Source organism: Schistocerca gregaria, chromosome 3 (genome assembly GCF_023897955.1).
Source record: "Schistocerca gregaria isolate iqSchGreg1 chromosome 3, iqSchGreg1.2, whole genome shotgun sequence".
Taxonomy (NCBI): domain Eukaryota; kingdom Metazoa; phylum Arthropoda; class Insecta; order Orthoptera; family Acrididae; genus Schistocerca; species Schistocerca gregaria.
In genome coordinates, this window is record NC_064922.1 from 28577606 (window position 1) to 28649694 (window position 72089).

Below are 72089 nucleotides of genomic sequence, written 5' to 3' on the forward strand. Positions count from 1 at the left end.
TGCTATTTTTGTGTTTCATCAAAACTCTGAAGGTCCACAGATTACAGAATGCTTCCAGATGTGCTTTGGAAACTACTACTAGTCTTCCAGTGTACGATCAAAGCGTAGACAGTTTAAGACATTACTCCTATAGAGAAAATTCCGCATGGTGCTTATTGTGTTCAATGCCGATGCAATTTTTGTGTTTCATCAACACTCTGAAGATCCTCAGGTTACAGAATGCATCCAGATGTGCTTCCGAAACTACTACTAGTCTTCCAGTGTACGATCAAAGCGTAGACAGTTTAAGACATTATTCCCATGGAGAAAAGTCCGCATGGTGCTTATTGTGTTCAATGCCGATGCTATTTTTGTGTTTCATCAACACTCTGAATGTCCACAGATAACAGGAGGCATCCAGATGTGCTTCGGAAACTACTACTAGTCTTCCAGGGAACGATCAAAGCATAGACAGTTTAAGACATTACTCCCATGGAGAAATATCCGCATGGTGCCTATTGTGTTCAATGCCGATGCAATTTTTGCGTTTCATCGACACTCTGAAGGTCCACAGATTACAGAATGCATTAAGATGTGTTTCGGAAACTACTACTAGTCTTCCAGTGTACGATCAAAGCGTAGACAGTTTAAGACATTACTCCCATGGAGAAAAGTCCGCATGGTGCTTATTGTGTTCAATGCCGATGCAATTTTTGTGTTTCATCAACATTCTGAATGTCCACAAATCACAGAATGCCTCCATATGTGCTTCGGAAACTACTACTAGTCTTCCATCGAACGATCAAAGTGTAGACAGTTTAAGACATTACTCCCATGGAGACAAGTCCGCATGGTGCTTATTGTGTTCAATGCCGATTCAATTTTTGTGTTTCATCAACACTCTGATGGTCCACAGATTACAGAAGGTCTCCAGATGTGCTTCGGAAACTACTACTAGTCTTCCAGTGTACGATCAAAGCGTAGACAGTTTAAGACATTACTCCAATGGAGAAAAGTCCGCATGGTGCTTATTGTGTTCAATGCCGATGCAATTTTTGTGTTTCATCAACACTCTGAAGGTCCACAGATAACAGAATGCCTCCAGATGTGCTTCGGAAACTACTACTTGTCTTCCAGTGTACGATCAAAGCGTAGACAGTTTAAGACATTACTCCCAAGGAGAAAAGTCAGCATGGTGCTAATTGTGTTCAATGCCAATGCAATTTTTGTGATTAATCAAAACTCTGAAGGTCCACAGATTACAGAATGCCTCCAGATGTGCATTGGAAACTACTACTAGTCTTCCAGGGAACGATCAAAGCGCAGACAGTTTGAGACATTACTCCCATGGAGACAAGTCCACATGGTGCTTATTGTGTTCAAAGTCGATGCAATTTTTGTGTTTCATCAACACTCTGAAGGTCCACAGATTACAGAATGCTTCCAGATATGCTTCGGAAACTACTACTAGTCTTCCAGTGAACGATCAAAGCGTAGACAGTTTAATACATTACTCTCATGGAGAAAAGTCCGCATGGTGCTTATTGCGTTCAATGCCGATTCAATTTCTGTGTTTCATCAACACTCTGAGAGTCCACAGATTGCAGAATGCCTCCAGATGTGCTTCGCGAACTACTACTAGTCTTCCAGTGAACGATCAAAGCCTAGACAGTTTAAGACACTACTCCCATGCAGAAAAGTCCGCATGGTGCTTATTGTGCTCAATGCCGATGCAATTTTTGTGTTTCATCAACACTCTGAAGGTCTCAGATTACAGAAAGCATCCTGATGTGCTTCGGAAACTACTACTCGTCTGCCAGTGTACGATCAAAGCGTAGACAGTTTAAGACATTACTCCCATGGAGAAAAGTTCGCATCGTGCATATTGTGTTCAATGCCGATGCAATTTTTGTGTTTCATCAACACTCTGAATGTCCACAGATTACAGAATGACTCCAAATGTGCGTCGGAAACTACTACTAGTCTTAAAGTGTACGATCAAAGCCTAGACAGTTTAAGACATTACTCCCATGGAGAAAAGTCCGCATGGTGCTTATTGTGTTCAATGCCGATGCAATTTTTGTGTTTCATCAACACTCTGAAGGTCCACAGATTACAGAATGCCTCCAGAGGTTCTTCGGAAACTACTACCAGTCTTCCATCGAAAGATCAAATCGTAGACATTTTAAGACTTTACTCCCATGGAGAAAAGTCCGCATGGAGCTTATTGTGTTCAATGCCGATGCAATTTTTGTGTTTCATCAACACTCTGAAGGTCCACAGGTTACAAAATGCCTCCAGATGTGCTTCGGAAACTACTACTAGTCTTCCAGTGTACGATCAAAGCGTAGACAGTTTAACACATTACCCCCATAGAGAAAATTCCGCATGGTGCTTATTGTGTTCAATGCCGATGCAATTTTTGTGTTTCATCAACACTCTGAAGGTCCACAGATTACAGAATGCCTCCAGATGTGCATCGGAAACTACTACTAGTCTTCCAGGGAACGATCAAAGCGTAGACAGTTTAAGAGATTACTCCCATGGAGAAAAGTCCGCATGGTGCTTATTGTGTTCAATGCCGATGCAATTTTTGTGTTTCATCAATACTCTGAAGGTCCACAGATTACAGAATGCTTCCAGAAGTGCTTCGGAAACTACTACTAGTCTTCCACTGTACGATCAAAGCGTAGACAGATTATGACATTATTCCCATGGAGAAAAGTCCGCATGGTGCTTATTGTGTTCAATGCCGATGCAATTTCTGTGTTTCATCAACACTCTGAAGGTCCACAGATTACAGAATGCCTCCAGATGTGCTTCGGATACTGCTACTAGTCTTCCAGTGTACAATCAAAGCGTAGACAGTTTAAGACATTTCTCCCATGGAGAAAAGTCCGCATGGTGCTTGTTGTGTTCAATGCCGATGCAGTTTTTGTGTTTCATCATCACTCTGAAGGTCCACAGATTACAGAATGCCTCCAGATGTGCTTCGGAAGCTACTACTCGTCTTCCAGTGTATGATCAAAGCGTAGACAGTTTAAGACATTACTCCCATGGAGAAAAGTTCGCATGGTTCTTATTGTGTTCAATGCCGATGCTATTTTTGTGTTTAATTAAAACTCTGAAGGTCCACAGATTACAGAATGCTTCCAGATGTGCTTTGGAAACTACTACTAGTCTTCCAGTGTACGATCAAAGCTTAGACAGTTTAAGACATTACTTCTATAGAGAAAATTCCGCATGGTGCTTATTGTGTTCAATGCCGATGGAATTTTTGTGTTTCATCAACACTCTGAAGGTCCTCAGATTACAGAATGCATCCAGATGTGCTTCCGAAACTACTACTAGTCTTCCAGTGTACGATCAAAGCGTAGACAGCTTAAGACATTATTCCCATGGAGAAAAGTCCGCATGGTGCTTATTGTGTTCAATGCCGATGCAATTTTTGTGTTTCATCAACACTCTGAAGGTCCACAGAGAACAGGAGGCATCCAGATGTGCTTCGGAAACTACTACTAGTCTTCCAGGGAACGATCAAACCGTAGACAGTTTGAGACATTACTCCCATGGAGACAAGTCCGCATGGTGCTTATTGCGTTCAATGCCGATTCAGTTTCTGTGTTTCATCAACACTCTGAAGGTCTACAGATTACAGAATGCCTCCAGATGTGCATTGGAAACTACTACTAGTCTTCCAGGGAACGATCAAAGCGTAGACAGTTTGAGACATTACTCCCATGGAGACAAGTCCACATGGTGCTTATTGTGTTCAAAGTCGATGCAATTTTTGTGTTTCATCAACACTCTGAAGGTCCACAGATTACAGAATGCATCCAGATGTGCTTCCGAAACAACTACTAGTCTTCCAGTGAACGATCAAGGCGTAGACAGTTTAAGACATTAATCCCATGGAGAAAAGTCCGCATGGTGCTTATTGTGTTCAATGCCGATGCAATTTCTGTGTTTCAACAACACTGTGAAGGTGCACAGATTACAGAATGCCTCCAGATGTGCTTCGGAAACTACTACTAGTCTTCCAGTGTACGATCAAAGCGTAGACAGTTCAAGACATTACTCCCATGGTGAAAAGTCCGCATTCTGTTTATTGGGTTCAATGCCGATGCAGTTTTTGTGTTTCATCAACACTCTGAACGTCCACAGATTACAGAATGCTTCCAGATGTGCTTCCGAAACTACTACTAGTCTTCCAGGGAACGATCAAAGCGTAGACAGTTTGAGACATTACTCCCATGGAGAAAAGTCCGCATGGTGCTTAGTGTGTTCAATGCCGATACAATTTTTGTGTTTCATCAACACTCTGAAGATAGACAGATTACAGAATGCATCCAGATGTGCTTCGGAAGCTACTACTCGTCTTCCAGTGTATGATCAAAGCGTAGACAGTTTAAGACATTACTCGCATGGAGAAAAGTTCGCATGGTTCTTATTGTGTTCAATGCCGATGCTATTTTTGTGTTTCATCAAAACTCTGAAGGTCCACAGATTACAGAATGCTTCCAGATGTGCTTTGGAAACTACTACTAGTCTTCCAGTGTACGATCAAAGCGTAGACAGTTTAAGACATTACTCCTATAGAGAAAATTCCGCATGGTGCTTATTGTGTTCAATGCCGATGCAATTTTTGTGTTTCATCAACACTCTGAAGATCCTCAGGTTACAGAATGCATCCAGATGTGCTTCCGAAACTACTACTAGTCTTCCAGTGTACGATCAAAGCGTAGACAGTTTAAGACATTATTCCCATGGAGAAAAGTCCGCATGGTGCTTATTGTGTTCAATGCCGATGCTATTTTTGTGTTTCATCAACACTCTGAATGTCCACAGATAACAGGAGGCATCCAGATGTGCTTCGGAAACTACTACTAGTCTTCCAGGGAACGATCAAAGCATAGACAGTTTAAGACATTACTCCCATGGAGAAATATCCGCATGGTGCCTATTGTGTTCAATGCCGATGCAATTTTTGCGTTTCATCGACACTCTGAAGGTCCACAGATTACAGAATGCATTAAGATGTGTTTCGGAAACTACTACTAGTCTTCCAGTGTACGATCAAAGCGTAGACAGTTTAAGACATTACTCCCATGGAGAAAAGTCCGCATGGTGCTTATTGTGTTCAATGCCGATGCAATTTTTGTGTTTCATCAACATTCTGAATGTCCACAAATCACAGAATGCCTCCATATGTGCTTCGGAAACTACTACTAGTCTTCCATCGAACGATCAAAGTGTAGACAGTTTAAGACATTACTCCCATGGAGACAAGTCCGCATGGTGCTTATTGTGTTCAATGCCGATTCAATTTTTGTGTTTCATCAACACTCTGATGGTCCACAGATTACAGAAGGTCTCCAGATGTGCTTCGGAAACTACTACTAGTCTTCCAGTGTACGATCAAAGCGTAGACAGTTTAAGACATTACTCCAATGGAGAAAAGTCCGCATGGTGCTTATTGTGTTCAATGCCGATGCAATTTTTGTGTTTCATCAACACTCTGAAGGTCCACAGATAACAGAATGCCTCCAGATGTGCTTCGGAAACTACTACTTGTCTTCCAGTGTACGATCAAAGCGTAGACAGTTTAAGACATTACTCCCAAGGAGAAAAGTCAGCATGGTGCTAATTGTGTTCAATGCCAATGCAATTTTTGTGATTAATCAAAACTCTGAAGGTCCACAGATTACAGAATGCCTCCAGATGTGCATTGGAAACTACTACTAGTCTTCCAGGGAACGATCAAAGCGCAGACAGTTTGAGACATTACTCCCATGGAGACAAGTCCACATGGTGCTTATTGTGTTCAAAGTCGATGCAATTTTTGTGTTTCATCAACACTCTGAAGGTCCACAGATTACAGAATGCTTCCAGATATGCTTCGGAAACTACTACTAGTCTTCCAGTGAACGATCAAAGCGTAGACAGTTTAATACATTACTCTCATGGAGAAAAGTCCGCATGGTGCTTATTGCGTTCAATGCCGATTCAATTTCTGTGTTTCATCAACACTCTGAGAGTCCACAGATTGCAGAATGCCTCCAGATGTGCTTCGCGAACTACTACTAGTCTTCCAGTGAACGATCAAAGCCTAGACAGTTTAAGACACTACTCCCATGCAGAAAAGTCCGCATGGTGCTTATTGTGCTCAATGCCGATGCAATTTTTGTGTTTCATCAACACTCTGAAGGTCTCAGATTACAGAAAGCATCCTGATGTGCTTCGGAAACTACTACTCGTCTGCCAGTGTACGATCAAAGCGTAGACAGTTTAAGACATTACTCCCATGGAGAAAAGTTCGCATCGTGCATATTGTGTTCAATGCCGATGCAATTTTTGTGTTTCATCAACACTCTGAATGTCCACAGATTACAGAATGACTCCAAATGTGCGTCGGAAACTACTACTAGTCTTAAAGTGTACGATCAAAGCCTAGACAGTTTAAGACATTACTCCCATGGAGAAAAGTCCGCATGGTGCTTATTGTGTTCAATGCCGATGCAATTTTTGTGTTTCATCAACACTCTGAAGGTCCACAGATTACAGAATGCCTCCAGAGGTTCTTCGGAAACTACTACCAGTCTTCCATCGAAAGATCAAATCGTAGACATTTTAAGACTTTACTCCCATGGAGAAAAGTCCGCATGGAGCTTATTGTGTTCAATGCCGATGCAATTTTTGTGTTTCATCAACACTCTGAAGGTCCACAGGTTACAAAATGCCTCCAGATGTGCTTCGGAAACTACTACTAGTCTTCCAGTGTACGATCAAAGCGTAGACAGTTTAACACATTACCCCCATAGAGAAAATTCCGCATGGTGCTTATTGTGTTCAATGCCGATGCAATTTTTGTGTTTCATCAACACTCTGAAGGTCCACAGATTACAGAATGCCTCCAGATGTGCATCGGAAACTACTACTAGTCTTCCAGGGAACGATCAAAGCGTAGACAGTTTAAGAGATTACTCCCATGGAGAAAAGTCCGCATGGTGCTTATTGTGTTCAATGCCGATGCAATTTTTGTGTTTCATCAATACTCTGAAGGTCCACAGATTACAGAATGCTTCCAGAAGTGCTTCGGAAACTACTACTAGTCTTCCACTGTACGATCAAAGCGTAGACAGATTATGACATTATTCCCATGGAGAAAAGTCCGCATGGTGCTTATTGTGTTCAATGCCGATGCAATTTCTGTGTTTCATCAACACTCTGAAGGTCCACAGATTACAGAATGCCTCCAGATGTGCTTCGGATACTGCTACTAGTCTTCCAGTGTACAATCAAAGCGTAGACAGTTTAAGACATTTCTCCCATGGAGAAAAGTCCGCATGGTGCTTGTTGTGTTCAATGCCGATGCAGTTTTTGTGTTTCATCATCACTCTGAAGGTCCACAGATTACAGAATGCCTCCAGATGTGCTTCGGAAGCTACTACTCGTCTTCCAGTGTATGATCAAAGCGTAGACAGTTTAAGACATTACTCCCATGGAGAAAAGTTCGCATGGTTCTTATTGTGTTCAATGCCGATGCTATTTTTGTGTTTAATTAAAACTCTGAAGGTCCACAGATTACAGAATGCTTCCAGATGTGCTTTGGAAACTACTACTAGTCTTCCAGTGTACGATCAAAGCTTAGACAGTTTAAGACATTACTTCTATAGAGAAAATTCCGCATGGTGCTTATTGTGTTCAATGCCGATGGAATTTTTGTGTTTCATCAACACTCTGAAGGTCCTCAGATTACAGAATGCATCCAGATGTGCTTCCGAAACTACTACTAGTCTTCCAGTGTACGATCAAAGCGTAGACAGCTTAAGACATTATTCCCATGGAGAAAAGTCCGCATGGTGCTTATTGTGTTCAATGCCGATGCAATTTTTGTGTTTCATCAACACTCTGAAGGTCCACAGAGAACAGGAGGCATCCAGATGTGCTTCGGAAACTACTACTAGTCTTCCAGGGAACGATCAAACCGTAGACAGTTTGAGACATTACTCCCATGGAGACAAGTCCGCATGGTGCTTATTGCGTTCAATGCCGATTCAGTTTCTGTGTTTCATCAACACTCTGAAGGTCTACAGATTACAGAATGCCTCCAGATGTGCATTGGAAACTACTACTAGTCTTCCAGGGAACGATCAAAGCGTAGACAGTTTGAGACATTACTCCCGTGGAGACAAGTCCACATGGTGCTTATTGTGTTCAAAGTCGATGCAATTTTTGTGTTTCATCAACACTCTGAAGGTCCACAGATTACAGAATGCTTCCAGATATGCTTCGGAAACTACTACTAGTCTTCCAGTGAACGATCAAAGCGTAGACAGTTTAAGACATTACTCTCATGGAGAAAAGTCCGCATGGTGCTTATTGCGTTCAATGCCGATTCAATTTCTGTGTTTCATCAACACTCTGAGAGTCCACAGATTGCAGAATGCCTCCAGATGTGCTTCGCAAACTACTACTAGTCTTCCAGTGAACGATCAAAGCCTAGACAGTTTAAGACACTACTCCCATGGAGAAAAGTCCGCATGGTGCTTATTGTGCTCAATGCCGATGCAATTTTTGTGTTTCATCAACACTCTGAAGGTCTCAGATTACAGAAAGCATCCTGATGAGCTTCGGAAACTACTACTCGTCTGCCAGTGTACGATCAAAGCGTAGACAGTTTAAGACATTACTCCCATGGAGAAAAGTTCGCATCGTGCATATTGTGTTCGATGCCGATGCAATTTTTGTGTTTCATCAACACTCTGAAGGTCCACAGATTACAGAATGACACCAAATGTGCGTCGGAAACTACTACTAGTCTTAAAGTGTACGATCAAAGCCTAGACAGTTTAAGACATTACTCCCATGGAGAAAAGTCCGCATGGTGCTTATTGTGTCCAATGCCGATGCAATTTTTGTGTTTCATCAACACTCTGAAGGTCCACAGATTACAGAATGCCTCCAGATGTTCTTCGGAAACTACTACCAGTCTTCCATCGAAAGATCAAATCGTAGACATTTTAAGACTTTACTCCCATGGAGAAAAGTCCGCATGGAGCTTATTGTGTTCAATGCCGATGCAATTTTTGTGTTTCATCAACACTCTGAAGGTCCACAGGTTACAGAATGCCTCCAGATGTGCTTCGGAAACTACTACTAGTCTTCCAGTGTACGATCAAAGCGTAGACAGTTTAAGACATTACCCCCATAGAGAAAATTCCGCATGGTGCTTATTGTGTTCAATGCCGATGCAATTTTTGTGTTTCATCAACACTCTGAAGGTCCACAGATTACAGAATGCCTCCAGATGTGCTTCGGAAGCTACTACTCGTCTTCCAGTGTATGATCAAAGCGTAGACAGTTTAAGACATTACTCCCATGGAGAAAATTCCGCATGGTGCTTATTGTGTTCAATGCCGATGGAATTTTTGTGTTTCATCAACACTCTGAAGGTCCTCAGATTACAGAATGCATCCAGATGTGCTTCCGAAACTACTACTAGTCCTTCAGTGTACGATCAAAGCGTAGACAGCTTAAGACATTATTCCCATGGAGAAAAGTCCGCATGGTGCTTATTGTGTTCAATGCCGATGCAATTTTTGTGTTTCATCAACACTCTGAAGGTCCACAGATAACAGGAGGCATCCAGATGTGCTTCGGAAACTACTACTAGTCTTCCAGTGAACGATCAAAACGTAGACAGTTTAAGACATTACTCTGATGGAGAAAAGTCCGCATGGTACTTATTGTGTTCAATGCTGATTCAATTCCTGCGTTTCATCAACACTCTGAAGATCCACAGATAACAGAATGCCTCCAGATGTGCTTCGGAAACTACTACTAGTCTTCCAGGGAACGATCAAAGCGTAGACAGTTTGAGACATTACTCCCATGGAGACAAGTCCACATGGTGCTTATTGTGTTCAAAGTCGATGCAATTTTTGTGTTTCATCAACACTCTGAAGGTCCACAGATTACAGAATGCTTCCAGATATGCTTCGGAAACTACTACTAGTCTTCCAGTGAACGATCAAAGCGTAGACAGTTTAAGACATTACTCTCATGGAGAAAAGTCCGCATGGTGCTTATTGCGTTCAATGCCGATTCAATTTCTGTGTTTCATCAACACTCTGAGAGTCCACAGATTGCAGAATGCCTCCAGATGTGCTTCGCAAACTACTACTAGTCTTCCAGTGAACGATCAAAGCCTAGATAGTTTAAGACACTACTCCCATGGAGAAAAGTCCGCATGGTGCTTATTGTGCTCAATGCCGATGCAATTTTTGTGTTTCATCAACACTCTGAAGGTCTCAGATTACAGAAAGCATCCTGATGAGCTTCGGAAACTACTACTCGTCTGCCAGTGTACGATCAAAGCGTAGACAGTTTAAGACATTACTCCCATGGAGAAAAGTTCGCATCGTGCATATTGTGTTCGATGCCGATGCAATTTTTGTGTTTCATCAACACTCTGAAGGTCCACAGATTACAGAATGACACCAAATGTGCGTCGGAAACTACTACTAGTCTTAAAGTGTACGATCAAAGCCTAGACAGTTTAAGACATTACTCCCATGGAGAAAAGTCCGCATGGTGCTTATTGTGTCCAATGCCGATGCAATTTTTGTGTTTCATCAACACTCTGAAGGTCCACAGATTACAGAATGCCTCCAGATGTTCTTCGGAAACTACTACCAGTCTTCCATCGAAAGATCAAATCGTAGACATTTTAAGACTTTACTCCCATGGAGAAAAGTCCGCATGGAGCTTATTGTGTTCAATGCCGATGCAATTTTTGTGTTTCATCAACACTCTGAAGGTCCACAGGTTACAGAATGCCTCCAGATGTGCTTCGGAAACTACTACTAGTCTTCCAGTGTACGATCAAAGCGTAGACAGTTTAAGACATTACCCCCATAGAGAAAATTCCGCATGGTGCTTATTGTGTTCAATGCCGATGCAATTTTTGTGTTTCATCAACACTCTGAAGGTCCACAGATTACAGAATGCCTCCAGAAGTGCTTCGGAAGCTACTACTCGTCTTCCAGTGTATGATCAAAGCGTAGACAGTTTAAGACATTACTCCCATGGAGAAAAGTTCGCATGGTTCTTATTGTGTTCAATGCCGATGCTATTTTTGTGTTTAATTAAAACTCTGAAGGTCCACAGATTACAGAATGCTTCCAGATGTGCTTTGGAAACTACTACTAGTCTTACAGTGCACGATCAAAGCGTAGACAGTTTAAGACATTACTCCTATAGAGAAAATTCCGCATGGTGCTTATTGTGTTCAATGCCGATGGAATTTTTGTGTTTCATCAACACTCTGAAGGTCCTCAGATTACAGAATGCATCCAGATGTGCTTCCGAAACTACTACTAGTCTTCCAGTGTACGATCAAAGCGTAGACAGCTTAAGACATTATTCCCATGGAGAAAAGTCCGCATGGTGCTTATTGTGTTCAATGCCGATGCAATTTTTGTGTTTCATCAACACTCTGAAGGTCCACAGATAACAGGAGGCATCCAGATGTGCTTCAGAAACTACTACTAGTCTTCCAGGGAACGATCAAAGCGTAGAAAGTTTGAGACATTACTCCCATGGAGACAAGTCCGCATGGTGCTTATTGCGTTCAATGCCGATTCAATTTCTGTGTTTCATCAACACTCTGAAGGTCCACAGATTACAGAATGCCTCCAGATGTGCATTGGAAACTACTACTAGTCTTCCAGGGAACGTTCAAAGCGTAGACAGTTTGAGACATTACTCCCATGGAGACAAGTCCACATGGTGCTTATTGTGTTCAAAGTCGATGCAATTTTTGTGTTTCATCAACACTCTGAAGGTCCACAGATTACAGAATTCTTCCAGATATGCTTCGGAAACTACTACTAGTCTTCCAGTGAACGATCAAAGCGTAGACAGTTTAAGACATTACTCTCATGGAGAAAAGTCCGCATGGTGCTTATTGCGTTCAATGCCGATTCAATTTCTGTGTTTCATCAACACTCTGAGAGTCCACAGATTGCAGAATGCCTCCAGATGTGCTTCGCAAACTACTACTAGTCTTCCAGTGAACGATCAAAGCCTAGACAGTTTAAGACACTACTCCCATGGAGAAAAGTCCGCATGGTGCTTTTTGTGCTCAATGCCGATGCAATTTTTGTGTTTCATCAACACTCTGAAGGTCTCAGATTACAGAAAGCATCCTGATGTGCTTCGGAACTACTACTCGTCTGCCAGTGTACGATCAAAGCGTAGACAGTTTAAGACATTACTCCCATGGAGAAAAGTTCGCATCTTGCATATTGTGTTCAATGCCGATGCAATTTTTGTGTTTCATCAACACTCTGAAGGTCCACAGATTACAGAATGACTCCAAATGTGCGTCGGAAACTACTACTAGTCTTAAAGTGTACGATCAAAGCCTGGACAGTTTAAGACATTACTCCCATGGAGAAAAGTCCGCATGGTGCTTATTGTGTTCAATGCCGATGCAATTTTTGTGTTTCATCAACACTCTGAAGGTCCACAGATTACAGAATGCCTCCAGATGTTCTTCGGAAACTACTACCAGTCTTCCATCGAAAGATCAAATCGTAGACATTTTAAGACTTTACTCCCATGGAGAAAAGTCCGCATGGAGCTTATTGTGTTCAATGCCGATGCAATTTTTGTGTTTCATCGACACTCTGAAGGTCCACAGGTTACAGAATGCCTCCAGATGTGCTTCGGAAACTACTACTAGTCTTCCAGTGTACGATCAAAGCGTAGACAGTTTAAGACATTACCCCCATAGAGAAAATTCCGCATGGTGCTTATTGTGTTCAATGCCGATGCAATTTTTGTGTTTCATCAACACTCTGAAGGTCCACAGATTACAGAATGTCTGCAGATGTGCTTCGGAAACTACTACTAGTCTTCCAGGGAACGATCAAAGCGTAGACAGTTTAAGAGATTACTCCCATGGAGAAAAGTCCGCATGGTGCTTATTGTGTTCAATGCCGATGCAATTTTTGTGTTTCATCAATACTCTGAAGGTCCACAGATCACAGAATGCTTCCAGAAGTGCTTCGGAAAATACTACTAGTCTTCCACTGTACGATCAAAGCGTAGACAGATTATGTCATTACTCCCATGGAGAAAAGTCCGCATGGTGCTTATTGTGTTCAATGCCGATGCAATTTCTGTGTTTCATCAACACTCTGAAGGTCCACAGATTACAGAATGCCTCCAGATGTGCTTCGGATACTGCTACTAGTCTTCCAGTGTACAATCAAAGCGTAGACAGTTGAAGACATTTCTCCCATGGAGAAAAGTCCGCATGGTGCATGTTGTGTTCAATGCCGATGCTGTTTTTGTGTTTCATCATCACTCTGAAGGTCCACAGATTACAGAATGCCTCCAGATGTGCTTCGGAAGCTACTACTCGTCTTCCAGTGTATGATCAAAGCGTAGACAGTTTAAGACATTACTCCCATGGAGAAAAGTTCGCATGGTTCTTATTGTGTTCAATGCTGATGCTATTTTTGTGTTTAATTAAAACTCTGAAGGTCCACAGATTACAGAATGCTTCCAGATGTGCTTTGGAAACTACTACTAGTCTTCCAGTGCACGATCAAAGCGTAGACAGTTTAAGACATTACTCCTATAGAGAAAATTCCGCATGGTGCTTATTGTGTTCAATGCCGATGGAATTTTTGTGTTTCATCAACACTCTGAAGGTCCTCAGATTACAGAATGCATCCAGATGTGCTTCCGAAACTACTACTAGTCTTCCAGTGTACGATCAAAGCGTAGACAGCTTAAGACATTATTCCCATGGAGAAAAGTCCGCATGGTGCTTATTGTGTTCAATGCCGATGCAATTTTTGTGTTTCATCAACACTCTGAAGGTCCACAGATAACAGGAGGCATCCAGATGTGCTTCGGAAACTACTACTAGTCTTCCAGGGAACGATCAAAGCGTAGACAGTTTGAGACATTACTCCCATGGAGACAAGTCCGCATGGTGCTTATTGCGTTCAATGCCGATTCAATTTCTGTGTTTCATCAACACTCTGAGAGTCCACAGATTGCAGAATGCCTCCAGATGTGCTTCGCAAACTACTACTAGTCTTCCAGTGAACGATCAAAGCCTAGACAATTTAAGACACTACTCCCATGGAGAAAAGTCCGCATGGTGCTTATTGTGCTCAATGCCGATGCAATTTTTGTGTTTCATCAACACTCTGAAGGTCTCAGATTACAGAAAGCATCCTGATGTGCTTCGGAAACTACTACTCGTCTGCCAGTGTACGATCAAAGCGTACACAGTTTAAGACATTACTCCCATGGAAAAAAGTTCGCATCGTGCATATTGTGTTCAATGCCGATGCAATTTTTGTGTTTCATCAACACTCTGAAGGTCCACAGATTACAGAATGACTCCAAATGTGCGTCGGAAACTACTACTAGTCTTAAAGTGTACGATCAAAGCCTAGACAGTTTAAGACATTACTCCCATGGAGAAAAGTCCGCATGGTGCTTATTGTGTTCAATGCCGATGCAATTTTTGTGTTTCATCAACACTCTGAAGGTCCACAGATTACAGAATGCCTCCAGATGTTCTTCGGAAACTACTACCAGTCTTCTATCGAAAGATCAAATCGTAGACATTTTAAAACTTTACTCCCATGGAGAAAAGTCCGCATGGAGCTTATTGTGTTCAATGCCGATGCAATTTTTGTGTTTTATCAACACTCTGAAGGTCCACAGGTTACAGAATGCCTCCAGATGTGCTTCGGAAACTACTACTAGTCTTCCAGTGTATGATCAAAGCGTAGACAGTTTAAGACATTACCCCCATAGAGAAAATTCCGCATGGTGCTTATTGTGTTCAATGCCGATGCAATTTTTGTGTTTCATCAACACTCTGAAGGTCCACAGATTACAGAATGTCTCCAGATGTGCTTCGGAAACTACTACTAGTCTTCCAGGGAACGATCAAAGCGTAGACACTTTAAGAGATTACTCCCATGGAGAAAAGTCCGCATGGTGCTTATTGTGTTCAATGCCGATGCAATTTTTGTGTTTCACCAATACTCTGAAGGTCCACAGATTACAGAATGCTTCCAGAAGTGCTTCGGAAACTACTACTAGTCTTCCAGTGTACGATCAAAGCGTAGACAGATTATGACATTACTCCCATGGAGAAAAGTCCGCATGGTGCTTATTGTGTTCAATGCCGATGCAATTTCTGTGTTTCATCAACACTCTGAAGGTCCACAGATTACAGAATGCCTCCAGATGTGCTTCGGATACTGCTACTAGTCTTCCAGTGTACAATCAAAGCATAGACAGTTTAAGACATTTCTCCCATGGAGAAAAGTCCGCATGGTGCTTGTTGTGTTCAATGCCGATGCAATTTTTGTGTTTCATCAATACTCTGTAGGTCCACAGATAACAGAATGCCTCCAGATGTGCTTCGGAAACTACTACTTGTCTTCCAGTGTACGATCAAAGCGTAGACAGTTTAAGACATTACTCTCATGGAGAAAAGTCCGCATGGTGCTTATTGCGTTCAATGCCGATTCAATTTCTGTGTTTCATCAACACTCTGAGAGTCCACAGATTGCAGAATGCCTCCAGATGTGCTTCGCAAACTACTACTAGTCTTCCAGTGAACGATCAAAGCCTAGACAGTTTAAGACACTACTCCCATGGAGAAAAGTCCGCATGGTGCTTATTGTGCTCAATGCCGATGCAATTTTTGTGTTTCATCAACACTCTGAAGGTCTCAGATTACAGAAAGCATCCTGATGTGCTTCGGAAACTACTACTCGTCTGCCAGTGTACGATCAAAGCGTAGACAGTTTAAGACATTACTCCCATGGAGAAAAGTTCGCATCGTGCATATTGTGTTCAATGCCGATGCGATTTTTGTGTTTCATCAACACTCTGAAGGTCCACAGATTACAGAATGACTCTAAATGTGCGTCGGAAACTACTACTAGTCTTAAAGTGTACGATCAAAGCCTAGACAGTTTAAGACATTACTCCCATGGAGAAAAGTCCGCATGGTGCTTATTGTGTTCAATGCCGATGCAATTTTTGTGTTTCATTAACACTCTGAAGGTCCACAGATTACAGAATGCCTCCAGATGTTCTTCGGAAACTACTACCAGTCTTCCATCGAAAGATCAAATCGTAGACATTTTAAGACTTTACTCCCATGGAGAAAAGTCCGCATGGAGCTTATTGTGTTCAATGCCGATGCAATTTTTGTGTTTCATCAATACTCTGAATGTCCACAAATTACAGAATGCCTCCATATGTGCTTCGGAAACTACTACTAGTCTTCCATCGAACGATCAAAGCGTAGACAGTTTAAGACATTACTCCCATGGAGACAAGTCCGCATGGTGCTTATTGTGTTCAATGCCGATTCAATTTTTGTGTTTCATCAACACTCTGATGGTCCACAGATTACAGAATGTCTCCAGATGTGCTTCGGAAACTACTACTAGTCTTCCAGTGTACGATCAAAGCGTAGACAGTTTAATACATTACTCCAATGGAGAAATGTCCGCATGGTGCTTATTGTGTTCAATGCCGATGCAATTTTTGTGTTTCATCAACACTCTGAAGGTCCACAGATAACAGAATGCCTCCAGATGTGCTTCCGAAACTACTACTTGTCTTCCAGTGTACGATCAAAGCGTAGACAGTTTAAGACATTACTCTCATGGAGAAAAGTCCGCATGGTGCTTATTGCGTTCAATGCCGATTCAATTTCTGTGTTTCATCAACACTCTGAGAGTCCACAGATTGCAGAATGCCTCCAGATGTGCTTCGCAAACTACTACTAGTCTTCCAGTGAACGATCAAAGCCTAGACAGTTTAAGACACTACTCCCATGGAGAAAAGTCCGCATGGTGCTTATTGTGCTCAATGCCGATGCAATTTTTGTGTTTCATCAACACTCTGAAGGTCTCAGATTACAGAAAGCATCCTGATGTGCTTCGGAAACTACTACTCGTCTGCCAGTGTACGATCAAAGCGTAGACAGTTTAAGACATTACTCCCATGGAGAAAAGTTAGCATCGTGCATATTGTGTTCAATACCGATGCAATTTTTGTGTTTCATCAACACTCTGAAGGTCCACAGATTACAGAATGACTCCAAATGTGCGTCGGAAACTACTACTAGTCTTAAAGTGTACGATCAAAGCCTAGACATTTTAAGACATTACTCCCATGGAGAAAAGTCCGCATGGTGCTTATTGTGTTCAATGCCGATGCAATTTTTGTGTATCATTAACACTCTGAAGGTCCACGGATTACAGAATGCCTCCAGATGTTCTTCGGAAACTACTACCAGTCTTCCATCGAAAGATCACATCGTAGACATTTTAAGACTTTACTCCCATGGAGAAAAGTCCGCATGGAGCTTATTGTGTTCAATGCCGATGCAATTTTCGTGTTTCATCAATACTCTGAAGGTCCACAGGTTACAGAATGCCTCCAGATGTGCCTCGGAAACTACTACTAGTCTTCCAGTGTACGATCAAAGCGTAGACAGATTATGACATTACTCCCATGGAGAAAAGTCCGCATGGTGCTTATTGTGTTCAATGCCGATGCAATTTCTGTGTTTCATCAACACTCTGAAGGTCCACAGACTACAGAATGCCTCCAGATGTGCTTCGGATACTGCTACTAGTCTTCCAGTGTACAATCAAAGCGTAGACAATTTAAACATTTCTCCCATGGAGAAAAGTCATCATGGTGCTTGTTGTGTTCAATGCCGATGCAGTTTTTGTGTTTCATCAACACTCTGAACGTCCACAGATTACAGAATGCTACCAGATGTGCTTCGGAAACTACTACTAGTCTTCCAGGGAACGATCAAAGCGTAGACAATTTGATACATTACTCCCATGGAGAAAAGTCCGCATGGTGCTTAGTGTGTTCAATGCCGATACAAATTTTGTGTTTCTTCAACACTCTGAAGGTCCACAGATTACAGAATGCCTCCAGAAGTGCTTCGGAAACTACTACTAGTCTTCCAGGGAACGATCAAAGCATAGACAGTTTAAGACATTACTCCCATGGAGAAAAGTCCGCATGGTGCATATTGTGTTCAATGCCGATGCAATTTTTGCGTTTCATCGACACTCTGAAGGTCCACAGATTACAGAATGCATTAAGATGTGTTTCGGAAACTACTACTAGTCTTCCAGTGTACGATCAAAGCGTAGACAGTTTAAGACATTACTCCCTTGGAGAAAAGTCCGCATGGTGCTTATTGTGTTCAATGCCGATGCAATTTTTGTGTTTCATCAACATTCTGAATGTCCACAAATTACAGAATGCCTCCATATGTGCTTCGGAAACTACTACTAGTCTTCCATCGAACGATCAAAGCGTAGACAGTTTAAGACATTACTCCCATGGAGACAAGTCCGCATGGTGCTTATTGTGTTCAACGCCGATTAAATTTTTGTGTTTCATCAACACTCTGATGGTCCACAGATTACAGAATGTCTCCAGATGTGCTTCGGAAACTACTACTAGTCTTCCAGTGTACGTTCAAAGCGTAGACAGTTTAAGACATTACTCCAATGGAGAAAAGTCCGCATGGTGCTTATTGCGTTCAATGCCGATTCAATTTCTGTGTTTCATCAACACTCTGAGAGTCCACAGATTGCAGAATGCCTCCAGATGTGCTTCGCAAACTACTACTAGTCTTCCAGTGAACGATCAAAGCCTAGACAGTTTAAGACACTACTCCCATGGAGAAAAGTCCGCATGGTGCTTATTGTGCTCAATGCCGATGCAATTTTTGTTTTTCATCAACACTCTGAAGGTCTCAGATTACAGAAAGCATCCTGATGTGCTTCGGAAACTACTACTCCCCTGCCAGTGTACGATCAAAGCGTGGGCAGTTTAAGACATTACTCCCATGGAGAAAAGTTTGCATCGTGCATATTGTGTTCAATGCCGATGCAATTTTTGTGTTTCATCAACACTCTGAAGGTCCACAGATTACAGAATGACTCCAAATGTGCGTCGGAAACTACTACTAGACTTAAAGTGTACGATCAAAGCGTAGACAGATTATGACATTACTCCCATGGAGAAAAGTCCGCATGGTGCTTATTGTGTTCAATGCCGATGCAATATCTGTGTTTCATCAACACTCTGAAGGTCCACAGATTACAGAATGCCTCCAGATGTGCTTCGGATACTGCTACTAGTCTTCCAGTGTACAATCAAAGCATAGACAGTTTAAGACATTTCTCCCATGGAGAAAAGTCCGCATGGTGCTTGTTGTGTTCAATGCCGATGCAATTTTTGTGTTTCATCAACACTCTGTAGGTCCACAGATAACAGAATGCCTCCAGATGTGCTTCGGAAACTACTACTTGTCTTCCAGTGTACGATCAAAGCGTAGACAGTTTAAGACATTACTCTCATGGAGAAAAGTCCGCATGGTGCTTATTGCGTTCAATGCCGATTCAATTTCTGTGTTTCATCAACACTCTGAGAGTCCACAGATTGCAGAATGCCTCCAGATGTGCTTCGCAAACTACTACTAGTCTTCCAGTGAACGATCAAAGCCTAGACAGTTTAAGACACTACTCCCATGGAGAAAAGTCCGCATGGCGCTAATTGTGCTCAATGCCGGTGCAATTTTTGTGTTTCATCAACACTCTGAAGGTCCACAGATTACAGAATGCATCCTGATGTGCTTCGGAAACTACTACTCGTCTTCCAGTGTACGATCAAAGCGTAGACAGTTTAAGACATTACTCCCATGGAGAAAAGTTCGCATCGTGCATATTGTGTTCAATGCCGATGCAATTTTTGTGTTTCATCAACACTCTGAAGGTCCACAGATTACAGAATGACTCTAAATGTGCGTCGGAAACTGCTACTAGTCTTAAAGTGTACGATCAAAGCCTAGACAGTTTAAGACATTACTCCCATGGAGAAAAGTCCGCATGGTGCTTATTGTGTTCAATGCCGATGCAATTTTTGTGTTTCATTAACACTCTGAAGGTCCACAGATTACAGAATGCCTCCAGATGTTCTTCGGAAACTACTACCAGTCTTCCATCGAAAGATCAAATCGTAGACATTTTAAGACTTTACTCCCATGGAGAAAAGTCCGCATGGAGCTTATTGTGTTCAATGCCGATGCAATTTTTGTGTTTCATCAATACTCTGAATGTCCACAAATTACAGAATGCCTCCATATGTGCTTCGGAAACTACTACTAGTCTTCCATCGAACGATCAAAGCGTAGACAGTTTAAGACATTACTCCCATGGAGACAAGTCCGCATGGTGCTTATTGTGTTCAATGCCGATTCAATTTTTGTGTTTCATCAACACTCTGATGGTCCACAGATTACAGAATGTCTCCAGATGTGCTTCGGAAACTACTACTAGTCTTCCAGTGTACGATCAAAGCGTAGACAGTTTAATACATTACTCCAATGGAGAAATGTCCGCATGGTGCTTATTGTGTTCAATGCCGATGCAATTTTTGTGTTTCATCAACACTCTGAAGGTCCACAGATAACAGAATGCCTCCAGATGTGCTTCCGAAACTACTACTTGTCTTCCAGTGTACGATCAAAGCGTAGACAGTTTAAGACATTACTCTCATGGAGAAAAGTCCGCATGGTGCTTATTGCGTTCAATGCCGATTCAATTTCTGTGTTTCATCAACACTCTGAGAGTCCACAGATTGCAGAATGCCTCCAGATGTGCTTCGCAAACTACTACTAGTCTTCCAGTGAACGATCAAAGCCTAGACAGTTTAAGACACTACTCCCATGGAGAAAAGTCCGCATGGTGCTTATTGTGCTCAATGCCGATGCAATTTTTGTGTTTCATCAACACTCTGAAGGTCTCAGATTACAGAAAGCATCCTGATGTGCTTCGGAAACTACTACTCGTCTGCCAGTGTACGATCAAAGCGTAGACAGTTTAAGACATTACTCCCATGGAGAAAAGTTCGCATCGTGCATATTGTGTTCAATACCGATGCAATTTTTGTGTTTCATCAACACTCTGAAGGTCCACAGATTACAGAATGACTCCAAATGTGCGTCGGAAACTACTACTAGTCTTAAAGTGTACGATCAAAGCCTAGACATTTTAAGACATTACTCCCATGGAGAAAAGTCCGCATGGTGCTTATTGTGTTCAATGCCGATGCAATTTTTGTGTATCATTAACACTCTGAAGGTCCACGGATTACAGAATGCCTCCAGATGTTCTTCGGAAACTACTACCAGTCTTCCATCGAAAGATCACATCGTAGACATTTTAAGACTTTACTCCCATGGAGAAAAGTCCGCATGGAGCTTATTGTGTTCAATGCCGATGCAATTTTCGTTTTTCATCAATACTCTGAAGGTCCACAGGTTACAGAATGCCTCCAGATGTGCCTCGGAAACTACTACTAGTCTTCCAGTGTACGATCAAAGCGTAGACAGTTTACGACATTACTCTCATGGAGAAAAGTCCGCATGGAGCTTATTGTGTTCAATGCCGATGCAATTTTTGCGTTTCATCGACACTCTAAAGGTCCACAGATTACAGAATGCATTAAGATGTGTTTCGGAAACTACTACTAGTCTTCCAGTGTACGATCAAAGCGTAGACAGTTTAAGACATTACTCCCTTGGAGAAAAGTCCGCATGGTGCTTATTGTGTTCAATGCCGATGCAATTTTTGTGTTTCATCAACATTCTGAATGTCCACAAATTACAGAATGCCTCCATATGTGCTTCGGAAACTACTACTAGTCTTCCATAGAACGATCAAAGCGTAGACAGTTTAAGACATTACTCCCATGGAGACAAGTCCGCATGGTGCTTATTGTGTTCAACGCCGATTAAATTTTTGTGTTTCATCAACACTCTGATGGTCCACAGATTACAGAATGTCTCCAGATGTGCTTCGGAAACTACTACTAGTCTTCCAGTGTACGTTCAAAGCGTAGACAGTTTAAGACATTACTCCAATGGAGAAAAGTCCGCATGGTGCTTATTGCGTTCAATGCCGATTCAATTTCTGTGTTTCATCAACACTCTGAGAGTCCACAGATTGCAGAATGCCTCCAGATGTGCTTCGCAAACTACTACTAGTCTTCCAGTGAACGATCAAAGCCTAGACAGTTTAAGACACTACTCCCATGGAGAAAAGTCCGCATGGTGCTTATTGTGCTCAATGCCGATGCAATTTTTGTTTTTCATCAACACTCTGAAGGTCTCAGATTACAGAAAGCATCCTGATGTGCTTCGGAAACTACTACTCGCCTGCCAGTGTACGATCAAAGCGTAGGCAGTTTAAGACATTACTCCCATGGAGAAAAGTTCGCATCGTGCATATTGTGTTCAATGCCGATGCAATTTTTGTGTTTCATCAACACTCTGAAGGTCCACAGATTACAGAATGACTCCAAATGTGCGTCGGAAACTACTACTAGACTTAAAGTGTACGATCAAAGCGTAGACAGATTATGACATTACTCCCATGGAGAAAAGTCCGCATGGTGCTTATTGTGTTCAATGCCGATGCAATTTCTGTGTTTCATCAACACTCTGAAGGTCCACAGATTACAGAATGCCTCCAGATGTGCTTCGGATACTGCTACTAGTCTTCCAGTGTACAATCAAAGCATAGACAGTTTAAGACATTTCTCCCATGGAGAAAAGTCCGCATGGTGCTTGTTGTGTTCAATGCCGATGCAATTTTTGTGTTTCATCAACACTCTGTAGGTCCACAGATAACAGAATGCCTCCAGATGTGCTTCGGAAACTACTACTTGTCTTCCAGTGTACGATCAAAGCGTAGACAGTTTAAGACATTACTCTCATGGAGAAAAGTCCGCATGGTGCTTATTGCGTTCAATGCCGATTCAATTTCTGTGTTTCATCAACACTCTGAGAGTCCACAGATTGCAGAATGCCTCCAGATGTGCTTCGCAAACTACTACTAGTCTTCCAGTGAACGATCAAAGCCTAAACAGTTTAAGACACTACTCCCATGGAGAAAAGTCCGCATGGTGCTTATTGTGCTCAATGCCGGTGCAATTTTTGTGTTTCATCAACACTCTGAAGGTCCACAGATTACAGAATGCATCCTGATGTGCTTCGGAAACTACTACTCGTCTGCCAGTGTACGATCAAAGCGTAGACAGTTTAAGACATTACTCCCATGGAGAAAAGTTCGCATCGTGCATATTGTGTTGAATGCCGATGCAATTTTTGTGTTTCATCAACACTCTGAAGGTCCACAGATTACAGAATGACTCTAAATGTGCGTCGGAAACTACTACTAGTCTTAAAGTGTACGATCAAAGCCTAGACAGTTTAAGACATTACTCCCATGGAGAAAAGTCCGCATGGTGCTTATTGTGTTCAATGCCGATGCAATTTTTGTGTTTCATTAACACTCTGAAGGTCCACAGATTACAGAATGCCTCCAGATGTTCTTCGGAAACTACTACCAGTCTTCCATCGAAAGATCAAATCGTAGACATTTTAAGACTTTACTCCCATGGAGAAAAGTCCGCATGGAGCTTATTGTGTTCAATGCCGATGCAATTTTTGTGTTTCATCAATACTCTGAATGTCCACAAATTAAAGAATGCCTCCATATGTGCTTTGGAAACTACTACTAGTCTTCCATCGAACGATCAAAGCGTAGACAGTTTAAGACATTACTCCCATGGAGACAAGTCCGCATGGTGCTTATTGTGTTCAATGCCGATTCAATTTTTGTGTTTCATCAATACTCTGATGGTCCACAGATTACAGAATGTCTCCAGATGTGCTTCGGAAACTACTACTAGTCTTCCAGTGTACGATCAAAGCGTAGACAGTTTAATACATTACTCCAATGGAGAAATGTCCGCATGGTGCTTATTGTGTTCAATGCCGATGCAATTTTTGTGTTTCATCAACACTCTGAAGGTCCACAGATAACAGAATGCCTCCAGATGTGCTTCCGAAACTACTACTTGTCTTCCAGTGTACGATCAAAGCGTAGACAGTTTAAGACATTACTCTCATATAGAAAAGTCCGCATGGTGCTTATTGCGTTCAATGCCGATTCAATTTCTGTGTTTCATCAACACTCTGAGAGTCCACAGATTGCAGAATGCCTCCAGATGTGCTTCGCAAACTACTACTAGTCTTCCAGTGAACGATCAAAGCCTAGACAGTTTAAGACACTACTCCCATGGAGAAAAGTCCGCATGGTGCTTATTGTGCTCAATGCCGATGCAATTTTTGTGTTTCATCAACACTCTGAAGGTCTCAGATTACAGAAAGCATCCTGATGTGCTTCGGAAACTACTACTCGTCTGCCAGTGTACGATCAAAGCGTAGACAGTTTAAGACATTACTCCCATGGAGAAAAGTTCGCATCGTGCATATTGTGTTCAATACCGATGCAATTTTTGTGTTTCATCAACACTCTGAAGGTCCACAGATTACAGAATGACTCCAAATGTGCGTTGGAAACTACTACTAGTCTTAAAGTGTACGATCAAAGCCTAGACATTTTAAGACATTACTCCCATGGAGAAAAGTCCGCATGGTGCTTATTGTGTTCAATGCCGATGCAATTTTTGTGTATCATTAACACTCTGAAGGTCCACGGATTACAGAATGCCTCCAGATGTTCTTCGGAAACTACTACCAGTCTTCCATCGAAAGATCACATCGTAGACATTTTAAGACTTTACTCCCATGGAGAAAAGTCCGCATGGAGCTTATTGTGTTCAATGCCGATGCAATTTTCGTGTTTCATCAATACTCTGAAGGTCCACAGGTTACAGAATGCCTCCAGATGTTGCCTCGGAAACTACTACTAGTCTTCCAGTGTACGATCAAAGCGTAGACAGATTATGACATTACTCCCATGGAGAAAAGTCCGCATGGTGCTTATTGTGTTCAATGCCGATGCAATTTCTGTGTTTCATCAACACTCTGAACGTCCACAGATTACAGAATGCTACCAGATGTGCTTCGGAAACTACTACTAGTCTTCCAGGGAACGATCAAAGCGTAGACAATTTGATACATTACTCCCATGGAGAAAAGTCCGCATGGTGCTTAGTGTGTTCAATGCCGATACAAATTTTGTGTTTCATCAACACTCTGAAGGTAGACAGATTACAGAATTCCTCCAGATGTGCTTCGGAAACTACTATTAGTCTTCCAGTGAACGATGAAAGCCTAGACAGTTTACGACATTACTCTCATGGAGAAAAGTCCGCATGGAGCTTATTGTGTTCAATGCCGATCCAATTCCTGTGTTTCTTCAACACTCTGAAGGTAAACAGATTACAGAATGCCTCCAGAAGTGCTTCGGAAACTACTACTAGTCTTCCAGGGAACGATCAAAGCATAGACAGTTTAAGACATTACTCCCATGGAGAAAAGTCCGCATGGTGCATATTGTGTTCAATGCCGATGCAATTTTTGCGTTTCATCGACACTCTGAAGGTCCACAGATTACAGAATGCATTAAGATGTGTTTCGGAAACTACTACTAGTCTTCCAGTGTACGATCAAAGCGTAGACAGTTTAAGACATTACTCCCTTGGAGAAAAGTCCGCATGGTGCTTATTGTGTTCAATGCCGATGCAATTTTTGTGTTTCATCAACATTCTGAATGTCCACAAATTACAGAATGCCTCCATATGTGCTTCGGAAACTACTACTAGTCTTCCATCGAACGATCAAAGCGTAGACAGTTTAAGACATTACTCCCATGGAGACAAGTCCGCATGGTGCTTATTGTGTTCAACGCCGATTAAATTTTTGTGTTTCATCAACACTCTGATGGTCCACAGATTACAGAATGTCTCCAGATGTGCTTCGGAAACTACTACTAGTCTTCCAGTGTACGTTCAAAGCGTAGACAGTTTAAGACATTACTCCAATGGAGAAAAGTCCGCATGGTGCTTATTGCGTTCAATGCCGATTCAATTTCTGTGTTTCATCAACACTCTGAGAGTCCACAGATTGCAGAATGCCTCCAGATGTGCTTCGCAAACTACTACTAGTCTTCCAGTGAACGATCAAAGCCTAGACAGTTTAAGACACTACTCCCATGGAGAAAAGTCCGCATGGTGCTTATTGTGCTCAATGCCGATGCAATTTTTGTTTTTCATCAACACTCTGAAGGTCTCAGATTACAGAAAGCATCCTGATGTGCTTCGGAAACTACTACTCGCCTGCCAGTGTACGATCAAAGCGTAGGCAGTTTAAGACATTACTCCCATGGAGAAAAGTTCGCATCGTGCATATTGTGTTCAATGCCGATGCAATTTTTGTGTTTCATCAACACTCTGAAGGTCCACAGATTACAGAATGACTCCAAATGTGCGTCGGAAACTACTACTAGACTTAAAGTGTACGATCAAAGCCTAGACAGTTTAAGACATTACTCCCATGGAGAAAAGTCCGCATGGTGCTTATTGTGTACAATGCCGATGCAATTTTTGTGTTTCATTAACACTCTGAAGGTCCACAGATTACAGAATGCCTCCAGATCTTCTTCGGAAACTACTACCAGTCTTCCATCGAAAGATCAAATCGTAGACATTTTAAGACTTTACTCCCATGGAGAAAAGTCCGCATGGAGCTTATTGTGTTCGATGCCGATGCAATTTTTGTGTTTCATCAATACTCTGAAGGTCCACAGGTTACAGAATGCCTCCAGATGTGCTTCGGAAACTACTACTAGTCTTCCAGTGTACGATCAAAGCGTAGACAGATTATGACATTACTCCCATGGAGAAAAGTCCGCATGGTGCTTATTGTGTTCAATGCCGATGCAATTTCTGTGTTTCATCAACACTCTGAAGGTCCACAGATTACAGAATGCCTCCAGATGTGCTTCGGATACTGCTACTAGTCTTCCAGTGTACAATCAAAGCGTAGACAGTTTAAGACATTTCTCCCATGGAGAAAAGTCCGCATGGTGCTTGTTGTGTTCAATGCCGATGCAGTTTTTGTGTTTCATCAACACTCTGAACGTCCACAGATTACAGAATGCTACCAGATGTGCTTCGGAAACTACTACTAGTCTTCCAGGGAACGATCAAAGCGTAGACAATTTGATACATTACTCCCATGGAGAAAAGTCCGTATGGTGCTTAGTGTGTTCAATGCCGATACAATTTTTGTGTTTCATCAACACTCTGAAGGTAGACAGATTACAGAATTCCTCCAGATGTGCTTCGGAAACTACTATTAGTCTTCCAGTGAACGATCAAAGCCTAGACAGTTTACGTTATTACTCTCATGGAGAAAAGTCCGCATGGAGCTTATTGTGTTCAATGCCGATCCAATTCCTGTGTTTCTTCAACACTCTGAAGGTCCACAGATTACAGAATGCCTCCAGAAGTGCTTCGGAAACTTCTACTAGTGTTCCAGTGGGCGATCAAAGCGTAGACAGTTTAAGACATTACTCCCATGGAGAAAATTCCGCATGGTGCTTATTGTGTTAAATGCCGATGCAATTTTTGTGTTTCATCTACACTCTGAAGGTCCACAGACTACATAATGCCTCCAGATGTGCTTCGGAAACTACTACTAGTCTTCCATCGAACGATGAAAGCATAGACAGTTTAAGACATTACTCCCTTTAGAAAAACCCGCATGGTGCTTATTGTGTTCAATGCCGTTGAAATTTTTGTGTTTCATCAACACTCTGAAAGTCCACAGATTACAGAATGCCTCCAGATGTGCTTCGGAAACTACTAATAGTCTTCCAGGGAACGATCAAAGCGTAGACAGTTTAAGAGATTACTCCCATGGAGAAAAGTCCGCATGGTGCTTATTGTGTTCAATGCCGATGCAATTTTTGTGTTTCATCAATACTCTGAAGGTCCACAGATTACAGAAGGCTTCCAGAAGTGCTTCGGAAACTACTACTAGTCTTTCAGTGTACGATCAAAGCGTAGACAGATTATGACATTACTCCCATGGAGAAAAGTTTGCATGGTGCTTATTGTGTTCAATGCCGATGCAATTTCTGTGTTTCATCAACACTCTGAAGGTCTACAGATTACAGAATGCCTCCAGATGTGCTTCGGATACTACTACTAGTCTTCCAGTGTACAATCAAAGCGTAGACAGTTTAAGACATTTCTCCCATGGAGAAAAGTCCGCATGGTGCTTGTTGTGTTCAATGCCGATGCAGTTTTTGTGTTTCATCAACACTCTGAACGTCCACAGATTACAGAATGCTACCAGATGTGCTTCGGAAACTACTACTAGTCTTCCAGGGAACGATCAAAGCGTAGACAGTTTGATACATTACTCCCATGGAGAAAAGTCCGCATGGTGCTTAGTGTGTTCAATGCCGATACAATTTTTGTGTTTCATCAACACTCTGAAGGTAGACAGATTACAGAATGCCTCCAGATGTGCTTCGGAAACTACTATTAGTCTTCCAGTGAACGATCAAAGCCTAGACAGTTACGACATTACTCTCATGGAGAAAAGTCCGCATGGAGCTTATTGTGATCAATGCCAATCCAATTCCTGTGTTTCTTCAACACTCTGAAAGTCCACAGATTACAGAATGCCTCCAGAAGTGCTTCGGAAACTTCTACTAGTCTTCCAGTGGGCGATCAAAGCGTAGACAGTTTAAGACATTACTCCCATGGAGAAAATTCCGCATGGTGCTTATTGTGTTCAATGCCGATGCAATTTTTGTGTTTTATCAACACTCTGAAGGTCCACAGATTACAGAATGCCTCCAGATATGCTTCGGATACTACTACTAGTCTTCCAGTGTACAATCAAAGCGTAGACAGTTTAAGACATTTCTCCCATGGAGAAAAGTCCGCATGGTGCTTGTTGTGTTCAATGCCGATGCAGTTTTTGTGTTTCATCAACACTCTGAACGTCCACAGATTACAGAATGCTTCCAGATGTGCTTCGGAAACTACTACTAGTCTTCCAGGGAACGATAAAATCGTAGACAGTTTGAGACATTACTCCCATGGAGAAAAGTCCTCAAGGTGCTTAGTTTGTTCAATGCCGATACAATTTTTGTGTTTAATCAACACTCTGAAGGTAGACAGATTACAGAATACATCCAGATGTGCTTCGGAAACTACTATTAGTCTTCCAGTGAACGATCAAAGCGTAGACAGTTTACGACATTACTCTCATGGAGAAAAGTCCGCATGGTGCTTATTGTGTTCAATGACGATTCAATTTCTGTGTTTCATAAACACTCTGAAGGTCCACAGATTACAGAATGCCTCCAGATGTGCTTCGGAAGCTACCACTCGTTTTCCAGTATATGATCAAAGCGTAGACAGTATAAGACATTACTCCCATGGAGAAAAGTTCGCATGGTTCTTATTGTGTTCAATGCCGATGCTATTTTTGTGTTTCATCAGAACTCTGAAGGTCCACAGATTGCAGAATGCTTCCAGATGTGCTTCGGAAACTACTACTAGTCTTCCAGTGTACGATCAAAGCGTAGACAGTTTAAGACATTACTCCTATTGAGAAAATTCCGCATGGAGCTTACTGTGTTCAATGCCGATGCAATTTTTGTGTTTCATCAACACTCTGAAGGTCCTCAGATTACAGAATGCATCCAGATGTGCATCCGAAACTACTACTAGTCTTCCAGTGTACGATCAAAGCATAGACAGTTTAAGACATTATTCCCATGGAGGAAAGTCCGCATGGTGCTTATTGTGTTCAATGCCGATGCAATTTTTGTGTTTCATCAACAGTCTGAAGGTCCACAGATAACAGGATGCATCCAGATATGCTTCGGAAACTACTAGAAGTCTTCCAGGGAACGATCAAAGCGTAGACAGTTTAAGACATTACTCCCATGGAGAAAAGTCCGCATGGTGCCTATTGTGTTCAATGCCGATGCAATTTTTGCGTTTCACCGACACTCTGAAGGTCCACAGATTACAGAATGCTTTAAGATGTGTTTCGGAAACTACTACTAGTCTTCCAGTGTACGATCAAAGCGTAGACAGTTTAAGACATTACTCACTTGGAGAAAAGTCCGCATGGTGCTTATTGTGTTCAATGCCGATGCAATATTTGTGTTTCATCAACACTCTGAAAGTCCACAGATTACAGAATGCCTCCAGATGTGCATTGGAAACTACTACTAGTCTTCCAGGGAACGATCAAAGCGTAGACAATTTGAGACATTACTCCCATGGAGAAAAGTCCACATGGTGGTTATTGTGTTCAAAGTCGATGCAATTTTTGTGTTTCATCAACAATCTGAAGGTCCACAGATTACAGAATGCATCCAGATGTGCTTCGGAAACTACTACTAGTCTTCCAGTGAACGATCAAAGCGTAGACAGTTTAAGACATTACTCTCATGGAGAAAAGTCCGCATGGTGCTTATTGTGTTCAATGCCTATTCAATTCCTGTGTTTCTTCAATACTCTGAAGATCCACAGATTACAGAATGGATCCAGAAGTGCTTCGGAAACTTCTACTAGTATTCCAGTGGGCGATCAAAGCGTAGACAGTTTAAGACATTACTCCCATGGAGAGAATTCCGCATGGTGCTTATTGTGTTCAATGCCGATGCAATTCTTGTGTTTCATCAGCACTCTGATGGTCCACAGATTACATACTGCCTCCAGATGTGCTTCGGAAACTACTACTAGTCTTCCAGTGTACGATCAAAGCGTAGACAGTTCAAGACATTCCTCCCATGGAGAAAAGTCCGCATTCTGCTTACTGGGTTCAATGCCGATGCAATTTTTGTGTTTCATCAATACTCTGAAGGTCCACAGATTACAGAATGCTTCCAGAAGTGCTTCGGAAACTACTACTAGTCTTCCAGTGTACGATCAAAGCGTAGACAGTTTATGACATTACTCCCATGGAGAAAAGTCCGCATGGTGCTTATTGTGTTCAATGCCGATGCAATTTTTGTGTTTCATCAACACTCTGAACGTCCACAGATTACAGAATGCTTCCAGATGTGCTTCGGAAACTACTACTCGTCTTCCAGGGAACGATCAAAGCGTAGACAGTTTGAGACATTACTCCCAAGGAGAAAAGTCCGCATGGTGCTTATTGTGTTCAATGCCGATGCAATTTTTGTGTTTCATCAACACTCTGAAGGCCCACAGATTACAGAATGCCTCCAGATGTGCTTCGGAAACTACTACTTGTCTTCCAGTGTACGATCAAAGCGTAGACCGTTTAAGACATTACTCCCATGGAGAAAAGTCAGCATGGTGCTTATTGTGTTCAATGCCGATGAAATTTTTGTGATTAATCAAAACTCTGAAGGTCCACAGATTACAGATTGCCTCCAGATGTGCATTGGCAACTACTACTAGTCTTCCAGGGAACGATCAAAGCGTAGACAGTTTGAGACATTACTCCCATGGAGAAAAGTCCACATGGTGCTTATTGTGTTCAAAGTCGATGCAATTTTTGTGTTTCATTAACACTCTGAAGGTCCACATATTACAGAATGCATCCAGATGTGCTTCGGAAACTACTACCAGTCTTCCAGTGAACGATCAAAGCGTAGACAGTTTAAGACATTACTCTCATGGAGAAAAGTCCGCATGGTGCTTATTGTGTTCAATGCCGATTCAATTTCTGTGTTTCATCAACACTCTGAGAGTCCACAGATTACAGAATGCTTCCAGATGTGCTTCGGAAACTACTACTCGTCTTCCAGGGAACGATCAAAGCGTAGACAGTTTGAGACATTACTCCCATGGAGAAAAGTCCGCATGGTGCTTATTGTGTTCAATGCCGATGCAATTTTTGTGTTTCATCAACACTCTGAAGGTAGACAGATTATAGAATGCATCCAGGTGTGCTTCGGAAACTACTATTAGTCTTCCAGTGAACGATCAAAGCCTAGACAGTTTACGACATTACTCTCATGGAGAAAAGTCTGCATGGTGCTTATTGTGTTCAATGCCGATGCAATTTCTGTGTTTCATCAACACTCTGAAGGTCCACAGATTACAGAATGCCTCCAGATGTGCTTCGGAAGCTACTACTAGTCTTCCAGTTAACGATCAAAGCGTAGACAGTTTAAGACGTTACTCTGATGGAGGAAAGTCCGCATGGAGCTTATTGTGTTCAATGCCGATCCAATTCCTGTGTTTCTTCAACACTCTGAAGGTCCACAGATTACAGAAAGCCTCCAGAAGTGCTTCGGAAACTTCTACTAGTCTTCCAGTGGGCGATCAAAGCGTAGACAGTTTAAGACATTACTCCCATGGAGAGAATTCCGCATGGTGCTTATTGTGTTCAATGCCGATGCAATATTTGTGTTTCATCAACACTCTGAGAGTCCACAGATTGCAGAATGCCTCCATATGTGCTTCGCAAACTACTACTAGTCTTCCAGTGAACGATCAAAGCCTAGACAGTTTAAGACACTACTCCCATGGAGAAAAGCCCGCATGGTGCTTGTTGTGTTCAATGCCGATGCAGTTTTTGTGTTTCATCAACACTCTGAACGTCCACAGATTACAGAATGCTTCCAGATGTGCTTCGGAAACTACTACTAGTCTTCCAGGGAACGATCAAAGCGTAGACAGTTTAAGAGATTACTCCCATGGAGAAAAGTCCGCATTCTGCTTACTGGGTTCAATGCTGATGCAATTTTTGTGTTTCATCAATACTCTGAAGGTCCACTGATTACAGAATGCTTCCAGATGTGCTTCGGAAACTACTACTAGTCTTCCAGTGAACGATCAAAGCGTAGACAGTTTAAGACATTACTCTCATGGAGAAAAGTCCGCATGGCGTTTATTGTGTTCAATGCCGATTCAATTTCTGTGTTTCATCAACACTCTGAGAGTCCACAGATTGCAGAATGCCTCCTCATGTGCTTTGCAAACTACAACTAGTCTTCCTGTGAACGATCAAAGCCTAGACAGTTTAAGACACTACTCCCATGGAGAAAAGTCCGCATGGTGCTTATTGTGTTCAATGCCGATGCAGTTTTTGTGTTTCATCAACACTCTGAACTTCCACAGATTACAGAATGCTTCCAGATGTGCTTCGGAAACTACTACTAGTCTTCCAGGGAACGATCAAAGCGTAGACAGTTTGAGACATTACTCCCATGGAGAAAAGTCCACATGGTGCTTAGTGTGTTCAATGCCGATACAATTTTTGTGTTTCATCAACACTCTGAAGGTAGACAGATTACAGAATGCATCCAGATGTGCTTCGGAAACTACTATTAGTCTTCCAGTGAACGATCAAAGCCTAGAGAGTTTACGACATTACTCTCATGGAGAAAAGTCCGCATGGTGTTTATTGTGTTCAATGCCGATTCAATTTGTGTGTTTCATCAACACTCTGAAGGTCCACAGATTACAGAATTCATCCAGATGTGCTTCGGAAGCTACTACTAGTCTTCCAGTTAACGATCAAAGCGTAGACAGTTTAAGACATTACTCTGATGGAGAAAAGTCCGCATGGAGCTTATTGTGTTCAATGCCGAACCAATTCCTGTGTTTCTTCAACACTCTGAAGGTCCACAGATTACAGAATGCCTCCAGAAGTGCTTCGGAAACTTCTACTAGTATTAAAGTGTTGGATCAAAGCGTAGACAGTTTAAGACATTACTCCCATGGAGAGAATTCCGCATGGTGCTTATTGTGTTCAATGCCGATGCAATTTTTGTGTTTCATCAACACTCTGAAGGTCCACAGATTACATAATGCCTCCAGATGTGCTTCGGAAACTACTACTAGTCTTCCAGTGTACGATCAAAGCGTAGACAGTTCAAGACATTACTCCCATGGAGAAATGTCCGCATTCTGATTACTGGGTTCAATGCCGATGCAATTTTCGTGTTTCATCAATACTCTGAAGGTACACAGATTACAGAATGCTTCCAGAAGTGCTTCGGAAAATACTACTAGTCTTCCAGTGTACGATCAAAGCGTAGACAGTTTATGACATTACTCCCATGGAGAAAAGTCCGCATGGTGCTTATTGTGTTCAATGCCGATGCAATTTTTGTGTTTCATCAACACTCTGAAGATCCACAGATTACAGAATGCCTCCAGAAGTGCTTCGGAAACTTCTACTAGTATTCCAGTGGGCGATCAAAGCGTAGACAGTTTAAGACATTACTCCCATGGAGAGAATTATGGCATGGTGCTTATTGTGTTCAATGCCGATGCAATTCTTGTGTTTCATCAACACTCTGAAGGTCCACAGATTACATACTGCCTCCAGATGTGCTTCGAAAACTACTACTAGTCTTCCAGTGTACGATCAAAGCGTAGACAGTTCAAGACATTCCTCCCATGGAGAAAAGTCCGCATTCTGCTTACTGGGTTCAATGCCGATGCAATTTTTGTGTTTCATCAATACTCTGAAGGTCCACAGATTACAGAATGCTTCCAGAAGTGCTTCGGAAACTACTACTAGTCTTCCAGTGTACGATCAAAGCGTAGACAGTTTATGACATTATTCCCATGGAGAAAAGTCCGCATGGTGCTTATTGTGTTCAATGCCGATGCAATTTTTGTGTTTCATCAACACTCTGAACGTCCACAGATTACAGAATGCTTCCAGATGTGCTTCGGAAACTATTACTCGTCTTCCAGGGAACGATCAAAGCGTAGACCGTTTGAGACATTACTCCCATGGAGAAAAGTTTGCATGGTGCTTTTTGTGTTCAATGCCGATGCAATTTTTGTGTTTCATCAAGACTCTGAAGGTCCACAGATTACAGAATGCCTCCAGATGTGCTTCGGAAACTACTACTTGTCTTCCAGTGTACGATCAAAGCGTAGACAGTTTAAGACATTACTCCCATGGAGAAAAGTCAGCATGGTGCTTATTGTGTTCAATGCCGATGAAATTTTTGTGATTAATCAAAACTCTGAAGGTCCACAGATTACAGAATGCCTCCAGATGTGCATTGGCAACTACTACTAGTCTTCCAGGGAACAATCAAAGCATAGACAGTTTGAGACATTACTCCTATGGAGAAAAGTCCACATGGTGCTTATTGTGTTCAAAGTCGATGCAATTTTTGTGTTTCATCAACACTCTGAAGGTCCACATATTACAGAATGCATCCAGATGTGCTTCGGAAACTACTACCAGTCGTCCAGTGAACGATCAAAGCGTAGACAGTTTAAGACATTACTCTCATGGAGAAAAGTCTGCATGGTGCTTATTGTGTTCAATTCCGATTCAATTTCTGTGTTTCATCAACACTCTGAGAGTCCACAGATTGCAGAATGCCTCCATATGTGCTTCGCAAACTACTACTAGTCTTCCAGTGAACGATCAAAGTCTAGACAGTTTAAGACACTACTCCCATGGAGAAAAGCCCACATGGTGCTTGTTGTGTTCAATGCCGATGCAGTTTTTGTGTTTCATCAACACTCTGAACGTCCACAGATTACAGAATACTTCCAGATGTGCTTCGGAAACTAATACTAGTCTTTCAGGGAACGATCAAAGCGTACACAGTTTGAGACATTACTCCCATGGAGAAAAGTCCGCATGGTGCTTAGTGTGTTCAATGGCGATACAATTTTTGTGTTTCATCAACACTCTGAAGGTAGACAGATTATAGAATGCATCCAGATGTGCTTCGGAAACTACTATTAGTCTTCCAGTGAACGATCAAAGCCTAGACAGTTTACGACATTACTCTCATGGAGAAAAGTCTGCATGGTGCTTATTGTGTTCAATGCCGATGCAATTTCTGTGTTTCATCAAACTTTGAAGGTCCACAGATTACAGAATGCCTCCAGATGTGCTTCGGAAGCTACTACTAGTCTTCCAGTTAACGATCAAAGCGTAGACAGTTTAAGACATTACTCTGATGGAGGAAAGTCCGCATGGAGCTTATTGTGTTCAATGCCGATCCAATTCCTGTGTTTCTTCAACACTCTGAAGGTCCACAGATTACAGAATGCCTCCAGAAGTGCTTCGGAAACTTCTACTAGTATTCCAGTGTTGGATCAAAGCGTAGACAGTTTAAGACACTACTCCCATGGAGAAACTTCCGAATGGTGCTTATTGTGCTCAATGCCGATGCAATTTTTGTGTTTCATCAACACTCTGAATTTCCACAGATTACAGAATGCATCCTGATGTGTTTCGGAAACTACTACTCGTCTTCCAGTGTACGATCAAAGCGTAGACAGTTTAAGACATTACTCCCATGGAGAGAATTCCGCATGGTGCTTATTGTGTTCAATGCCGATGCAATATTTGTGTTTCATCAACACTCTGAGAGTCCACAGATTGCAGAATGCCTCCATATGTGCTTCGCAAACTACTACTAGTCTTCCAGTGAACGATCAAAGCCTAGACAGTTTAAGACACTACTCCCATGGAGAAAAGCCCGCATGGTGCTTGTTGTGTTCAATGCCGATGCAGTTTTTGTGTTTCATCAACACTCTGAACGTCCACAGATTACAGAATGCTTCCTGATGTGCTTCGGAAACTACTACTAGTCTTCCAGGGAACGATCAAAGCGTAGACAGTTTAAGAGATTACTCCCATGGAGAAAAGTCCGCATTCTGCTTACTGGGTTCAATGCTGATGCAATTTTTGTGTTTCATCAATACTCTGAAGGTCCACTGATTACAGAATGCTTCCAGATGTGCTTCGGAAACTACTACTAGTCTTCCAGTGAACGATCAAAGCGTAGACAGTTTAAGACATTACTCTCATGGAGAAAAGTCCGCATGGCGTTTATTGTGTTCAATGCGATTCAATTTCTGTGTTTCATCAACACTCTGAGAGTCCACAGATTGCAGAATGCCTCCTCATGTGCTTTGCAAACTACAACTAGTCTTCCAGTGAACGATCAAATCCTAGACAGTTTAAGACACTACTCCCATGGAGAAAAGTCCGCATGGTGCTTATTGTGTTCAATGCCGATGCAGTTTTTGTGTTTCATCAACACTCTGGACTTCCACAGATTACAGAATGCTTCCAGATGTGCTTCGGAAACTACTACTAGTCTTCCAGGGAACGATCAAAGCGTAGACAGTTTGAGACATTACTCCCATGGAGAAAAGTCCACATGGTGCTTAGTGTGTTCAATGCCGATACAATTTTTGTGTTTCATCAACACTCTGAAGGTAGACAGATTACAGAATGCATCCAGATGTGCTTCGGAAACTACTATTAGTCTTTCAGTGAACGATCAAAGCCTAGAGAGTTTATGACATTACTCTCATGGAGAAAAGTCCGCATGGTGCTTATTGTGTTCAATGCCGATTCAATTTGTGTGTTTCATCAACACTCTGAGAGTCCACAGATTGCAGAATGCCTCCATATGTGCTTCGCAAACTACTACTAGTCTTCCAGTGAACGATCAAAGCCTAGACAGTTTAAGACACTACTCCCATGGAGAAAAGCCCGCATGGTGCTTGTTGTGTTCAATGCCGATGCAGTTTTTGTGTTTCATCAACACTCTGAACGTCCACAGATTACAGAATGCCTCCAGAAGTGCTTCGGAAACTTCTACTAGTATTCCAGTGTTGGATCAAAGCGTAGACAGTTTAAGACATTACTCCCATGGAGAGAATTCCGCATGGTGCTTATTGTGTTCAATGCCGATGCAATTTTTGTGTTTCATCAACACTCTGAAGGTCCACAGATTACATAATGCCTCCAGATGTGCTTCGGAAACTACTACTAGTCTTCCAGTGTACGATCAAAGCGTAGACAGTTCAAGACATTACTCCCATGGAGAAATGTCCGCATTCTGCTTACTGGGTTCAATGCCGATGCAATTTTCGTGTTTCATCAATACTCTGAAGGTACACAGATTACAGAATGCTTCCAGAAGTGCTTCGGAAACTACTACTAGTCTTCCAGTGTACGATCAAAGCGTAGACTGTTTATGACATTACTCCCATGGAGAAAAGTCCGCATGGTGCTTATTGTGTTCAATGCCGATGCAATTTTTGTGTTTCATCAACACTCTGAACGTCCACAGATTACAGAATGCTTCCAGATGTGCTTCGGAAACTACTACTAGTCTTCCAGGGAACGATCAAAGCGTAGACAGTTTGAGACATTACTCCCATGGAGAAAAGTCCGCATGGTGCTTATTGTGTTCAATGCCGATGATATTTTTGTGTTTCATCAACACTCTGAACGTCCACAGATTACAGAATGCCTCCAGATGTGCTTCGGAAACTGCTACTTGTCTTCCAGTGTACGATCAAAGCGTAGACAGTTTAAGACATTACTCCCATGGAGAAAAGTCAGCATGGTGCTTATTGTGTTCAATGCCGATGCAATTTTTGTGATTAATCAAAACTCTGAAGGTCCACAGATTACAGAATGCCTCCAGATGTGCATTGGAAACTACTACTAGTCTTCAAGGGAACGATCAAAGCGTAGACAGTTTGAGACATTACTCCCATGGAGAAAAGTCCACATGGTGCTTATTGTGTTCAAAGTCGATGCAATTTTTGTGTTTCATCAACACTCTGAAGGTCCACAGATTACAGAATGCATCCAGATGTGCATCAGAAACTACTACCAGTCTTCCAGTGAACGATCAAAGCCTAGACAGTTTACGACATTACTCTCATGGAGAAAAGTCCGCGAGGTGCTTATTGTGTTCAATGCCGATGCAATTTCTGTGTTTCATCATCACTCTGAAGGTCCACAGATTACAGAATGCCTCCAGATGTGCTTCGGAAGCTACTACTAGTCTTCCAGTTAACGATCAAAGCGTAGACAGTTTAAGACATTACTCTGATGGAGAAAAGTCCGCATGGAGCTTATTGTGTTCAATGCCGATCCAATTCCTGTGTTTCTTCAACACTCTGAAGGTCCACAGATTACAGAATGCCTCCAGAAGTGCTTCGGAAACTTCTACTAGTCTTCCAGTGGGCGATCAAAGCGTAGACAGTTTAAGACATTACTCCCATGGAGAGAATTCCGCATGATGCTTATTGTGTTCAATGCATATTCAATTTCTGTGTTTCATCGACACACTGAAGGTCCACAGATTACGTAATGCCTCCAGATGTGCTTCGGAAACTACTACTTGTCTTCCAGTGTACGACCAAAGCGCAGACAGTTCAAGACACTACTCCCATGGAGAAAAGTTCGCATGGTTCTTATTGTGTTCAATGCCGATGCTATTTTTGTGTTTCATCAATACTCTGAAGGTCCACAGATTACAGAATGCTTGCAGATGAGCTTCGGAAACTACTACTAGTCTTCCAGTGTACGATCAAGGGGTAGACAGTTTAAGACATTACTCCTATAGAGAGAATTCCACATGGTGCTTATTGTGTTCAATGCCGATGCAATTTTTGTGTTTCATCAACACTCTGAAGGTCCTCAGATTACAGAATGCATCCAGATGTGCTTCCGAAACTACTACTAGTCTTCCAGTGTACGATCAAAGCGTAGACAGTTTAAGGCATTATTCCCATGGAGAAAAGTCCGCATGGTGCTTATTGTGTTCAATGCCGATGCAATTTTTTTGTTTCATCAACACTCTGAAGGTCCACAGATAACAGGATGCATCCAGATGTGCTTCGGAAACTACTACTAGCCTTCCAGTGTACGATCAAAGCGTAGACAGTTTAAGACATTACTCCCTTTAGAAAAACATGCATGGTGCTTATTGTGTTCAATGCCGATGCAATTTTTGTGTTTCATCAACACTCTGAAGGTCCACAGATTACAGAATGCCTCCAGATGTGCTTCGGAAACTTCTACTAGTCTTCCAGTGTACGATCAAAGCGTAGACAGTTTAAGACATTACTCCCTTGGAGAAAAGTCCGCATGGTGCTTATTGTGCTCAATGCCGATGCAATTTTTGTGTTTCATCAACACTCTGAAGGTCCACAGATTACAGAATGCCTCCAGATGTGCTTCGGAAACTACTACTAGTATTCCAGTGTACGATCAAAGCGTAGACAGTTTAAGACATTACTCCCATGGAGAAAAGTCCGCATGGTGCTTATTGTGTTCAATGCCGATGCAATTTTTGTGTTTCATCAACATTCTGAATGTCCACAAATTACAGAATGCCTCCAGATGTGCTTCGGAAACTACTACTAGTCTTCCATCGAACGATCAAAGCGTAGACAGTTTAAGACATTACTCCCATGGAGAAAAGTCCGCATGGTGCTTATTGTGTTCAATGCCGATTCGATTTTTGTGTTTCATCAACACTCTGAAGGTCCACAGATTACAGAATGTCTCCAGATGTGCTTCGGAAACTACTACTAGTCTTCCGGTGTACGATCAAAGCGTAGACAGGTTAAGACATTACTCCAATGGAGAAAAGTTCGCATGGTGCTTATTGTGTTCAATGCCGATGCAATTTTTGTGTTTCATCAACACTCTGAAGGTCTCAGATTACAGAAAGCATCCTGATGTGCTTCGGAAACTACTACTCGTCTGCCAGTGTACGATCAAAGCGTAGACAGTTTAAGACATTACTCCCATGGAGAAAAGTTCGCATCGTGCATATTGTGTTCAATGCCAATGCAATTTTTGTGTTTCATCAACACTCTGACGGTCCACAGATTACAGAATGATTCCAAATGTGCGTCGGAAACTACTACTAGTCTTCCAGTGTACGATCAAAGCCTAGACAGTTTAAGACATTACTCCCAACGAGAAAAGTCCGCATGGAGCTTATTGTGTTCAATGCCGATGCAATTTTTGTGTTTCATCAACACTCTGAAGGTCCACAGATTACAGAATGCCTCCAGATGTGCTTCGGAAACTACTACTTGTCTTCCAGTGTACGATCAAAGCGTAGACAGTTTAAGACATTACTCCCATGGAGAAAAGTCAGCATGGTGCTTATTGTGTTCAATGCCGATGAAATTTTTGTGATTAATCAAAACTCTGAAGGTCCACAGATTACAGAATGCCTCCAGATGTGCATTGGCAACTACTACTAGTCTTCCAGGGAACGATCAAAGCATAGACAGTTTGAGACATTACTCCCATGGAGAAGAGTCCACATGGTGCTTATTGTGTTCAAAGTCGATGCAATTTTTGTGTTTCATCAACACTCTGAAGGTCCACATATTACAGAATGCATCCAGATGTGCTTCGGAAACTACTACCAGTCGTCCAGTGAACGATCAAAGCGTAGACAGTTTAAGACATTACTCTCATGGAGAAAAGTCCGCATGGTGCTTATTGTGTTCAATTCCGATTCAATTTCTGTGTTTCATCAACACTCTGAGAGTCCACAGATTGCAGAATGCCTCCATATGTGCTTCGCAAACTACTACTAGTCTTCCAGTGAACGATCAAAGTCTAGACAGTTTAAGACACTACTCCCATGGAGAAAAGCCCACATGGTGCTTGTTGTGTTCAATGCCGATGCAGTTTTTGTGTTTCATCAACACTCTGAACGTCCACAGATTACAGAATACTTCCAGATGTGCTTCGGAAACTAATACTAGTCTTTCAGGGAACGATCAAAGCGTACACAGTTTGAGACATTACTCCCATGGAGAAAAGTCCGCATGGTGCTTAGTGTGTTCAATGCCGATACAATTTTTGTGTTTCATCAACACTCTGAAGGTAGACAGATTATAGAATGCATCCAGATGTGCTTCGGAAACTACTATTAGTCTTCCAGTGAACGATCAAAGCCTAGACAGTTTACGACATTACTCTCATGGAGAAAAGTCTGCATGGTGCTTATTGTGTTCAATGCCGATGCAATTTCTGTGTTTCATCAAACTTTGAAGGTCCACAGATTACAGAATGCCTCCAGATGTGCTTCGGAAGCTACTACTAGTCTTCCAGTTAACGATCAAAGCGTAGACAGTTTAAGACATTACTCTGATGGAGGAAAGTACGCATGGAGCTTATTGTGTTCAATGCCGATCCAATTCCTGTGTTTCTTCAACACTCTGAAGGTCCACAGATTACAGAATGCCTCCAGAAGTGCTTCGGAAACTTCTACTAGTATTCCAGTGTTGGATCAAAGCGTAGACAGTTTAAGACATTACTCCCATGGAGAGAATTCCGCATGGTGCTTATTGTGTTCAATGCCGATGCAATATTTGTGTTTCATCAACACTCTGAGAGTCCACAGATTGCAGAATGCCTCCATATGTGCTTCGCAAACTACTACTAGTCTTCCAGTGAACGATCAAAGCCTAGACAGTTTAAGACACTACTCCCATGGAGAAAAGCCCGCATGGTGCTTGTTGTGTTCAATGCCGATGCAGTTTTTGTGTTTCATCAACACTCTGAACGTCCACAGATTACAGAATGCTTCCTGATGTGCTTCGGAAACTACTACTAGTCTTCCAGGGAACGATCAAAGCGTAGACAGTTTAAGAGATTACTCCCATGGAGAAAAGTCCGCATTCTGCTTACTGGGTTCAATGCTGATGCAATTTTTGTGTTTCATCAATACTCTGAAGGTCCACTGATTTCAGAATGCTTCCAGATGTGCTTCAGAAACTACTACTAGTCTTCCAGTGAACGATCAAAGCGTAGACAGTTTAAGACATTACTCTCATGGAGAAAAGTCCGCATGGCGTTTATTGTGTTCAATGCCGATTCAATTTCTGTGTTTCATCAACACTCTGAGAGTCCACAGATTGCAGAATGCCTCCTCATGTGCTTTGCAAACTACAACTAGTCTTCCAGTGAACGATCAAATCCTAGACAGTTTAAGACACTACTCCCATGGAGAAAAGTCCGCATGGTGCTTATTGTGTTCAATGCCGATGCAGTTTTTGTGTTTCATCAACACTCTGAACTTCCACAGATTACAGAATGCTTCCAGATGTGCTTCGGAAACTACTACTAGTCTTCCAGGGAACGATCAAAGCGTAGACAGTTTGAGACATTACTCCCATGGAGAAAAGTCCACATGGTGCTTAGTGTGTTCAATGCCGATACAATTTTTGTGTTTCATCAACACTCTGAAGGTAGACAGATTACAGAATGCATCCAGATGTGCTTCGGAAACTACTATTAGTCTTTCAGTGAACGATCAAAGCCTAGAGAGTTTATGACATTACTCTCATGGAGAAAAGTCCGCATGGTGCTTATTGTGTTCAATGCCGATTCAATTTGTGTGTTTCATCAACACTCTGAAGGTCCACAGATTACAGAATTCATCCAGATGTGCTTCGGAAGCTACTACTAGTCTTCCAGTTAACGATCAAAGCGTAGACAGTTTAAGACATTACTCTGAAGGAGAAAAGTCCGCATGGAGCTTATTGTGTTCAATGCCGATCCAATTCCTGTGTTTCTTCAACACTCTGAAGGTCCACAGATTACAGAATGCCTCCAGAAGTGCTTCGGAAACTTCTACTAGTATTCCAGTGTTGGATCAAAGCGTAGACAGTTTAAGACATTACTCCCATGGAGAGAATTCCGCATGGTGCTTATTGTGTTCAATGCCGATGCAATTTTTGTGTTTCATCAACACTCTGAAGGTCCACAGATTACATAATGCCTCCAGATGTGCTTCGGAAACTACTACTAGTCTTCCAGTGTACGATCAAAGCGTAGACAGTTCAAGACATTACTCCCATGGAGAAATGTCCGCATTCTGCTTACTGGGTTCAATGCCGATGCAATTTTCGTGTTTCATCAATACTCTGAAGGTACACAGATTACAGAATGCTTCCAGAAGTGCTTCGGAAACTACTACTAGTCTTCCAGTGTACGATCAAAGCGTAGACTGTTTATGACATTACTCCCATGGAGAAAAGTCCGCATGGTGCTTATTGTGTTCAACGCCGATGCAATTTTTGTGTTTCATCAACACTCTGAACGTCCACAGATTACAGAATGCTTCCAGATGTGCTTCGGAAACTACTACTAGTCTTCCAGGGAACGATCAAAGCGTAGACAGTTTGAGACATTACTCCCATGGAGAAAAGTCCGCATGGTGCTTATTGTGTTCAATGCCGATGATATTTTTGTGTTTCATCAACACTCTGAAAGTCCACAGATTACAGAATGCCTCCAGATGTGCTTCGGAAACTGCTACTTGTCTTCCAGTGTACGATCAAAGCGTAGACAGTTTAAGACATTACTCCCATGGAGAAAAGTCAGCATGGTGCTTATTGTGTTCAATGCCGATGCAATTTTTGTGATTAATCAAAACTCTGAAGGTCCACAGATTACAGAATGCCTCCAGATGTGCATTGGAAACTACTACTAGTCTTCAAGGGAACGATCAAAGCGTAGACAGTTTGAGACATTACTCCCATGGAGAAAAGTCCACATGGTGCTTATTGTGTTCAAAGTCGATGCAATTTTTGTGTTTCATCAACACTCTGAAGGTCCACAGATTACAGAATGCACCCAGATGTGCATCAGAAACTACTACCAGTCTTCCAGTGAACGATCAAAGCCTAGACAGTTTACGACATTACTCTCATGGAGAAAAGTCCGCGAGGTGCTTATTGTGTTCAATGCCGATGCAATTTCTGTGTTTCATCAACACTCTGAAGGTCCACAGATTACAGAATGCCTCCAGATGTGCTTCGGAAGATACTACTAGTCTTCCAGTTAACGATCAAAGCGTAGACAGTTTAAGACATTACTCTGATGGAGAAAAGTCCGCATGGAGCTTATTGTGTTCAATGCCGATCCAATTCCTGTGTTTCTTCAACACTCTGAAGGTCCACAGATTACAGAATGCTTCCAGAAGTGCTTCGGAAACTTCTACTAGTCTTCCAGTGGGCGATCAAAGCGTAGACAGTTTAAGACATTACTCCCATGGAGAGAATTCCGCATGGTGCTTATTGTGTTCAATGCATATTCAATTTCTGTGTTTCATCGACACAGTGAAGGTCCACAGATTACGTAATGCCTCCAGATGTGCTTCGGAAACTACTACTTGTCTTCCAGTGTACGACCAAAGCGCAGACAGTTCAAGACATTACTCCCATGGAGAAAAGTTCGCATGGTTCTTATTGTGTTCAATGCCGATGCTATTTTTGTGTTTCATCAAAACTCTGAAGGTCCACAGATTACAGAATGCTTGCAGATGAGCTTCGGAAACTACTACTAGTCTTCCAGTGTACGATCAAGGGGTAGACAGTTTAAGACATTACTCCTATAGAGAGAATTCCACATGGTGCTTATTGTGTTCAATGCCGATGCAATTTTTGTGTTTCATCAACACTCTGAAGGTCCTCAGATTACAGAATGCATCCAGATGTGCTTCCGAAACTACTACTAGTCTTCCAGTGTACGATCAAAGCGTAGACAGTTTAAGGCATTATTCCCATGGAGAAAAGTCCGCATGGTGCTTATTGTGTTCAATGCCGATGCAATTTTTTTGTTTCATCAACACTCTGAAGGTCCACAGATAACAGGATGCATCCAGATGTGCTTCGGAAACTACTACTAGCCTTCCAGTGTACGATCAAAGCGTAGACAGTTTAAGACATTACTCCCTTTAGAAAAACCTGCATGGTGCTTATTGTGTTCAATGCCGATGCAATTTTTGTGTTTCATCAACACTCTGAAGGTCCACAGATTACAGAATGCCTCCAGATGTGCTTCGGAAACTTCTACTAGTCTTCCAGTGTACGATCAAAGCGTAGACAGTTTAAGACATTACTCCCTTGGAGAAAAGTCCGCATGGTGCTTATTGTGTTCAATGCCGATGCAATTTTTGTGTTTCATCAACACTCTGAAGGTCCACAGATTACAGAATGCCTCCAGATGTGCTTCGGAAACTACTACTAGTATTCCAGTGTACGATCAAAGCGTAGACAGTTTAAGACATTACTCCCATGGAGAAAAGTCCGCATGGTGCGTATTGTGTTCAATGCCGATGCAATTTTTGTGTTTCATCAACATTCTGAATGTCCACAAATTACAGAATGCCTCCAGATGTGCTTCGGAAACTACTACTAGTCTTCCATCGAACGATCAAAGCGTAGACAGTTTAAGACATTACTCCCATGGAGAAAAGTCCGCATGGTGCTTATTGTGTTCAATGCCGATTCGATTTTTGTGTTTCATAAACACTCTGAAGGTCCACAGATTACAGAATGTCTCCAGATGTGCTTCGGAAACTACTACTAGTCTTCCGGTGTACGATCAAAGCGTAGACAGGTTAAGACATTACTCCAATGGAGAAAAGTTCGCATGGTGCTTATTGTGTTCAATGCCGATGCAATTTTTGTGTTTCATCAACACTCTGAAGGTCTCAGATTACAGAAAGCATCCTGATGTGCTTCGGAAACTACTACTCGTCTGCCAGTGTACGATCAAAGCGTAGACAGTTTAAGACATTACTCCCATGGAGAAAAGTTCGCATCGTGCATATTGTGTTCAATGCCAATGCAATTTTTGTGTTTCATCAACACTCTGAAGGTCCACAGATTACAGAATGATTCCAAATGTGCTTCGGAAACTACTACTAGTCTTCCAGTGTACGATCAAAGCCTAGACAGTTTAAGACATTACTCCCAACGAGAAAAGTCCGCATGGTGCTTATTGTGTTCAATGCCGATGCAATTTGTGTTTCTTCAACACTCTGAAGGTTCACAGATTACAGAATGCCACCAGATGTTCTTCGGAAACTACTACCAGTCTTCCATCGAACGATAAAAGCGTAGACATTTTAAGACATTACTCCCATGGAGAAAAGTCCGCATGGAGCTTATTGTGTTCAATGCCGATGCAATTTTTGTGTTTCATCAACACTCTGAAGGTCCACAGGTTACAGAATGCCTCCAGATGTGCTTCGGAAACTACTACTAGTCATCCAGTGTACGATCGAAGCGTAGACAGTTTACGACATTACTCTCATGGAGAAAAGTCCGCATGGTGCTTAGTGTGTTCAATGCCGATGCAATTTTTGTGTTACATCAACACTCAGAAGGTCCACAGATTACAGAATGCCTCCAGATGTGCTTCGGAAACTACTACTAGTCTTCCAGGGCACGATCAAAGCGTAGACAGTTTAAGAGATTACTCCCATGGAGAAAAGTCCGCATGGTGCTTATTGTGTTCAATGCCGATGCAATTTTTGTGTTTCATCAATACTCTGAAGGTCCACAGACTACAGAATGCTTCCAGAAGTGCTTCGGAAACTACTACTAGTCTTCCAGTGTACGATCAAAGCGTAGACAGTTTACGACATTACTCTCATGGAGAAAAGTCCGCATGGTGCTTAGTGTGTTCAATGCCGATACAATTTTTGTGTTTCATCAACACTCTGAAGGTAGACAGATTACAGAATGCATCCAGATGTGCTTCGGAAACTACTATTAGTCTTCCAGTGAACGATCAAAGCCTAGACAGTTTACGACATTACTCTCATGGAGAAAAGTCCGCATGGTGCTTATTGTGTTCAATGCCGATTCAATTTATGTGTTTCATCATCACTCTGAAGGTCCACAGATTACAGAATGCCTCCAGATGTGCTTCGGAAGCTACTACTAGTCTTCCAGTTAACGATCAAATCCTAGACAGTTTAAGACACAACTCCCATGGAGTAAAGTCGGCATGGTGCTTATTGTGATCAATGCCTATGCAATTTTTGTGTTTCATCAACACTCTGAAGGTCCTCAGATTACAGAATGCATCCAGATGTCCTTCCGAAACTACTACTAGTCTTCCAGTGTACGATCAAAGCGTAGACAGTTTAAGACATTATTCCCATGGAGAAAAGTCCGCATGGTGCTTATTGTGTTCAATGCCGATGCAATTTTTGTGTTTCATCAACACTCTGAAGGTCCACAGATATCAGAACGCATCCAGATGTGCTTCGGAAACTACTACTAGTCTTCCAGGGAACGATCAAAGCGTAGACAGTTTAAGACATTACTCCCATGGAGAAAAGTCCGCATGGTGCCTATTGTGTTCAATGCCGATGCAATTTTTGCGTTTCATCGACACTCTGAAGGTCAGCAGATTACAGAATGCATTAAGATGTGTTTCGGAAACTACTACTAGCCTTCCAGTGTACGATCAAAGCGTAGACAGTTTAAGACATTACTCCCTTTAGAAAAACCTGCATGGTGCTTATTGTGTTCAATGCCGATGCAATTTTTGTGTTTCATCAACACTCTGAAGGTCCACAGATTACAGAATGCCTCCAGATGTGCTTCGGAAACTTCTACTAGTCTTCCAGTGTACGATCAAAGCGTAGACAGTTTAAGACATTACTCCCATGGAGAAAAGTCCGCATGGTGCTTATTGTGTACAATGCCGATGCAATTTTTGTGTTTCATCAACATTCTGAATGTCCATAAATTACAGAATGCCTCCAGATGTGCTTCGGAAACTACTACTAGTCTTCCATCGAACGATCAAAGCGTAGACAGGTTAAGACATTACTCAAATGGAGAAAAGTCCGCATGGTGCTTATTGTGTTCAATGCCGATTCAATTTTTGTGTTTCATCAACACTCTGAAGGTCCACAGATTACAGAATGTCTCCAGATGTGCTTCGGAAACTGCTACTAGTCTTCCAGTGTACGATCAAAGCGTAGACAGTTTAAGACATTACTCCCATTGAGAAAAGTCCGCATGGTGCTTATTGTGTTCAATGCCGATGAAATTTTTATTTTTCATCAACACTCTGAAGGTCCACAGATTACAGAATGCCTCCAGATGTGCTTCGGAAACTACTACTTGTCTTCCAGAGTACGATCAAAGCGTAGACAGTTTAAGACATTACTCCCATGGAGAAAAGTCAGCATGGTGCTTATTGTGTTCAATGCCGATGAAATTTTTGTGCTTAATCAAAACTCTGAAGGTCCACAGATTACAGAATGCCTCCATATGTGCATTGGAAAATACTACTAGTCTTCCAGGGAACGATCAAAGCGTAGACAGTTTGAGTTATTACTCCCATGCAGAAGAGTCCACATGGTGCTTATTGTGTTCAAAGTCGATGCAATGTTTGTGTTTCATCAACACTCTGAAGGTCCACAGATTACAGAATTCATCCAGATGTGCTTCGGAAACTACTAATAGTCTTCCAGTGAACGATCAAAGCGTAGACAGTTTAAGACATTACTCTCATTGAGAAAAGTCCGCATGGTGCTTATTGTGTAAATGCCGATTCAATTTCTGTGTTTCATCAACACTCTGACAGTCCACAGATTGCAGAATGCCTCCAGATGTGCTTCGCAAACTACTACTAGTCTTCCAGTGTACGATCAAAGAATAGGCAGTTTAAGACACTACTCCCATGGAGAAAAGTCCGCATGGTGCTTATTGTGCTCAATGCCGATGCAATTTTTGTGTTTCATCAACACTCTGAAGGTCTCAGATCACAGAAAGCATCCTGATGTGCTTCTGAAACTACTACTCGTCTGCCAGTGTACGATCAAAGCGTAGACAGTTTAAGACATTACTCCCATGGAGAAAAGTTCGCATCGTGCATATTGTGTTCAATGCCGATGCAATTTTTGTGTTTCATCAACACTCTGAAGGTCCACAGATTACAGAATGATTCCAAATGTGCTTCAGAAACTACTACTAGTCTTCCAGTGTACGATCAAAGCGTAGACAGTTTAAGACATTACTCCCTTTAGAAAAACCAGCATGGTGCTTATTGTGTTCAATGCCGATGCAATTTTTGTGTTTCATCAACACTCTGAAGGTCCACAGATTAGAGAATGAGTCCAGATGTGCTTCGGAATCTACTACTAGTCCTCCAGGGAACGATCAAACCGTAGACAGTTTAAGAGATTACTCCCATGGAGAAAAGTCCGCATGGTGCCTATTGTGTTCAATGCCGATGCAATTTTTGTGTTTCATCGAGACTCTGAAGGTCCACAGATTACAGAATGCATCCAGATGTGCTACGGAAACTACTACTAGTCTTCCAGTAAACGATCAAAGCGTAGACAGATTAAGACATTACTCTCATGGAGAAAAGTTCGCACTGTGCTTATTTTGTTCAATGCCGATGCAATTTTTGTGTTTCATCAATACTCTGAAGGTCCACAGATTACAGAATGCTTCCAGAAGTGCTTCGGAAACTACTACTAGTCTTCCAGTGTACGATCAAAGCGTAGACAGTTTATGACATTACTCCCATGGAGAAAAGTCCGCATGGTGCTTATTATGTTCAATGCCGATGCAATTTCTGTGTTTCATCAACACTCTGAAGGTCCGCAGATTGCGGAATGCCTCCAGATGTGCTTCGGATACTACTATTAGTCTTCCAGTGTACAATCAAAGCGTAGACAGCTTAAGACATTTCTCCCATGGAGAAAAGTCCGCATGGTGCTTGTTGTGTTCAATGCCGATGCAGTTTTTGTGTTTCATCAACACTCTGAACGTCCACAGATTACAGAATGCTTCCAGATGTGCTTCGGAAATTACTACTAGTCTTCCAGGGAACGATCAAAGCGTAGACAGTTTGAGACATTACTCCCATGGAGAAAAGTCCGCAAGGTGCTTAGTTTGTTCAATGCCGATACAATTTTTGTGTTTCATCAACACTCTGAAGGTAGACAGATTACAGAATGCATCCAGATGTGCTTTGGAAATTACTATTAGTCTTCCAGTGAACGATCAAAGCGTAGACAGTTTACGACATTTCTCTCATAGAGAAAAGTCCGCATGGTGCTTATTGTGTTCAATGCCGATTAAATTTCTGTGTTTCATCAACACTCTGAAGGTCCACAGATTATAGAATGCCTCCAGATGTGCTTCGGAAGCTACTACTAGTCTTCCAGTTAACGATCAAATCCTAGACAGTTTAAGACACTACTCCCATGGAGTAAAGTCGGCATGGTGCTTATTGTGCTCAATGCCGATGCATTTTTTGTGTTTCATCAACACTCTGAAGGTCCTCAGATTACAGAATGCATCCTGATGTGCTTCGGAAACTACTACTCGTCTTCCAGTGTACGATCAAAGCGTAGACAGTTTAAGACACTACTCCCATGGAGAAAAGTTCGCATGGTTCTTATTGTGATCAATGCCGATGCTATTTTCGTGTTTCATCAAAACTCTGAAGGTCCACAGATTACAGAATGCTTCCAGATGTGCTTCGGTAACTACTACTAGTCTTCCAGTGTACGATCAAAGCGTAGACAGTTTAAGACATTACTCCTATAGAGAAAATTCCGCATGGTGCTTATTGTGTTCAATGCCGATGCAATTTTTGTGTTTCATCAACACTCTGAAGGTCCTCAGATTACAGAATGCATCCAGATGTGCTTCCGAAACTATTACTAGTCTTCCAGTATACGATCAAAGCGTAGTCAGTTTAAGACATTATTCCCATGGAGAAAAGTCCGCATGGCGCTTATTGTGTTCAATGCCGATGAAATTTTTGTGTTTCATCAACACTCTGAAGGTCCACATATAACAGAATGCATCCAGATGTGCTTCGGATACTACTATTAGTCTTCCAGGGAACGATCAAAGCGTAGACAGTTAAAGACATTACTGCCATGGAGAAAAGTCCGCATGGTGCCTATTGTGTTCAATGCCGATGCAATTTTTGCGTTTCATCGACACTCTGAAGGTCCACAGATTACAGAATGCATTAAGATGTGTTTCCGAAACTACTACTAGTCTTGCAGTGTACGGTCAAAGCGTAGACAGTTGAAGACATTACTCCCTTTAGAAAAACCCGCATGGTGCTTATTGTGTTCAATGCCGATGCAATTTTTGTGTTTCATCAACACTCTGAAGGTCCACGGATTACAGAATGCCTCCAGATGTGCTTCGGAAACTACTACTAGTCTTCCAGTGTACGATCAAATCGTAGACAGTTTAAGACTTTACTCCCATATAAAAAAGTCCGCATGGTGCTTATTGTGTTCAATGCCGATGCAATTTTTGTGTTTCATCAACATTCTGAATGTCCACAAATTACTGAATGCCTCCAGATGTGCTTCGGAAACTACTACTAGTCTTATATCGAACGATCAAAGCGTAGACAGTTTAAGACATTACTCCCATGGAGAAAAGTCCGCATGGTGCTTATTGTGTTCAAGGCCGATTCAATTTTTGTGTTTCATCAACACTCTGAAGGTCCACAGGTTACAGAATGTCTCCAGATGTGCTTCGGAAACTACTACTAGTCTTCCAGTGTACGATCAAAGCGTAGACAGTTTAAGTTATTACTCCCATGGAGAAAAGTCCGCATGGTGCTTATTGTGTTCAATGCCGATGCAATTTTTGTGTTTCATCAACACTCTGAAGGTCCACAGATTACAGAATGCCTCCAGATCTGCTTCTGAAACTAGTATTTGTCTTACAGTGTACGATCAAAGCGTAGACAGTTTAAGACATTACTCCCATGGAGAAAAGTCAGCATGGTGCTTATTGTGTTCAATGCCGATGCAATTTGTGTGATTAATCAAAACTCTGAAGGTCCACAGATTACAGAATGCCTCCAGATGTGCATTGGAAACTACTACTAGTCTTCCAGGGAACGATCAAAGCGTAGACAGTTTGAGACATTACTCCCATGGAGAATAGTCCACATGGTGCTTATTGTGTTCAAAGTCGATGCAATTTTTGTGTTTCATCAATACTCTGAAGGTCCACAGATTACAGAATTCATCAAGATGTGCTTCGGAAACTACTACTAGTCTTCCAGTGAACGATCAAAGCGTATACAGTTTAAGACATTACTCTCATGGAGAAAAGTCCGCATGGTGCTTATTGTGTTCAATGCCGATTCAATTTCTGTGTTTCATCAACACTCTGAGAGTCCACAGATTGCAGAATGCCTCCAGATGTGCTTCACAAACTACTACTAGTCTTCCAGTGAACGATCAAAGCCTAGACAGTTTAAGACACTACTCCCATGGAGAAAAGTCCGCATGGTGCTTATTGTGCTCAATGCCGATGCAATTTTTGTGTTTCGTCAACACTCTGAAGGTCGCAGATTACAGAAAGCATCCTGATGTGCTTCGGAAACTACTACTCGTCTGCCAGTGTTCGATCAAAGCGTAGACAGTTTAAGACATTACTCCCATGGAGAAAAGTTCGCATGGTGCATATTGTGTTCAATGCCGATGCAATTTTTGTGTTTCATCTACACTCTGAAAGTCCACAGATTACAGAATGATTCCAAATGTGCTTCGGAAACTACTACTAGTCTTCCAGTGCACGATCAAATCGTAGACAGTTTGAGACATTACTCACATGGAGAAAAGTCCGCATGGTGCTTAGTGTGTTCAATGCCGATACAATTTTTGTGTTTCATGAACACTCTGAAGGTAGACAGATTACAGAATGCATCCAGATGTGCTTCGGAAACTACTATTAGTCTTCCAGTGAACGATCAAAGCGTAGACAGTTTGCGACATTACTCTCATGGAGAAAAGTCCGCAGGGTGCTTATTGTGTTCAATGCCGATGCAATTTCTGTGTTTCATCAACATTCTGAATGTCCACAGATTACAGAATGCATCCAGATGTGCTTCGGTAACTACTACCAGTCTTCCATCGAACGATCAAGCGTAGACAGTTTAAGACATTACTCCCATGGAGAAAAGTCCGCATGGTGCTTATTGTGTTCAATGCCGATGCTATTTTTGTGTTTCATCAAGACTCTGAAGGTCCACAGATTACAGAAAGCCTCCAGATGTGCTTCGGAAACTACCACTAGTCTTCCAGTGTACGATCAAAGCGTAGACATTTTAAGACATTACTCCCATGGAGAAAAGTCGACATGGTGCATATTGTGTTCAATGCCGATGCAATTTTTGTGTTTCATCAACACTCCGAAGGTCCACAGATTTCAGAATGCATCCAGATGTGCTTCGGAAACTACTACTAGTCTTCCAGTGTACGATCAAAGCGTAGACAGTTTAAGACATTACTCCCATGGAGAAAAGTCCGCATGGTGCTTATTGTGTTCAAAGTCGATGCAATTTTTGTGTTTCATCATCACTCTGAAGGTCCACAGATTACAGAATGCATCCAGTTGTGCTTCGGAAACTACTATTAGACTTCCAGTGAACGATCAAAGCGTAGACAGTTTAAGACATTACTCCCATGGAGAAAAGTCCGCATGGTGCTCATTGTGTTCAGTGCCGATGCAATTTTTGTGTTTCATCAACACTCTGAAGGTCCTCAGATAACAGAATGCATCCAGATGTGCTTCGGAAACTACTACTAGTCTTCCAGGGAACGATCAAAGCGTAGACAGTTTAAGACATTACTCCCATGGAGAAATGTCCGCATTGTGCCTATTGTGTTCAATGCCGATGCAATTTTCGTTTCATCGACACTCTGAAGGTCCACAGGTTACAGAATGCATTAAGATGTGTTTCGGAAACTACTACTAGTCTTCCAGTGTACGATCAAAGCGTAGACAGTTTAAGACATTACTCCCATGGAGAAAAGTCCGCATGGTGCTTATTGTGTTCAATGCCGATGCAATTTTTGTGATTAATCAAAACTCTGAAGATCCACAGATTACAGAATGCCTCCAGATGTGCATTGGAAACTACTACTAGTCTTCCAGGGAACGATCAAAGCGTAGACAGTTTGAGACATTACTCCCATGGAGAAAAGTCCACATGGTGCTTATTGTGTTCAAAGTCGATGCAATTTTTGTGTTTCATCAACACTCTGAAGGTCCACAGATTACAGAATTCATCCAGATGTGCTTCGGAAACTACTACTAGTCTTCCAGAGAACGATCAAAGCGTAGACAGTTTAAGACATTACTCTCATGGAGAAAAGTCCGCATGGTGTTTATTGTGTTCAATGCCGATTCAATTTCTGTGTTTCATCAACACTCTGAGAGTCCACAGATTGCAGAATGCCTCCAGATGTGCTTCGCAAACTACTACTAGTCTTCCAGTGAACGATCAAAGCCTAGACAGTTTAAGACATTACTCCCATGGAGAAAAGTCCGCATGGTGCTTATTGTACTCAATGCCGATGCAATTTTTGTGTTTCATCAACACTCTGAAGGTCTCAGATTACAGAAAGCATCCTGATGTGCTTCGGAAACTACTACTCGTCTTCCAGTGTACGATCAAAGCGTAGACAGTTTAAGGCATTACTCCCATGGAGAAAAGTTCGCATCGTGCATATTGTGTTCAATGCCGATGCAATTTTTGTGTTTCATCAACACTCTGAAGGTCCACAGATTACAGAATGCTTCCAGATGTGCTTCGGTAACTACTACTAGTCTTCCAGTGTACGATCAAAGCGTAGACAGTTTAAGACATTACTCCTATAGAGAAAATTCCGCATGGTGCTTATTGTGTTCAATGCCGATGCAATTTTTGTGTTTCATCAACACTCTGAAGGTCCTCAGATTACAGAAAGCATCCTGATGTGCTTCGGAAACTACTACCAGTCTTCCATCGAACGATCAAAGCATAGACATTTTAAGACATTACTCCCATGGAGAAAAGTCCGAATGGAACTTATTGTGTTCAATGCCGATGCAATTTTTGTGTCTCATCAACACTCTGAAGGTCCACAGGTTACAGAATGCCTCCAGATGTGCTTCGGAAACTACTACTAGTCTTCCAGTGAACGATCAAAGCGTAGACAGTTTAAGACATTACTCCCTTTAGAAAAACCCGCATGGTGCTTATTGTGTTCAATGCCGGTGCAATTTTTGTGTTTCATCAACACTCTGAAGGTCCACAGATTACAGAATGTCTCCAGATGTGCTTCGGAACTACTACTAGTCTTCCAGTGTACGATCAAAGTGTAGACAGTTTAAGACATTACTCCCATGGAGAAAAGGCCGCATTTTGCTTATTGTGTTCAATGCCGATGCAATTTTTGTGATTAATCAAAACTCTGAAGGTCCACAGATTACAGAGTGCCTCCAGATGTGCATTGGAAACTACTACTAGTCTTCCAGGGAACGATCAAAGCGTAGACAGTTTGAGACGTTACTCCCATTGAGAATAGTCCACATGGTGCTTATTGTGTTCAAAGTCGATGCAATTTTTGTGTTTCATCAACACTCTGAAGGTCCACAGATTACAGAATTCATCCAGATGTGCTTCGGAAACTACTACTAGTCTTCCAGTGAACGATCAAAGCGTAGACAGTTTAAGACATTACTCTCATGGAGAAAAGTCCGCATGGTGCTTATTGTGTTCAATGCCGATTCAATTTCTGTGTTTCATCAACACTCTGAGAGTCCACAGATTGCAGAATGCCTCCAGATGTGCTTCGCAAACTACTACTAGTCTTCCAGTGAACGATCAAAGCCTAGACAGTTTAAGACAGTACTCCCTTGGAGAAAAGTCCGCATGGTGCTTATTGTGCTCAATGCCGATGCAATTTTTGTGTTTCATCAACACTCTGAAGGTCTCAGATTACAGAAAGCATCCTGATGTGCTTCGGAAACTACTACTCGTCTGCCAGTGTACGATCAAAGCGTAGACAGTTTAAGACATTACTCCCATGGAGAAAAGTTCGCATCGTGCATATTGTGTTCAATGCCTATGCATTTTTGTGTTTCATCAACACTCTGAAGGTCCACAGATTACAGAATGATTCCAAATGTGCTTCGGAAACTACTACTAGTCTTCCAGTGTACGATCAAAGCCTAGACAGTTTAAGACATTACTCCCATGGAGAAAAGCCCGCATGGTGCTTATTGTGTTCAATGCCGATGCAATTTTTGTGTTTCATCAACACTTTGAAGGTCCACAGATTACAGAATGCCTCCAGATGTGCTTCGGACACTACTACTAGTCTTCCAGTGTACAATCAAAGCGTAGACAGTTTAAGACATTTCTCCCATGGAGAAAAGTCCGCATGGTGCTTGTTGTGTTCAATGCCGATGCAGTTTTTGTGTTTCATCAAAACTCTGAACATCCACAGATTACAGAATGCTTCCAGATGTGCTTCGGAAACTACTACTAGTCTTCCAGGGAACGATCAAATCGTAGACAGTTTGAGACATTACTCCCATGGAGAAAAGTCCGCATGGTGCTTAGTGTGTTCAATGCCGATACAATTTTTGTGTTTCATCAACACTCTGAATGTAGACAGATTACAGAATGCATCCAGATGTGCTTCGGAAACTACTATTAGTCTTCCAGTGAACGATCAAAGCGTAGACAGTTTACGACATTACTCTCATGGAGAAAAGTCCGCATGGTGCTTATTGTGTTCAATGCCGATGTTATTTTTGTGTTTCATCAAAACCCTGAAGGTCCACAGATTACAGAATGCTTCCAGATGTGCTGCGGAAACTACTACTAGTCTTCCAGTGTACGATCAAAGCGTAGACAGTTTAAGACATTACTCCTATAGAGAAAATTCTGCATGGTGCTTATTGTGTTCAATGCCGATGCAATTTTTGTGTTTCATCAACACTCTGAAGGTCCTCAGATTACAGAATGCATCCAGATGTGCTTCCGAAACTACTACTAGTCTTCCAGTGTACGATCAAAGCGTAGACAGTTTAAGACATTATTCCCATGTGGAAAAGTCCGCATGGTGCTTATTGTGTTCAATGCCGCTGCAATTTTTGTGTTTCATCAACACTCTGAAAGTCCACAGATAACAGAATGCATCCAGATGTGCTTCGGAAACTACTACTAGTCTTCCAGGGAACGATCAAAGCGTAGACAGTTTAAGACATTTCTCCCATGGAGAAAAGTCCGCATGGTACCTATTATGTTCAATGCCGATGCAATTTTTGCGTTTCATCGACACTCTGAAGGTCCACAGATTACAGAATGCATTAAGATGTGTTTCGGAACTACTACTAGTCTTCCAGTGTACGATCAAAGCGTAGACAGTTTAAGACATTACTCCCATGGAGAAAAGTCCGCATGGTGCTTATTGTGTTCAATGCCGATGCAATTTTTGTGTTTCATCAACACTCCGAATGTCCACAGATTACAGAATGCCACCAGATGTGCTTCGGAAACTACAACTTGTCCTCCAGTGTACGATCAAAGCGTAGACAGTTTAAGACATTACTCCCATGGAGAAAAGTCAGCATGGTGCTTATTGTGTTCAATGCCGATGCAATTTTTGTGATTAATCAAAACTCTGAAGATCCACAGATTACAGAATGCCTCCAGATGTGCATTGGAAACTACTACTAGTCTTCCAGGGAACGATCAAAGCGTAGACAGTGTGAGACATTACTCCCATGGAGAAAAGTCCACATGGTGCTTATTGTGTTCAATGCCGATTCAATTTCTGTGTTTCATCAACACTCTGAGAGTCCACAGATTGCAGAATGCCTCCAGATGTGCTTCGCAAATTACTACTAGTCTTCCAGTGAACGATCAAAGATTAGACAGTTTAAGACACTACTCCCATGAGAAAAGTCCGCATGGTGCTTATTGTGCTCAATGCCGATGCAATTTTTGTGTTTCATCAACACTTTGAAGGTCCACAGATTAGAGAATGCCTCCAGATGTGCTTCGGATACTACTACTAGTCTTCCAGTGTACGATCAAAGCGTAGACATTTTAAGACATTACTCCCATGGAGAAAAGTCGACATGTTGCATATTGTGTTCAATGCCGATGCAATTTTTGTCTTTCTTCAACACTCCGAAGGTCCACAGATTTCAGAATGCATCCAGATGTGCTTCGGAAAGTACTACTAGTCTTCCAGTGTACGATCAAAGCGTAGACAGTTTAAGACATTACTCCCATGGAGAAAAGTCCGCATGGTGCTTATTGTGTTCAAAGTCGATGCAATTTTTGTGTTTCATCATCACTCTGAAGGTCCACAGATTACAGAATGCATCCAGTTGTGCTTCGGAAACTACTATTAGACTTCCAGTGAACGATCAAAGCGTAGACAGTTTAAGACATTACTCCCATGGAGAAAAGTCCGCATGGTGCTTATTGTGTTCAGTGCCGGTGCAATTTTTGTGTTTCATCAACACTCTGAAGGTCCTCAGATAACAGAATGCATCCAGATGTGCTTCGGAAACTACTACTAGTCTTCCAGGGAACGATCAAAGCGTAGACAGTTTAAGACATTACTCCCATGGAGAAATGTCCTCATGGTGCCTATTGTGTTCAATGCCGATGCAATTTTTGCGTTTCATCGACACTCTGAAGGTCCACAGTTTACAGAATGCATTAAGATGTGTTTCGGAAACTACTACTAGTCTTCCAGTGTACGATCAAAGCGTAGACAGTTTAAGACATTACTCCCATGGAGAAAAGTCCGCATGGTGCTTATTGTGTTCAATCCCGATGCTATTTTTGTGTTTCATCAACACTCTGAAGGTCCACAGATTACAGAATGCCTCCAGATGTGCTTCGGAAACTACAACTTGTCTTCCAGTGTACGATCAAAGCGTAGACAGTTTAAGAAATTACTCCCATGGAGAAAAGTCAGCATGGTGCTTATTGTGTTCAATGCCGATGCTATTTTTGTGTTTCATCAAGACTCTGAAAGTCCACAGATTACAGAAAGCCTAAAGATGTGCTTCGGAAACTACCACTAGTCTTCCAGTGTACGATCAAAGCGTAGACATTTTAAGACATTACTTCCATGGAGAAAAGTCGACATGGTGCATATTGTGTTCAATGCCGATGCAATTTTTGTGTTTCATCAACACTCCGAAGGTCCACAGATTGCAGAATGCATCCAGATGTGCTTCGGAAACTACTACTAGTCTTCCAGTGTACGATCAAAGCGTAGACAGTTTAAGACATTACTCCCATGGAGAAAAGTCCGCATGGTGCTTATTGTGTTCAAAGTCGATGCAATTTTTGTGTTTCATCATCACTCTGAAGGTCCACAGATTACAGAATGCACCCAGTTGTGCTTCGGAAACTACTATTAGACTTCCAGTGAACGATCAAAGCGTAGACAGTTTAAGACATTACTCCCATGGAGAAAAGTCCGCATGGTGCTTATTGTGTTCAGTGCCGATGCAATTTTTGTGTTTCATCAACACTCTGAAGGTCCTCAGATAACAGAATGCAACCAGATGTGGTTCGGAAATTACTCCTAGTCTTCCAGGGAACGATCAAAGCGTAGACAGTTTAAGACATTACTCCCATGGAGAAATGTCCGCATGGTGCCTATTGTGTTCAATGCCGATGCAATTTTTGCGTTTCATCGACACTCTGAAGGTCCACAGGTTACAGAATGCATTAAGATGTGTTTTGGAAACTACTACTAGTCTTCCAGTGTACGATCAAAGCGTAGACAGTTTAAGACATTACTCCCATGGAGAAAAGTCCGCATGGTGCTTATTGTGCTCAATGCCTATGCAATTTTTGTGTTTCATCAATACTCTGAAGGTCCTCAGATTACAGAATGCCTCCAGATGTGCTTCGGAAACTACAACTTGTCTTCCAGTGTACGATCAAAGCGTAGACAGTTTAAGAAATTACTCCCATGGAGAAAAGTCAGCATGGTGCTTATTGTGTTCAATGCCGATGCAATTTTTGTGATTAATCAAAACTCTGAAGATCCACAGATTACAGAATGCCTCCAGATGTGCATTGGAAACTACTACTAGTCTTCCAGGGAACGATCAAAGCGTAGACAGTTTGAGACATTACTCCCATGGAGAAAAGTCCACATGGTGCTTATTGTGTTCAAAGTCGATGCAATTTTTGTGTTTCATCAACACTCTGAAGGTCCACAGATTACAGAATTCATCCAGATGTGCTTCGGAAACTACTACTAGTCTTCCAGAGAACGATCAAAGCGTAGACAGTTTAAGACATTACTCTCATGGAGAAAAGTCCGCATGGTGTTTATTGTGTTCAATGCCCATTCAATTTCTGTGTTTCATCAACACTCCGAGAGTCCACAGATTGAAGAATGCCTCCAGATGTGCTCCGCAAACTACTACTAGCCTTCCAGTGAACGATCAAAGCCTAGACAGTTTAAGACATTACTCCCATGGAGAAAAGTCCGCATGGTGCTTATTGTACTCAATGCCGATGCAATTTTTGTGTTTCATCAACACTCTGAAGGTCTCAGATTACAGAAAGCATCCTGATGTGCTTCGGAAACTACTTTTCGTCTTCCAGTGTACGATCAAAGCGTAGACAGTTTAAGGCATTACTCCCATGGAGAAAAGTTCGCATCGTGCGTATTGTATTCAATGCCGATGCAATTTTTGTGTTTCATCAACACTCTGAAGGTCCACAGATTACAGAATGATTCCAAATGTGCTTCGGAAACTACTACTAGTCTTGCAGTGTACGATCAATGCCTAGACAGTTTAAGACATTACTCCCATGGAGAAAAGTCCGCATGGTGCTTATTGTGTTCAATGCCGATGCAATTTTTGTGTTTCATCAACACTCTGAAGGTCCACAGATTACAGAATGCCTCCAGATGTGCTTCGGAAACTACTACCAGTCTTCCATCGAACGATCAAAGCGTAGACATTTTAAGACATTACTCCCATGGAGAAAAGTCCGAATGGAACTTATTGTGTTCAATGCCGATGCAATTTTTGTGTCTCATCAACACTCTGAAGGTCCACAGATTACAGAATGCCTCCAGATGTGCTTCGGAAACTACTACTAGTCTTCCAGTGAACGATCAAAGCGTAGACAGTTTAAGACATTACTCCCTTTAGAAAAACCCGCATGGTGCTTATTGTGTTCAATGCCGATGCAATTTTTGTGTTTCATCAACACTCTGAAGGTCCACAGATTACAGAATGTCTCCAGATGTGCTTCGGAACTACTACTAGTCTTCCAGTGTACGATCAAAGCGTAGACAGTTTAAGACATTACTCCCATGGAGAAAAGTCCGCATTTGGCTTATTGTGTTCAATGCCGATGCAATTTTTGTGATTAATCAAAACTCTGAAGGTCCACAGATTACAGAGTGCCTCCAGATGTGCATTGGAAACTACTACTAGTCTTCCAGGGAACGATCAAAGCGTAGACAGTTTGAGACATTACTCCCATGGAGAATAGTCCACATGGTGCTTATTGTGTTCAAAGTCGATGCAATTTTTGTGTTTCATCAACACTCTGAAGGTCCACAGATTACAGAATTCATCCAGATGTGCTTCGGAAACTACTACTAGTCTTCCAGTGAACGATCAAAGCGTAGACATTTTAAGACATTACTCTCATGGAGAAAAGTCCGCATGGTGCTTATTGTGTTCAATGCCGATTCAATTTCTGTGTTTCATCAACACTCTGAGAGTCCACAGATTGCAGAATGCCTCCATATGTGCTTCGCAAACTACTACTAGTCTTCCAGTGAACGATCAAAGCCTAGACAGTTTAAGACACTACTCCCTTGGAGAAAAGTCCGCATGGTGCTTATTGTGCTCAATGCCGATGCAATTTTTGTGTTTCATCAACACTCTGAAGGTCTCAGATTACAGAAAGCATCCTGATGTGCTTCGGAAACTACTACTCGTCTGCCAGTGTACGATCAAAGCGTAGACAGTTTAAGACATTACTCCCATGGAGAAAAGTTCGCATCGTGCATATTGTGTTCAATGCCTATGCAATTTTTGTGTTTCATCAACACTCTGAAGGTCCACTGATTACAGAATGATTCCAAATGTGCTTCGGAAACTACTACTAGTCTTCCAGTGTACGATCAAAGCCTAGACAGTTCAAGACATTACTCCCATGGAGAAAAGCCCGCATGGTGCTTATTGTGTTCAATGCCGATGCAATTTTTGTGTTTCATCAACACTTTGAAGGTCCACAGATTACAGAATGCCTCCAGATGTGCTTCGGATACTACTAGTAATCTTCCAGTGTACAATCAAAGCGTAGACAGTTTAAGACATTTCTCCCATGGAGAAAAGTCCGCATGGTGCTTGTTATGTTCAATGCCGATGCAGTTTTTGTGTTTCATCAAAACTCTGAACGTCCACAGATTACAGAATGCATCCAGATGTGCTTCGGAAACTACTATTAGTCTTCCAGTGAACGATCAAAGCGTAGACAGTTTACGACATTACTCTCATGGAGAAAAGTCCGCATGGTGCTTATTGTGTTCAATGCCGATGCTATTTTTGTGTTTCATCAAAACCCTGAAGGTCCACAGATTACAGAATGCTTCCAGATGTGCTGCGGAAACTACTACTAGTCTTCCAGTGTACGATCAAAGCGTAGACAGTTTAAGACATTACTCCTACAGAGAAAATTCCGCATGGTGCTTATTGTGTTCAATGCCGATGCAATTTTTGTGTTTCATCAACACTCTGAAGGTCCTCAGATTACAGAATGCATCCAGATGTGCTTCCGAAACTACTACTAGTCTTCCAGTGTACGATCAAAGCGTAGACAGTTTAAGACATTATTCCCATGGAGAAAATTCCGCATGGTGCTTATTGTGTTCAATGCCGGTGCAATTTTTGTGTTTCATCAACACTCTGAAGGTCCACAGATAACAGAATGCATCCAGATGTGCTTCGGAAACTACTACTAGTCTTCCAGGGAACGATCAAAGCGTAGACAGTTTAAGACATTACTCCCATGGAGAAAAGTCCGCATGGTACCTATTCTGTTCAATGCCGATGCAATTTTTGCGTTTCATCGACACTCTGAAGGTCCACCGATTACAGAATGCATCCTGATGTGCTTCGGAAACTACTACTCGTCTTCCAGTGTACGATCAAAGCGTAGACAGTTTAAGGCATTACTCCCATGGAGAAAAGTTCGCATCGTGCATATTGTGTTCAATGCCGATGCAATTTTTGTGTTTCATCAACACTCTGAAGGTCCACAGATTACAGAATGATTCCAAATGTGCTTCGGAAACTACTACTAGTCTTGCAGTGTACGATCAATGCCTAGACAGTTTAAGACATTACTCCCATGGAGAAAAGTCCGCATGGTGCTTATTGTGTTCAATGCCGATGCAATTTTTGTGTTTCATCAACACTCTGAAGGTCCACAGATTACAGAATGCCTCCAGATGTGCTTCGGAAACTACTACCAGTCTTCCATCGAACGATCAAAGCGTAGACATTTTAAGACATTACTCCCATGGAGAAAAGTCCGAATGGAACTTATTGTGTTCAATGCCGATGCAATTTTTGTGTCTCATCAACACTCTGAAGGTCCACAGATTACAGAATGCCTCCAGATGTGCTTCGGAAACTACTACTAGTCTTCCAGTGAACGATCAAAGCGTAGACAGTTTAAGACATTACTCCCTTTAGAAAAACCCGCATGGTGCTTATTGTGTTCAATGCCTTTGCAATTTTTGTGTTTCATCAACACTCTGAAGGTAGACAGGTTACAGAATGTCTCCAGATTTGCTTCGGAACTACTACTAGTCTTCCAGTGTACGATCAAAGCGTAGACAGTTTAAGACATTACTCCCATGGAGAAAAGTCCGCATTTTGCTTATTGTGTTCAATGCCGATGCAATTTTTGTGATTAATCAAAACTCTGAAGGTCCACAGATTACAGAGTGCCTCCAGATGTGCATTGGAAACTACTACTTGTCTTCCAGGGAACGATCAAAGCGTAGACAGTTTGAGACATTACTCCCATGGAGAATAGTCCACATGGTGCTTATTGTGTTCAAAGTCGATGCAATTTTTGTGTTTCATCAACACTCTGAAGGTCCACAGATTACAGAATTCATCCAGATGTGCTTCGGAAACTACTACTAGTCTTCCAGTGTACGATCAAAGCGTAGACAGTTTAAGACATTACTCCCTTTAGAAAAACCCGCATGGTGCTTATTGTGTTCAATGCCGAAGCAATTTTTCTGTTTCATCAACACTCTGAAGGTCCACAGATTACAGAATGCCTCCAGATGTGCTTCGGAAACTACTACTAGTCTTCCAGCGAACGATCAAAGCGTTGACAGTTTAAGAGATTACTCCCATGGAGAAAAGTCCGCATGGTGCATATTGTGTTCAATGCCGATGCAATTTTTGTGTTTCATCAACACTCTGAAGGTCCACAGATTACAGAATGCATTAAGATGTGCTTCGGAAACTACTACTAGTCTTCCAGTGTTCGATGAAAATCGTAGACAGTTTAAGACATTACTCCCATGGAGAAAAGTCCGTGTGGTGGTTATTGTGTTCAATGCCGATGCAATTTTTGTGTTTCATTAACATTCTGAATGTCCACAAATTACAGAATGCCTCCAGATGTGCTTCGGAAACTACTACTAGTCTTCCAGTGAACGATCAAAGCCTAGACAGTTTACGACACTACTCCCTTGGAGAAAAGTTTGCATGGTGCTTATTGTGTTCAAGCCCGATGCAATTTTTGTGTTTCATCAACACTCTGCAGGTCCACAGATTAAAGAATGCCTCCAGATGTGCTTCGGAAACTATTACTAGTCTTCCAGTGTACGTTCGAAGCGTATGCAGTTTAAGACATTACTCCCATAGAGAAAATTCCGCATGGTGCTTATTGTGTTCAATGCCGATGCAATTTTTGTGTTTCATGAACACTTTGAAGGTCCTCAGATTGCAGAATGCATCCAGATGTGCTTCCGAAACTACTACTAGTCGTCCAGTGAACAATAAAAGCGTAGACAGTTTAAGACATTATTCCCATGGAGAAAAGTCCGCATGGTGCTTATTGTGTTCAATGGCGCTGCAATTTTTGTGTTTCATCGACACTCTGAAGGTCCAAAGGTTACAGAATGCATTAAGATGTGTTTCGGAAACTATTACTAGTCTTCCAGTGTACAATCAGATAGTAGACAGTTTAAGACATTACTCCCTTGGAGAAAAGTCCGCATGGTGCTTATTGTGTTCAATGGCGCTGCAATTTTTGTGTTTCATCAACACTCTGAGGGTACACAGATTACAGAATGCCTCCGGATGTGCTTCGGAAACTACTACTAGTCTTCCAGTGTACGATAAAAGCGTAGACAGTTTAAGACACTACTCCCGAGGAGAAAAGTCCGCGTGGTGCTTATTGCGTTCAATGCCGATGCAATTTTTGTGTTTCATCAACATTCTGAATGTCCACAAATTACAGAATGCCTCCAGATGTGCTTCGGAAACTACTGCTAGTCTTCCATCGAACGATCAAAGCGTAGACAGTTTAAGACATTACTCCCATTGAGAAAAGTCCGCATGGTGCTTATTGTATTCAATGCCGATGCAATATTTGTGTTTCATCAACACTCTGAAGGTACACAGATTACAGAATGCCTTCAGATGTGCTTCGGAAACTACAACTTGCCTTCCAGTGTACGATCAAAGCGTAGACAGTTTAAGACATTACTCCCATGGAGAAAAGTCCGCATGGTGCTTATTGTGTTCAATGCCGATGCAATTTTTGTGTTTCATCAACACTCTGAAGGTCCACAGATTACAGCATGCCTCCAGATGTGCTTCGGAAACTACTACTAGTCTTCCAGTGTACGATCAAAGCGTAGAAAGTTTAAGACATTACTCCCTTTAGAAAAACGCGCATGGTGCTTATTGTGTTCAATGCCGATGCAATTTTTGTGTTTCATCAACACTCTGAAGGTCCACAGATTACAGAATGCCTCCAGATGTGCTTCGGAAACTACTACTAGTCTTCCTGGGAACGATCAAAACGTTGACAGTTTAAGAGATTACTCCCATGGAGAAAAGTCCGCATGGTGCTTATTGTGTTCAATGCCGATGCAATTTTTGTGTTTCATCAACACTCTGAAGGTCCACAGATTACAGAATGCATTAAGATGTGCTTCGGAAACTACTACTAGTCTTCCAGTGTTCGATCAAAATCGTAGACAGTTTAAGACATTACTCCCATGGAGAAAAGTCCGTGTGGTGCTTATTGTGTTCAATGCCGAAGCAATTTTTGTGTTTCATCAACATTCTGAATGTCCACAAATTACAGAATGCCTCCAGATGTGCTTCGGAAACTACTACTAGTCTTCCAGTGAACGATCAAAGCCTAGACAGTTTACGACACTACTCCCTTGGAGAAAAGTTTGCATGGTGCTTATTGTGTTCAAGCCCGATGCAATTTTTGTGTTTCATCAACACTCTGAAGGTCCACAGATTACAGAAAGCCTCCATATGTGCTTCGGTAACTACTACTAGCCTTCCAGTGTACGTTCAAAGAGTAGACAGTTTAAGACATTACTCCCATGGAGATAAGTCCGCATGGTTCTTATTGTGTTCAATGCCGATGCAATTTTTGTGTTTCATGAACACTCTGAAGGTCCTCAGATTGCAGAATGCATCCAGATGTGCTTACGAAACAACTACTAGTCTTCCAGTGTACGATCAAAATCGTAGACAGTTTAAGACATTACTCCCATGGAGATAAGTCCGTGTGGTGCTTATTGTGTTCAATGCCGATGCAATTTTTGTGTTTCATCAACATTCTGAATGTCCACAAATTACAGAATGCCTCCAGATGTTCTTCGGAAGCTACTACTATTCTTCCAGTGAACGATCAAATCCTAGACAGTTTAAGACACTACTCCCATGGAGAAAAGTTTGCATGGTTCTTATTGTGTTCAAGCCCGATGCATTTTTTGTGTTTCATCAACACTCTGAAGGTCCATAGAATACAGAATGCCTCCAGATGTGCTTCGGAAACTACTACGAGTCTTCCAGTGTACGTTCAAAGCGTAGGCAGTTTAAGACATTACTCCCATAGAGAAAATTCCGCATGGTGCTTATTGTGTTCAATGCCGATGCAATTTTTGTGTTTCATGAACACTCTGAAGGTCCTCAGATTGCAGAATGCATCCAAATGTGCTTCCGAAACTACTACTAGTCTTCCAGTGAACGATCAAAGCGTAGACAGTTTAAGACGTTAATCACACGGAGAAAAGTCCGCATGGTGCTTATTGTGTTCAATGGCGCTGCAATTTTTGTGTTTCATCGACACTCTTAAGGTCCACAGGTTACAGAATGCATTAAGATGTGTTTCGGAAGCTATTACTAGTCTTCCAGTGTACGATAAAAGCGTAGACAGTTTAAGACATTACTCCCGAGGAGAAAAGTCCGCGAGGTGCTTATTGTATTCAATGCCGATGCAATTTTTGTGCTTAATCAAAACTCTGAAGGTCCACAGATTACAGAATGTCTCCAGATGTGCATTGGAAACTACTACTAGTCTTCCAGGGAACGATCAAAGCGTAGACAGTTTGAGACATTACTCCCATGGAGAAATGTCCACATGTTGCTTATTGTGTTCAAAGTCGATGGAAGTTTTGTGTTTCATCAACACTCTGAAGGTCCACAGATTACAGAATGCATCCAGATGTGCTTCGGAAACTACTACTATTCTTCCAGTGTACGATCAAAGCGTAGATAGTTTAAGACATTACTCCCATGGAGAAAAATCCGCATGGTGCTTATTGTGTTCAATGGCGATGCAATTTTTGTGTTTCATCAACCCTCTGAAGGTCCACAGATTACAGAATGCCTCCAGATGTGCTTCGGTAACTACTACTAGCCTTCCAGTGTACGATCAAAGAGTAGACAGTTTAAGACATTACTCCCATGGAGATAAGTCCGCATGGTTCTTATTGTGTTCAATGCCGATGCAATTTTTGTGTTTCATCAACATTCTGAATGTCCACAGGTTACAGAATGCCTCCAGATGTGCTTCGGAAACTACTACCAGTCTTCCATCGAACGATCAAGCGTAGACAGTTTAAGACATTACTCCCATGGAGAAAAGTCCGCATGGTGATTATTGTATTCAATGCCGATGCAATTTTTGTGTTTCATCAACAATCTGAAGGTCCTCAGATTACAGAATGCATCCAGATGTGCTTCGTAAACTACTATTAGACTTCCAGTGAACGATCAAAGCGTAGACAGTTTAAGACATTACTCTCATGGAGAAAAGTCCACATGGTGCTTATTGTGTTCAATGCCGATTCAATTTCTGTGTTTCATCAACACTCTGAAGGTCCTCAGATTACAGAATGCATCCTGATTTGCTTCGGAAACTTCTACTCGTCTTCCAGTGAACGATCAAAGCGTAGACGGTTTAAGACATTACTCCCATGGAGAAAAGTTCGCATGGTGCTTATAGTGTTCAATGCCGACGCTATTTTTGTGTTTCATCAACACTCTGAAGGTCCACAGGTTACAGAATGCATTAGTATGTGTTTCGGAAACTACTACTAGTCTTCCAGTGTACGATAAAAGCGTAGACAGTTTAAGACATTACTCCCGAGGAGAAAAGTCCGCGTGGTGCTTATTGTGTTCAATGCCGATGCAATTTTTGTGTTTCATCAACATTCTGAATGTCCACAAATTACAGAATGCCTCCAGATGTGCTTCGGAAACTACTACCAGTCTTCCATCGAACGATCAAGCGTAGACAGTTTAAGACATTACTCCCATGGAGAAAAGTCCGCATGGTGCTTATTGTTATCAATGCCGATGCAATTTTTGTGCTTAATCAAAACTCTGAAGGTACCCAGATTACAGAATGCCTCCGGATGTGCTTCGGAAACTACAACTAGTCTTCCAGTGTACGATCAAAGCGTAGACAGTTTAAGACATTACTCCCATGGAGAAAAGTCCTCATGGTGCTTATTGTATTCAATGCCGATGCAATTTTTGTGCTTAATCAAAACTCTGAAGGTTTGCAGATTACAGAATATCTCCGGATGTGCTTCGGAAACTACTACTAGTCTTCCAGTGTACGATAAAAGCGTAGACAGTTTAAGACATTACTCCCTAGGAGAAAAGTCCGCGTGGTGCTTATTGTGTTCAATGCCGATGCAATTTTTGTGTTTTATCAACATTCTGATTGTCCACAAATTACAGAATGCCTCCAGATGTGCTTCGGAAACTACTACCAGTCTTCCATCGAACGATCAAGCGTAGACAGTTTAAGACATTACTCCCATGGAGAAAAGTCCGCATGGTGCTTATTGTTATCAATGCCGATGCAATCTTTGTGCTTAATCAAAACTCTGAAGGTACCCAGATTACAGAATGCCTCCGGATGTGCTTCGGACACTACTACTATTCTTCCAGTGTACGATCAAAGCGTAGACAGTTTAAGACATTACTCCCATGGAGAAAAATCCGCATGGTGCTTATTGTGCTCAATGCCGATGCAATTTTTGTGTTTCATCAACACTCTGAAGGTCCACAGATTACAGAATGCCTCCAGATGTGCTTCGGTAACTACTACTAGCCTTCCAGTGTACGATCAAAGAGTAGAGAGTTTAAGACATTACTCCCATGGAGATAAGTCCGCATGGTTCTTATTGGGTTCAATGCCGATGCAATTTTTGTGTTTCATCAACATTCTGAATGTCCACAGGTTACAGAATGCCTCCAGATGTGCTTCGGAAACTACTACCAGTCTTCCATCGAACGATCAAGCGTAGACAGTTTAAGACATTACTCCCATGGAGAAAAGTCCTCATGGTGATTATTGTATTCAATGCCGATGCAATTTTTGTGTTTCATCAACACTCTGAAGGTACACAGATTACAGAACGCCTATAAATGTGCTTCGGAAACTACTACTAGTCTTCCAGTGTACGATCAAATCGTAGACAGGATAAGACATTACTCCCATGTAGAAAAGTCCGCATGGTGCATATTGTGTTTAAAGTCGATGCAATTTTTGTGTTTCATCAACACTCTGAAGGTCCACAGATTACAGAATGCATCCAGATGTGCTTCGTAAACTACTATTAGACTTCCAGTGAACGATCAAAGCGTAGACGGTTTAAGACACTACTCTCATGGAGAAAAGTCCGCATGGTGCTTATTGTGCTCAAAGCCGATTCAATATCTGTGTTTCATCAACACTCTGAAGGTCCACAGATTTCAGAATGCCTCCAGATGTGCTTCGGAAGCTACTACTATTCTTCCAGTGAACGATCAAATCCTATACAGTTTAAGACATTACTCCCATGGAGAAAAGTCCGCATGGTGCTTATTGTGTTCAATGCCGATGCAATTTTTGTGTTTCATCGACACTCTGAAAGTCCACAGATTACAGATTTCATCCAGATGTGCTTCTGAAACAACTACTAGTCTTCCAGGGAACGATCAAAGCGTAGACAGTTTAAGACATTACTCCCATGCAGAAAAGTCCGCATGGTGCTTATTGTGTTCAATGCCGATGCAATTTTTGTGCTTAATCAAAACTCTGAAGGTCCACAGATTACAGAATGCCTCCAGATGTGCATTGGAAACTACTACTAGTCTTCCAGTGTACGATCAAATCGTAGACAGTTTAAGACATTTCTCCCATGGAGAAAAGTTTGCATGGTGCTTATTGTGTTCAATGCCGATGCAAATTTTGTGTTTCATCAACACTCTGAAGGTCCACAGATTACAGAATGCCTCCAGATGTGCTTCGGAAACTACTACTAGTCTTTCAGTGTACGATCAAAGCGTAGACAGTTTAAGACATTACTCCCATGGTGAAAAGTCCGCATGGTGCATATTGTGTTCAATGCCAAAGCAATTTTTGTGTTTCATCAACACTCCGAAGGTCCACAGATTACAGAATGCCTCCAGATGTGCTTCGGAAACTACTACTAGTCTTCCAGTATACGATCAAAGCGTTGACAGTTTAAGACATTACTCCCATGGAGAAAAGTCCGCACGGTGCTCATTGTGTTCAAAGTCAAAGCAATTTTTGTGTTTCATCAACACTCTGAAGGTCCAGAGATTACAGAACGCATCCAGATGTGCTACGGAAACTACTACTAGTCTTCCAGTGTACGATCAAAGCGTAGACAGTTTAAGACATTATTCCCATGGAGAAAGAGCGCATGGTGCCTATTGCGTTCAATGCCGATGCAATTTTTGTGTTTCATCAACATTCTGAAGGTCCACAGAATACAGAATGCCTCCAGATGTGCTTCGGAAACTACTACTAGTCTTCCAGGGAACGATCAAATCGTAGACAGTTTAAGACATTACTCCCATGGAGAAAAGTCCGCATGGTGCTTAATGTGTTCAATGGCGCTGCATTTATTGTGTTTCATCAACACTCTGAAGGTACACAGATTACAGAATGCCTCCAGATGTGCTTCGGAAACTACTACTAGTCTTCCAGTGTACGATCAAAGCGTAGACAATTTAAGACATACTCCCGAGGAGAAAAGTCCGCGTGGTGCTTATTGTGTTCAATGCCGATGCAATTTTTGTGTTTCATCAACATTCTGAATGTCCAAAAATTACAGAATGCCTCCAGATGTCCTTCGGAAACTACTACTAGTCTTCCATCGAACGATCAAAGCGTAGACAGTTTAAGAAATTACTCCAATGGAGAAAAGTCCGCATGT